The 67,055-nt window shown below is 36.4% G+C and overlaps 3 protein-coding genes across 3 annotated transcripts; 2 read left to right on the top strand and 1 right to left on the bottom strand.

Moving 5' to 3' along the window:
* Positions 1-7,638: 7,638 nt before the first annotated feature.
* On the top strand, positions 7,639-9,360 carry LOC129757306 (probable cytochrome P450 6d5). Its single transcript, XM_055754486.1, has one exon. It carries the CDS (start codon positions 7,697-7,699, stop codon positions 9,227-9,229), a length of 1,533 nt encoding a protein of 510 aa, XP_055610461.1. The 5' UTR covers positions 7,639-7,696; the 3' UTR covers positions 9,230-9,360.
* A 15,778-nt stretch (positions 9,361-25,138) lies between these two features.
* On the bottom strand, positions 25,139-28,687 carry LOC129752675 (uncharacterized protein K02A2.6-like). The gene is made up of 4 exons (XM_055748442.1): positions 27,923-28,687; positions 26,585-27,712; positions 25,284-26,391; positions 25,139-25,212 (listed from the first exon to the last, which is right to left on the bottom strand). Exons 1-4 carry the CDS (start codon positions 28,685-28,687, stop codon positions 25,139-25,141), a joined length of 3,075 nt encoding a protein of 1,024 aa, XP_055604417.1.
* Positions 28,688-42,926: 14,239 nt separating this feature from the next.
* LOC129752674 (salivary glue protein Sgs-3-like) lies at positions 42,927-58,153 on the top strand. The gene is made up of 3 exons (XM_055748441.1): positions 42,927-43,012; positions 56,906-57,155; positions 57,216-58,153. Exons 1-3 carry the CDS (start codon positions 42,953-42,955, stop codon positions 58,151-58,153), a joined length of 1,248 nt encoding a protein of 415 aa, XP_055604416.1. The 5' UTR covers positions 42,927-42,952.
* Positions 58,154-67,055: the final 8,902 nt, after the last annotated feature.

The following is a 67,055-nucleotide window of genomic DNA, read 5'->3' as shown; positions in this document are numbered from 1 at the left end:
TAGACATTTAATAACAATAAAAGAAGTACAATATTTACAGAATAACATCCAAATTGGCCCAAAAACCAAGATGTTATTGTAACCCATCAAATGGATGGTTACACATGATGACGGCGAATCAGAGTGGGACTAAAGGCTGACTATGACGTCATGCATGATTTGCCGTAATTTTCAAGATCATGTTGAGTAGTGATTGCTGGATGTTGCTGGCAAGCCACATGGACACGTTTTTTGGAGTGATCAATTAATGAAATTTACTATGAAATTTTTTTTTCAAACTATTTTGTTTTTTTTTTCTTCCTTTTATACATGGAAGAGGAAAAAAACAATTTTTTTGAGATAAAAATCATTTTTATTGTACTGCCCAGTTTAGCAAAAACGTGTGGAACTAAGTTTACAAAAAATCACACTAATACACACAAATACACTGACATCGACAGAACTCGTCGAGCTGATTCGATAGGTACCTATAAAGGTATATCTAAGACCCATAATTAATGATCTCCCAAATCGACCGATAACTATACCTTTCTGAAAGAAAGGCAAAAAAAATACTTTTTTTCAAACAGTCAGAACTCGAGAAATTAATGTATTTAAAAAATAATTTTAAAAAAATGCCTAATGATAATTAAAAATGTAGAAAACCTTTCCATATATTTTATTCTTGATCCGTCATCGTTTTGGACATAGAAACTACCTCGCAACGTGGGATTCTCATGATATAAACTTGCCCATACCACGCTTCTGTGAACAAGACGTGTATGAGAAGTTGTCCACAGTAGACGCAACTAAAGGTTCTGGTCCTGATAGCATACCTCCAGTGATTTTTAAACATTGCGCTGCATTTTTAGCTGCCCCGATTTTTAGCATCCTAAACCGCTCTCTAGCTGAAAGAACTTTTCCTAGTGCTTGGAAAATTGCTGCCATAACTCCGATACATAAATCGGGTAATGCTCACTGTGTAGAAAATTATCGCCCCATCTCAATTTTAAACTCAATTTCGGAAATCTTTGAAGTCCTGATGCACGAACGGTTGTATGCTGCTGTAAAACCGTTAATCTCGGAATCCCAACATGGATTCGTGAAGAAACGTTCGACTGTTACCAATTTGATGCGCTACGTTAGTTTCCTCAGTAATAGCTTAGAGAAAGGATGCCAAGTGGATTCAATCTATATCGACTTTGCGAAAGCTTTCGACCATGTCCCGCACAGAATTCTAATTGCAAAGATGGATCGACTAGGTTTCCCAGCTTGGTCCCTCGAATGGATTGCATCATACCTTACTCACCGTCATGCTTTCACAAAAATTAAACACGCTCGATCAAGAACATTCGCAACGCCATCTGGTGTTCCGCAAGGAAGTCACCTTGGACCTCTTCTGATCATAATTTTTGTGAATGACTTGTGTCAAACGCTTCAGTCCGACACACTGCTCTATGCCGACGACCTGAAGCTGTTCAGAAAGATTATCAGTGCTGTTGACTGTGTTATGCTACAAACTGATATCGGACGATTAAGGAAACTGGTGCCTTTTCAAAGGAATGACGGCAAACGTTAAAAAGTGTAAGATAGTCAACTTTACTCGTGCACGCAACGTTGTGAATTTTGACTATCAACTCTCTGGATCTTTTTTGGAGAATAGGAAAGCTATTCTCGACCTTGGTGTGAAAATCGATAGTAGATTAACATTCGCTGAGCATATCGCGCTTACGTCCGCGAAGGGATTTGCTACTCTGGGATTTTTGCGTCGCAACACCAAGGACTTCGACGACGTTTATGCGCTCAAAGCAGTTTACTGCACCTCTGTTTTTAGCATAATGGAATACGCCGCCCAGGTGTGGGCTCCCTCACAGAGCACACTCTGCTACCGCCTTGAACGTGTCCAGCGAAGCTTCGTGAGGTACGCTCTACGGCGCCTTCCTTGAAACGAACCACTTCGACTCCCGCCTTACGAGCAAAGGTGTGCCCTGATAAATATGGCTTCACTAGAAAAACGTCGGACTGAACTACAACAAGTTTTTATTTTTGATGTCTTAATAAATCGTATCGACTCCCCTTACATATTAGAACGTGTCAACATTTACATATCCTCCAGGACACTTCGACAACGTCAATTCCTTTGGATACCTTTCCACCGTACTGCATATGGCCGAAACCATCCCATCGATAAATGTTGTGAACTTTTTAATTCAGTGTACCATCTTTTTAATTTTGATATGTGTAAGCGTAGATTTAAATTAGGGTTAAGCAGTTTTCCTTAGGTTTAAGTCAAAGTCTGTACGGTTATCTAACCAAAGACGAACTCAATAAAATCTTTTTATCTTTTATAATAAATAAGTAATGAAACAAAGAAAAAAAGTGGCCCATGAAACCCCACTCCCCTCTATATTATTTAATTTTTTAAAGCGTTGTATTTCTTAAACTAAAATATCATACCCTCAATTCCCCTACAATTTTTCAATTTATTGAGAAAAAAGCATGAAATCGAATGAAACTTATCTAGTGTGATTCTTTCCAACGTGTCAAATGAAGGCTGTTTGAGCCACCTGTTCACGAACAATCGATTGAAAAGCAGATTTTCAAAATTTGTAAATTGAAAAAAAAATCTGTTCAACGGTGGTATGAATATTTTCCAAAAAATTTTTATGTAAACATCACAAAAAACCTTAAAACGATAATTTTTGCACCGAGAAGCATAACAATATAAAAGTTTATTTTGCTTCTATTTTTAATTCCAATCTAAATTTCAATTCAGATACACCAGAGCAAACGCAAACGGATTTTACCATAGTTGAACTTTTATAAATTTTAGAAAAATATATAACAAACTTAACAAACTCTTGTTGAAAGTATAATATGCAACAATGTCATTTGACCCGTTTATTAAGGCAAATGAAAACGCAATGCTTTTTTTAACTTATTCATTGATTTACCTGCAATCTTTCTGCAGTATAAGTTAATGTTTAATTCTTCACTTTTACTGAATGCTGAAAGACATTCAAAAATTTTGAAAAACCACTCCAGATTCAACACAAGAGATTCCTATTTCTGACCTTTTTCAGATAATGCTGAATCATTTTGAAGAGGAAGTTCATAAAAGGTAGATGATCACGGCTTGTTGGGTACCTGAATCCTTGGAATAGTTCTTCGATAGCTCAGGTTCGGGGCAGGCACCAACATCGACCAAGTGGGGATTTTGAGCAGTGGTTTTTGTGCACTGTACAGTACTTAGCAGCAGCCACAGAATGTTCGGATTCGTTTTACAAATGAGCACACGAGTTGAAATTCAAACACACGATTATGTACAATGATTTAATAACCACAATTTATAAAAGTTACAACTATTTAATTTCAACTTGTACTTAATTTATTACATGAATCTAAACTAAACAATTAACACAGATCCTAACTACTACGTCCTAAATTGGAGATGGCCCAATCGCAACTAGTTGATCATCTCCTCTATTGACTACCAGCATCCCGATGGCCTGGCTGTTGATCGACGTAGATGACGTCATAGGTCGTCGGGTCCAGTTGAGATGATCGCTACTATTCCGCTCTCTTATCAGTTCTTGTTATCATCGGTATTCGCTTTGTCCGTCATCGCGGTGGCTATCGGTCGATATCTCACGGGTGTGAGATGTGATATGGGAACCTTGGGGTGATATGTCCACTTCGCTCTGCAACACGGCTGAATGGCGCGTTTGAACTTGTTCCACTCTTTGAAATGACAGGAGTTAATATTGTGTTCAACACTTTCTGGTCATATTAAAATTTATCAAAAAAAAAATTCTGCTTCCACTGGAATATAAATAAAAACTAAAAAATACGGGTATAAAGTCTCTTCTTTGTAGCCAAAATATGTAAAACAAAAACACAACTTTCATGTTTAGTTCGTATTTCAATTTTGTGTAAACAAACAGTGGGGGAGAATGGGGATACTTGATCCCCTTTTCATATTTAGATCATTTCTTTTTAGAAAAACTTTGCAACTCACCGCCTTTTGCATTTTCTGACAGCGTGTAATTTCAAATTTATATGATTCAAAAGTTATAACAATACATTAACTCGTAGATAAACTAGAAGCATTTTCGTGAGACTAAATAAATTGTGAAGTTTTTTGAGTTACAGGATAATTGATCCTTTACTAAAGGATACTTGGTCCTTAATGCAGGGTACCCTGACCCTAGGCAAAAATCTAGTAAACTCCGATGATAAAAGGTCCGATAATTATGTTTTTCCATATTAGTTCTCATATTAGTTCTTAGGTTGTAAATATCAGACAAAGAGAATTCCAAAAGTTTGTCTACTACCCTAGAGTCATTGCATACTTTAAGGCGCAAATTTTTTGATTTATATATGAATACAGTATTTTTAGTCCTTTTAATAGATAATTACTGGTTAAACATTAGTTATTGGACAAATATTAGTATCTTCATGATAACCAATGATCACGATCCATTCAGAAGAAAAATATGTTATTTTGGACTCTAGGGATCAATCATACACATAACACACATTTCGAAAATCTTATTCTTAAATAAATGAAAGTTTCCTATTGCTTTGAAAATATGGCATAATGAAGTTCAAGTTATACTCTAACGATTGACATTTTGGAATGAATATTTTTATTGTATTTTTTTCATGTGAGAAACATTTTAAAGTGATAAAAAAGATTTTCAAATCACGCTTTGTCAAATTTTTCAAACAAAGTTCAATAACTCAAAAATTAAATTTTTAAAATTTGTTGAGATAACAGCATTGTTGTTTTGTTCTATTTCGCACATTTTTCTAGAACTTTCGATATTTTTAAGACATTCCTGTTTCGAGATATAGCGAAGGTACATTTTTCTGAGGTGCAAAGAATTTATGTGCTTATTTTGATTAGTTTTGATGTCTTTAAACCTTTGGAAAAAGGTCAAAATTATTTAAGAAAATTCTGCGTTTTTCACAAAAAATAAAAAAAAAACTAACAACAACAAAAAAATTAATAAAAGTGTTTATCAACTTTCCTCAAGACCGCAATTAAATTTTACTTCTGCGAAAAAAAACTAGAGATATTATCTATATAGATATTTTTTCCAATTCTGTGAAATAATAGAATTTTTAAGAATTTATCAGTCTGTAAAAACTGCATTGAATTTAAGATATTTTTAGTGGCAAAAATCTTATCGTTTTGCAGATTTTAATAAATTTTTTAAAAGTATTAATTTTTTTACTTTCTTCAGTCATTTCAAAATACTTGTTTAACATACTTTAGAAAATAGTAGATTCTAACTTTTTGAGATCATTCATCGTCCTCATCATCAAAACTCAGAATCAGTTTCTACTTTTATTTAGATTTGTTAGTTCATCAGTTTCATAAACTTTTCCTTTGTTTTAATTAATCATCTTTCTAGAATCGATAATGATTTTTTAATTACTCTGTGATAAGTTCGAAAAAAGATTCTTAATAGCAACTTTAAGAGTTATCTTCAATAATCAAATACTAATTAAATTGTCAATATTTACAACACAACTAGGAATTCCTTTTTATAATTTTTTTTTTGTCAATTCATATGTGACCATTCTCTCATTTTTAAACTTGTGATTTGTCAGTAATGCTGAATTAGATGAGTTGTTTTTTTTTATTCACAAAATTATTATTGTGAATTTCAGTCAAACATGAATTTTTTAAGTCATTTATTTCGATACCTGTAAGAAATTGAATTTGTAATGGATACATATCTTAATTTGATCTCTGGCTGATATTCTCATTTTTATCAGAATATATTTAACCATTATCTATGTGTTTTGAGTAATTTTTCGGAAATTTTTTTTTCTTATTGAGAATTCACATTTCAAATCTTGAATAAATTTAATTTTTATCATGGTTCTCTTCTGACCGGATTTGAAATTTATTTTCGAATATGTTTTTAAGTTAGGTGATTTATTTTATGTATTCTATTTCTGTTCTGTACATTGATTTTTATGTCCGTACAAATCCGTTACGCATTTAAAAAGCCTTTCCCGATCATATGTACAAACATACATGTAAGCCGCTCCTTTTTTATCACTGGTTATAATACTATTATCATAATTATTTCAAATCAAAGTTATCTTAATTGACTTAACATCCCAAGCTCGTTTAGAAAAAGGTTCGTTGCATCCATGCATTCAACTCTAGGTAAAATAGCGAAAAACTAAATCGAATTCTCTCCTCTTCCATTACCGTTGGTAAAACCACTGCCACACTGACTGGACACTCGATTTCGATTTTTGGCTGCTCGAACAATTAACGAGCAATGTCGATGCCAGAGGCGCTTCGAAAGAATGTCGACATTAGGAGGCTTTTAGCCAAAATTTGAACGAAATTTTGTTCTAAGTGTCATGTCAGTGTGATCAATGGTAAAACTATAATTGAAGTTAAGGGGTACCTAATTTTTTTCGATCCAGTCTACCGAAATGGTAAATGTCAACGAAGAAGCCTCATAGACGAATCACAGTATACGAAAAGTGCTTAGCCTACATCTAGGCGTTTAATTTCTGTTGGTCGATCAAAGACGAAATCGCCGGAGCATGAAGAATCGATGAAGCAGCTGTATAATTTATTCAAAATAACCGCTTTCTGATTGCCCATTTTGGCCGAAATCATAATGAACCAATCTTTACGATGCGGTGAGAACAAAACGAAGTGTGTTTGTTAGGCTGTGAACAGTAGGAACATTTAAGAACTATAAGATCGCTTTCTAGCTGTAATGAACTTTGCGTAGCATTCAATGCAAATCACCTGTCAAGCAATTGATTGATAATATGTTAGCGTTGATGGGTATGGGATAAAGCTATATTCCAGAGCAATTATTTGCATTTATTTTTGCGCGTTGTTAATGATACGGCGATGCAATATTGCAAGTCACAGCAACTTTACAGGTTGATAATTATAAAAAAAAAAAAAAAGATAAAAGTTATCTGGCTGTGACCACTGTGACATTTGAGAAAAATGTCGTGGAAATGTACAATGTACTTTCCTCTTAGAATAGTTTCAGAATTGAAGTTTCCGATTCAAAGTTTTGGACTCTGAATTTTGAAAATAAAATTTCACATTTGCATATTATTTAAATGAAGGGTTGTTGAAAATAACCAAACACTACTTAGTTGAAAGAACTTATTTTTGAACTTTTGATATAAACTATTTTTAATGAATTTTCTTAATAGCGGAGGAATCTTTGAGCTAGGTACCGTATTGTGCGTACAAATGGGCTTAAAGAATTTGCAAAGGAAAGAGATTCGTAGAATCTTATAACGTCTAGATTATTACAATGTATAAAGGTAGTCGTTGATAGTATTTTCATCACGTTTCATTTTAAGACAGAGGTATTACATCACATTTTAGAGGAAGGGTGGTGTCACCAATAGTTACTTGAAAGTAAGCTGATTAGAGCTAAATTAAAATGTATTTAGAGAATAACAACACTATCTGGTTTTGAAAAAGTTTTGTAAACCTGAAGTTGTAATTTTGAAATCGTAAGTAGCACTACCCTGAACACGCTTTTATAAATGAGTTTGCATTACAAATCTGCAATTACTCCACCCTGAGAAGATAGTAGTTTGTTTTGAAAAGTAGTAGTTATTATGAATATTTTGAATGGGACTTACTTATTTGAATTCAGTTGAAGTCAAGCGGTCGGGGAGATCGTAAACACAGCAGCTACTAGAAATGATAGTATTCTTACTGTTAGTGATCGTTATACTTACGGGTTATGTGCTGAATCGTCGGGCGCTAAAATACTGGAGTAGTAGAGGAATTCCGCAGCTCAGTCCATCGATTTTGGTGGGCGATTTTGGAAATGTTTATCGACGATTAGGCGTACCGGAAACATGGTCCGATCTCTACGAGCAATCGAAACACTTTCCGCTGGTAGGACTTTACCTGTCCGTTCATCCGGTGCTGATGATCAATGATCCGGAGTTGATAAGAAATGTTTTGGGACGAGATTTCGAGCACTTCCACGATCGAGGCATCGATGTGAACGAGAAGGAAGATCCATTGAGTGGGCATATGTTTGCATTGAGTGGTGAAAAATGGCGACAACTGAGGAGCAAACTGACGCAGGCTTTCAGCTCTGGCCGGCTTAAGGGCATGCTACCGATCGTAATCCAGAAGGCAACTGTTCTTCAAGAGTACGTTGAGCGATCGAGTAAATGCGGAAAGACGCTCGAAATGAAAGACCTCTCCAATCGCTTCCTCCTGGATGTTATTTCTTCCGTAGCTTTCGGTGTGGAAAATGATTTGATCAACAATCCAAAGGACATTTTCAGCGTAATGGTCAGCAGAGTGCTACATCCTAGCTTGAAGAATATTATGAGGTTAGGTTGCACATTCTTCTTCCCCAAAATCAAACGAACCTTGGGATTCAAGTTCATCGATCAGGATGTTGAGGACTTTTTCGTTAACATGGTGGATCAAACGCTCGAGTATCGCGAAAAGAACCAAGTCTTCCGAAAAGACATGATGCAGTTGCTGATTCAACTTCGAAACTCCGGCTTGATTTCGATGGATGATGATTCCTGGGATGTTAAGGTTTCGGACACTAACAAAAACATGACAATCTACGAAGTAACAGCCCAAATGCTGCTTTTCATATTCGCCGGATTCGAAACTTCAGCATCAACAATCTCTTACTGTCTATTCGAGTTGTCCCGTAATCCCGATCTGCAAGAACGAGCTCAAAGTGAAATCGATAGTGTCTTTTCCAAATCCAACGGAGAACCAAACTACGAAAGTCTGGCCCAGCTGAAGTTTCTCGAGGGTTGCGTCTTTGAAACCTTACGGAAATATCCACCGCTAAGCTTCTTAAACCGAGAATGCATCAAAGACTACCAGGTTCCAGGCACCGATATAACCGTCGAAAAAGGAACACAAGTGGTGATCTCCCTGCTTGGCCTACAAAGAGATCCGAACTTCTTCCCGGAACCGGACCGTTTCAACCCAAATCGTTTCGGAGAACAGGGACTGAAGACGGATAAACCCTATTTGCCATTTGGATTTGGCCCGAGAGGTTGTACAGGAATTCGGATGGGTCTCATGATTACGAAAATGTCTCTTGCAATGTTGCTTAGCAAGTTCGAGTTTCGTTTGGCGTCGGATGATTTTATGAACAAGGAGCTGAAGTTTGACAAATCAACGATGACGTTATCACCCGTCGGAGGGATCAATTTGGTGGCTTGTTTGAGGGAAACATCGCGTTGATGGTTTACAAAATGGAAGTGCTAAGCAAATGTGACAATGGAAAGTGAAATTACTTTTTATTTAACTGAAAACCAATCTGTTATTAATTAGTTGAAATTAAATCTTAATCCTTAAACGTAGTTATAAAAAGATATCATATCGGAATAAGATCTATCCTTTTGAATTTCAAAGAAATATTCCAACTCAAAAATCACGAGTTGTTGGTGTTTTCATCTTGTTCAACGACATTCAATCAAACCACTTTTCCGGAACGAAATCTCACTCCTTCTGTGGCTCGAAAACGCCCAATAAATCAATCTATCACTTTATCACCTGAGAATCCAGTTTCATTCATGTTTCTGACGCAAGCCGCAGATAAAGTTTTCCCACACTGCGGATCCGTTTAGAAAGGTAGGTGGGTTCAGATAAATTATTTTCATCCCGTTTTCTGGGAGTTTTCAGCCAAAAATAGTACCGGGAGCATTAGCAAACAATCAAACTTCGTTGAAAGTGAAACTGAAATTCTCAAGAATGTCTTGAAGATAAAGATGTTTGCTGTTTCGTTCCGCTAGAGAACCTTGCGAGCAGCAATAACTATAAAAAGTCGGACCATGCCGACTGAATCATGCAGGGTGAGAATGGAACATAATCGGAGATGGACCTCAACGCGGTTCAAATTGTTTCCCGGATTTGCTCGCGTGTGCTCTCTTATGGCTAAACATTTTAAAATGGGTGTTTTACGAGCACTTCGCAATGCAAAATAATCTATGCTTAACTACTAAATGCATGTAAGATCATCATATAAGTCAAACTTTATTCATCGCTTGGGAGATCGTTATCGGAAGGTCTCTGAAAACTGGGAAGTAAATCTGCAAATCCCAAGACCATCTAATTAAAACGGTGTTATTATTAAAACTATGATAAAAATAACTCAGGGTACATTGGACTGAGCAAAATACGTATGTTCTGAAACTATATTTAACAGTTCTACATTTTAGAATCTGGAAATAACCAGAAATATAGAAAAATATAAACCCTCGTCCGTTCCAGAAATTTTTACCCGTTCCTGAAGTATCACTTTGATACTCGTGACTAAAACCGCTGTTCTCTCTTGTTTCTTAACCGCATTTTACAAAATTTAAAGTTTCAGGACCCTCATTTTGTAAATTAAATATGTTTTTCAATTCAAAGTTTTAGGAACGTCAATTTGTAACTTAGGGGAGATAAGGGCATAATGGCCACCTTAAGGAATATACACGGAGGCCGGAATACCTGTAAGTGAACTAGCCCACCTGATTGACATTCAATTCACTCCATAACAGTTCATACGAAGCCATGGGGTCCGGGTATGGTGTACGCGCTGCATTGGAGATTTGTCGAACACATACTTAGACAAAATCTGCGGTGAATCCGTGCACCCTAGGTGGATAACCAACAAATCATACAAAACCGAACGATTTTTTGGAATAACATAACCTCATATTGTCTACTTTCACAGAGCCTCTATAATTTGGACAATCATCATAACTTTGCTTTAACATGCTTGAATGTTGATAAAATATAACAACTAATACAAATGTAAGTATGTATGTATGTAGATAATTCACCATGGGTACCCGAATTTGCAGCAGTTTCGCCAACGTATGCGCTTAATTGCATTCTTTATTGGGTCGACAAATCTACAAAGCAACTAACCACATACCTGACACCATGGCTTCATGTTAACCTTTAGTGGAATGAATTTTATGTGTGTAAATGTAGATATGTATTATTTGGATTAACAAATCAATCACTTACGTAACCGTTATAAAATTAATAACATTTTCAATCGTATTAATCTAAGACAGGTATTTCGCACACGTTTAGATACCTGCCCAGTTGGCAAGCGATTGGTTGTTCCTATATTTTTTAACAAGTGGAAATTCAATTTAGAAATCGTACCTTTTACCTTATCTTAACTTTCAGTTTAACTTACCTTATAAAGAGAGGCGCGACACGCTTCCGGTTTTAAGCAGGTGGCTTAAGCGCCACCACCTACCCTAGTCTTAGTTTGCCCAGCTGATGAGACTTGGTCGCGAGATCCTTTCGATTCCCTATTTTGGGAAAGGGTCTTCCAAAAAAAATACGTACTTCGGTTCTTTTGAGGCCGCTCCAAAGACGAGCCAAAACCCTGCAGGAGACAAAATTCGTGGAAAGGGGAGCTAGTTGTTGTTCGGCCCAAAGATATACTACCAGGGTTTTATGCCGTCGCACAAGATTCCACCCTCTAACCCGGTTTAGCGAATGAATGATCGTGACTGGATTCGCGTCCAGCCTCCGCAGTAAATTTACTTACTTACTTTATTTTTCCGCGCCGATCCTCCGGTGCATAGGGCCGTGGTATAATACCTCCGCTGTTGACGATCTGGAGCCAGCGTCTTTCACTTGGTCCCAGTTAAGATTCTCGTCGACAGTTCGGATTTTGGCGGCTAGGCTTCGCCGCTACGAGATTCTAGGATTTGTTAAACGTTTCAGCAAACACTTTCAAGACCCATACACCATGAAGTAACTTTATATATCCTATTTTCGTTCGATATTGGAGTATTGTAGCATCATATTGAATCCTTATTCAAATATTCACGAGCAACGTCTCGAATCTGTTCAAAAACAATTTTTGTTATATGAGGTACTAGCGCTACGTAAATTCAATTGGACCACTTTTTCTCTCCCATCGTATGAAACTCGTTGTAAGCTTATTGATATAGAACCTCTCGGTAAACGCAGAAAATTTTCCCAATTTGCTTTTGTAAATGATGTTGTTACACATAGAATAGATAGCCCTGAATTACTTTCAAAACTCAATTTTTACGCTCCCTCTCGTCCATTAAGAAAGAAACATTTATTGTACATTAAACTTTACGAAAAAGACCATGCGAAACATCAACCTATTAATCAAATGATGTAGGTACAGATATAATTCACAAAGTGAAACTATAGACGTAACAATGAGCAAAGCACAATAAAAAAAAGGCATTAAAAAACAACTTCATACAACAACATAACAATAGCTTACATTAGTTTTAAGTAGTTTTAAGTATTGTTGTCAACAAAGTTTGACTTAATAATAAATAATAAAAAAAAGTAATACTTCTGTAATCTGCAGAATTCTAAGAATCTAATGGTACATAAATAATTTTTTTATGAAAAATGATTTTCAAATTACAGTAAAATCATGTTGCATTTGAACTTTTCTGTAACAACAAATCTGTTAATTATATACGATACTAGCTATCTGGCAACATTTTTTCAATAAAAACTCATCCTTCACCAAAATTTTGTTCGCGTGCATAGGACAAGCAGGGAAAATCCCTGACTGGAAAAACAATCATCGAAAGTATCTGCTCGACGAGTCGATACCGTCCGTTTTCCATCGCCACACTAATGGCGAAGAACATCCGGGGGTACAGCTGCAGAATCGGACCGAATTCCGTCACCGCATTTGTAACCGTTCGTTACAAAATCTTTATGTTTTTTTGTTGGTGCCGTTTAAATAAATTAAGTGAACGTTCACATTGCTAAAAATTTGTTAGTTAGATTGTCAATATTGTTATTAGTTTAGTTTGGGAATTGTAATTTTAATTAATCGTCAACATACTGTAATATTGTCAACACACTGTACACATAACATAAGTCGGGATTAGGAAAACTGTCGGAGTAAGGAAAAAGGTGTGGAACATGGGTGTTGGAACTATTCAACCCTGCTTCATCAACTCCCCATTTTGAATTTAAAAATTGGCGATTTTTCCTGGCCAGATTCGGCCATTTGAATCAAGCGGCGAGTGTTGTCACACTCGTTAGAGTGGAGTTGTGAGTTTATTGTAAAAAGTTTGTTTGAAGGTGGAAATCTTATTGAAAGTAGCAGGCTGTCGAAGCTATTCAGGTATGCAATGCTAGGTAGATCTCATACTAACTCTGAGATAAACTTGAAAGTTAATAATATCCCGAGCAGACTTTGATGCCTAAATCGACAGCAAACTGATAGCTTACCAAGGTGTCAACAGCAAACTGATAGCATGATTCGCTATTAAATTATTCATGATAGCAAAATTAGGCAACCCTAAGGCATCAATAATTTACATTTGATAGCAAGCTGAAAACAAAATATGGTATCTACAGCAAGCTGTTACAATAATTTTGTGTAGAATTTAATCTGATATCCAAACATGGCATTTTTGAGGTATCCTTTATTCATACAGGAAAGAAACCTATGATTGATATAAAAACATTCCTTGGGACTGGGATTAGCTTTTTGAGCGATATCTTAGGTGCTGCAAAGTGGAAACAGCATTTGCTGTTATACAGTAGTTTTTCGATTTTATCACTATTTGATTTTATCAATACTCGCCAAATTCACGCTCGATTTTATCACGGGTATTGTTTCGATTTTATCACCCTTTTTTAGAAATCATTCAGAAACCTTATTCAGGACCTTATTTTTCTTTCAAAAGCGTGGAGCGTCTTTGTTCATGATATTTTTTTATGGTTTATGTTATGGTATGTAGGTATTGAATAATATGAAAATTGCCATTGAACTGCCTAATTTAGCTGTATAGTGTTTAAAATCTTCATTTGGATTTTAAAAACATTTGTTATAATCGACATAAGTATTTTAACGACACGCTAATGCTATTGTTGTTATTTGTGCTTAGTTAGCCGCTCTAAAAATGTAAACTTTTTGAGTTATGTGAATCATATAATGATGTGGGTGAATTTAAGCGTTTTTGAAAAAAAAAATGAATCTTTGATTTCTTTGTTAAATTTGTTTATTTGAAAGTGTGGCGTTCGTAGTCCTGAAAGGATAGCCTTTAGTATTGTCTGAATGGATAATTCTGGAAGATCAAAATGAAATTCTGCTAGCTTTGCCTTAAAATGTGTAAAAAGGGCTGAGATTTCTGTTTTTCTACATATGAAATACAAAGAATTATCTGCCCATATTCATATCCAACAATTCTAGAAACACACTTTAAAGTCTAAGCTTAGCAAATTTCAAAATACTTTCAAACAGGTACATTTTTAGTTAATCAAAAGTGTGAAGATTGAAATATTGAAATTAGAAATTTGCAGATTTTTTTTTATTCATTTTTCTTTGAACTCTTTATCAAAATCTACATAAGATATAACGGCTGTTAAATTTCCATAAAAGCTTAATAATTCTCTTTATTAGATGTAGACTATCAAATTGATACTCTACATGTTTTATTTCAAGAAAAAATCTTAAAATAGCTTAAGAGAAGAATATTATGAACTAAAATCGGTCCTTTGTGTTTAGTTATCTTTGATAATTTCATTTAATGATCAAAATTCTTTGATTCAAAACGTTTAGACCACTAAAAATGTTAACAATTATTGATTAAAGACAATAAAAATACTTTTTCCCACTTTAATTTTTAGTTTCGCCAAATTCACGGTTTCGCCATATTCACGGTAAAATTTTTTTCGACCGTGATAAAATCGAAAAACTACTGTAATTATGTAATGGAATAATAGCAACGTGTAGTTAATATGAAATATGTATTGACAGTATAATAATATTGAAATTTTAAGGTATAAACTAAAATTTCAAGAATTAATGTTTTTTCAAAAAAAAAAAAAATCATAATTGTCACTTTACTTATCGCGTAACCGTAAGAAACAAAACAAACAGCTTTATCATAAAATATTACAAAACCCAAAGCATAAACTCCACGGCAATGGTTAAATGAAATTCTTATCAAAATGAAATATGCCCTTTTTTTTTGAAAAACCCTCTTTTAATAAGCATATGTTTCTTAACACATAAATAATGTTTTCTTATTGCATTAAATACTACGTCAAACTTATCAAGAGGACGAAACTATAACCGACTTGAGGAAAACATGCTTAAAATTTTAGATCTACAAACAAAAAACTATTAAAAAAAAAGAAGTTAAACCCTTTTGGTTTTTCTTAAAACGATTAGAAGTGCTTAAAGTCGAATAAGGGTTTTTTCTGTAAGTTTTCCAAATTTTCCTTTGAGTTTTCAACACTTTTCAGGCGCGCCTTGCAATTTCATCCAATTTATATCCCGGTTTTGTTTTGGTTTTTAATGTCATGTCTCATAACAAAAAAATTTGTATGCCTTCTATATTGAAATATGTATCAAAGCCCCAACTGAAATACATGAACATGCAGTTTCGTCCAGTTAATTTTTTAAAGATTTAAATGTTTGAAATGCTATCAAAATTTATAAGCCAAAGTGCATGTGCGTACACTCATAGTGATTGTTATTTTGTTTTATCTAACATGGTAGTTTCGCCTTTTTCAAATATAACGCTAGATTTATAGTGTCTTTTAATTCGACATGCAGAATTCATCTCTGGACTTCGACACCTCGACGCACATTACGAAAATAAAATCTAGCATACTGGCAACCACATTTTTCAAACGTCAAATGAAACCAAAACAAATGCGAAAAAAATTCATTAAACGGATCAGATCGATTGTTGGTTCCCCAAAATACATCTGGCCAACAGGTTCTGCCCTAAATTTTTGACGAGTGTGTGCCAAGGAAGGAGCATCTAGTGTCTGCTGGTAGTGTTCTTGTTTGAAAAGGATCGTGAACTTTCCACTTCGTTCCAACCATTTATAAGGTTTGCTGTAAGGTTTGTTTTGTTTTGATTTTTTTTTAATTTTCAGGTCTTTTCTGCCAATTGTCCGGATTCTAATAGCGCGATTACCATTGTCTGCTAATCTTGTGGCTAGGTGGAAGTAATCAATTGAAACAATTGAATGCAGTTTGTACTTCTGTATCCAAGCAGGTAAGGATCAATTAACAGTTAATAATATGTTTCTTGGTTTCAGAAGTTTACACATCGACGATAATGGACCCTCAACAATCAACAGCTCTAGAATGAATTATAGAGGCTTCGAAATTGTAATGCCCCTAGAAAAATGTCGGCCTCGTTCCCAAAGTCATACGGCGGACAATTCCGCCTGACTTCTTCTTCCTGCTTCCGGTCTAAGGGTGCTCAAAAAGGCTGATTACGTAAACGGCTCCAAGAAAAATCGTGAGTAAGCTTTTTTTTGTTACTCATCTAGGGTAAGTGAGCCTTAACTTGGCATGCTCCTTATCTTGGCATGCCAAAATGCATTTTGGTAATTTGTATGTCAAACATATGCCTAAAAATATAAAATAAATCAAACATAAAAGAAAATCGCATTTGTCTACATTCTGCATAGCATTTGCCCGCAATTGAATCCAAATAACTGCGTAATAATTTTTTTTCACATGACGAACTGGAAGTAAAATTACGATTTTCGGAAAAAATCTGAAATGAACCTACCTTGCTAGTACATCTGCCACCTTCGGATCGATTTAAAAAACACACTTCCCTATGAAAAAATCACTAAAAAATACCATTGGTTACAGCAAAACGTGGCAAAAAATATAAAATTATAACCTACTCCAAACAACGTACATATTTGATCTAAAATTGAAGAAAATATAAACATTTTTTTCGCCTAATCTTGGCATGAAATTCCACTAATTGAGGTTTGTATGTATGTGTGAGAACGAAATTAGCAGGCAGACGGTAGCCGGCAGCCGGCAGCCGAATCGTCGGCCGTTAGTGCACAGTGGTCTGGAAATTTAAAACCGGTCGAAAGTAAAAAGAATGATTGAATTAAAATAACTTGAAAAAACCATAAATGTATTTTGGACTATAATCAATTTATTTATCTCTCAAGCGTATTTGGCATCTTAGTTGGAATTATAATACTAAAAGTTTAGCTGCCTTTTTTTTTGGTAAATTTCTAGAACTTTTCCTCTCAACTTCTGAGCACGAAATCAACAGGATTCGGATCCGAATCGATATCTTGGATCACAACGTTGAAGTAACTTTATCCATACCCAAAAAAGAAATCTACAAATGTAAATAAGGTCCAACGTATTTTGATTTCATTTTATTTGTGCTGGAGATGAACATTTGTGGTTTATGTGTCGCTTTGAAAGGAATGGTTACAAAGTTAAAATTATGACATTCTAAATATTATGTTTATTAAAAAAAGTAGTTGCATTACAATGTTGAAAAATTATGTTACTAAGAGCTAAATTTTATTGTTTTCAATTTCATGTGAAATCAAAAATAATATTTTGACCAAGTTTGTTTTATATTATGGATCACTGTGCATCAGCAGAGGTGACGACGTTTGTTTTCCGTAGGAAAGGAATATGCGAAGGAAGCGCTGCCGAGTTTGGATGATGATTTTGCATGAGTGCGAGTGGGATGCAGCTTGAATTTCACCCAGCTTGTAAATTTGTTGTTCGCTTCCATTGGCTATAGTCCCCAAACGAACGAGTGAGATGCAATCTATTTCTATCAGGCTGGCTGGAGTGAGCGATAGTTTGTCTTGTTTTGCTATTCGGGTGTACGCAAACGATTGCTAGAAAATTCCTAAGGGCGACATTTTAAGTATGTAGGTATGATTCAAAGAATTGTTCGCTTACTTGAGTTTTAGCTTTAGCTTGCTTCTTGCCTCGGTCATAATGGTTTTGAAAATGTCTCTCCTCCTTTTATGGGAGTGGAATAAAAAAATATGAACATTCACTATCGTATGTTAACTTCAATGGAAACAGATCTATCATGATTTCATTTTAAAAAATTGAACAAACGATTTGTTTGCTCGGTTAATAAACATTTTTATGTTAACCAATGCAATATTTTCGAACCTTTTTGTTCTAGATTGTCATTCTGATAATAGAAATTTTAAACACAACAAAAACTGAAACAAACAAATGAAACTTTTTTACGTAAGATTATAATTCTGCACGCAAATATCGATTTTAAAAATTGGTTGACATTTCGTACTTTCGACTTTTTGAAAACAACACAGAACATTGTTGTGCTTCCTTCCAGGATATTATCAACGAATTCGTGGTGGCTGTTGTTGTATTAGTGAGGCAAATTTCTTCTAGAGGCTGCCAATTTAAGGAAGTCATAAAGGGCCACAATTCGGAACGGGGGCCACAATAAGGAGCATTTCAATCAATAGTTTGATCAGGTTTATATCAAACTATCCACCGCTTTAAAGCAAGGACATATTTTTACTACATTTCAGGCTAGTAAGCAATCATATTTGTCGAAGGACTTTTGAAGGTACATATTACAGGAAGACTTCAATCATGGGAAATATAGTCAACCATGCCTTAGGGGCCAAGTTCGGGTACATTTACCCTATCTTTAGAATTTGTTCAAAACTAAGAAAAGAGAAATTATCAAACTAACAACTCGTAAATAATGCGTGCTTTTTAAAAGAAAAATTAGAATCTAAATGTTATTAACCACATTAATTAGCAATTCAAGTTAAACTGATCGAGAAATAATTACTTGCCTATTATTTTAACCTATTCAAGACTATGCGTAATTTCGAATGCCTAGCCGAGGAATTGCAACATTCATGAAAAAAGCTTAACTTTGATGTTTAAAAAACCGTTAATTCGATTTTCTTTTTTTTTTTTTAAATCATACCAATATGAAACTAATATGTGATTTATCAAATAATTGATGAAAAAGACCTATAAATTCCGAAAATATCGGCGAGGCATTTTTGCACTCACAGTGTGCAATCCGTCTAAAGCAGTTTAATATAGACAGTGTCTAGATCAAGGCGTTTAATGTTGGCAGTGTTAAATGGAATTTAGGCATTTTCTACGATCATATTCAATGTGAATTGTATTATAAAAAATTTTTTTGAAAATTCAAATTTACGATGTCAATATATCATAAGTATCGATGAGACAGCTGTCATTTTTTAAAGCGTTGTATACTTAAATTTGTTTATACAAATGTAGAGGGAACTTGACTACTACCGGACACTTAAGGTTTTTTTTAGCAATAACTTCAAAAATATATTTTTTAAAATATTGGTTACTCTACTGATTTGAAGAGTATCAAAGAAACTCGTTTTGAATGTTTTCAATTGTTTACTTAGGGATAGATCCTCATTTTTTTAAGAGAACAGGAAAGAGATAGGGAAAAATGAAAACGAAAAGAATTATACATGCAGATCAATAGCTTTTAGGAAAATCAATCAAATGTCTATCGCAGCAAGTATATCTCCTACTGGATGCAAGGAACATTGATGTGGTAAGAGAAATTATTTTATGTAAGTTTTCACTCATTTCCAAAAGTGTTGTCTATGGCTGGACACTACGTATTACTTTACCACAGTTGTCACCAACTTTGATTATTGTAAGCTTAACCAGTAATGTTCAAGAAGCAATTGAAATTATGACTATACACTTTATTGGAATAGTGTTATACGGACATGTTTAAAACGCCTGAATTTTTACTCAAAAGCGATATCGAACAGAATCGTAGAACACTATCGCCTTTGAACATGCAACGCATTAAGATTGATAAAATGGAAAATTATGTGACCCATTCGAAACCTAAAAATTATAGCAAACATTGCTATCACGCTTTGATAGTTAAATTTACTGTAATTTTTCTTGCAATAGGGTGGTCGGCAAAAATGAGTTCAGCAATGTTTATACTTGGATGTCAAAGAGATGTCACATTATGCTATAATGGCGACTCCATTAATGCCCTTTTTTAATGTTTTGAGAGTATATCGATGCCAAATTTTGCTCTCTTAGATGCCTTATATTGACATCATTTTGCTTTCCAAGCTCTCGAAAGACGAGGTGTAGTTTAGGTCTCATTAGGCATCACTTTGCTAACCAAGTATGAAAATTTGTGCTCTCATTTTTGCTGTGTACCACCTTATGTCAAGCAAAATGAGAGCACATTTGGCTCTCAGGGCGTGATAGCAAAATTTGCTATAATTTTGCCATAAAAGTCTGCTCGGGATGATTATAGAAGATCAAAATGAAGTATGTCAGACATTTAATCACTATTTCATCAACGTCGGGAAAACTCTTGCAAATAAAATAATCGTGGATCCAACATATAACAGTTTAGCGAATATTGACCGTGTGTCAAACTCTCTATTTATACACCCAGCAACTGCTAATGAGGTTATCACAGTTATAAAATCTCTTAAAAATAAAAAAAAAGCAATGGTCCCGATAACATACCTACGCTTTTACTTAAAATTCACCATTTGTCATTTTCAAGCATTCTTGCTAAATGTTTTAACAAAATGTTAGAGTCTGGCATCTAACCAGAATGCCTAAAAACAGCTAAAGTGACTCCAATCTTTAAATCAGGTGACATCCTTGAGGTGAACAACTACCGCCCCATATCAACACTTAGCGTCGTGAGCAAGGTATTTGAAAAATTATTAATACACAGAATTAATTGTTTTTTGAACTGCAACAATGTGTTGTATAATCTCCAATATGGATTTAAATCTGGGTCGAGTACCCTAATAGCTATCTGCGAGTTATTGGACTCCGTAATTGAAAAAATTGACTCTAAAAAAATTGTAGGTGCACTTTTTCTCGACTTAAAAAAAAGCCTTCGACACTCTCAACCATGAAATTCTTCTTCCAAAACTAGAGTGTTATGGTATCAGGGGAACTGCGAACAACTTGATACGAAGTTATCTGGCCAACCGTAAACAATTTGTTTGTTTAGGAACTGCAAGAAGCTCTTTAAAAGTTTCAGATATCGGTGTCCCGCAGGGCAGCAACATAGGGCCTCTCTTATTTTTATTGTACATAAACGATATCAGCAAGCTACCAATGCATGGTGTTCCCCGTCTATTTGCCGATGATACAGCTCTTTTTTACTCTGGCACCTGTCCAAATAGTGTTACCATGCTTATGGAAGAAGATTTAGAAGTTCTCCATAAATACTTTTCCACAAACCTTTTGACTCTCAACCTCACCAAAACAAAGTATATGATCTTCCACTCTTATCGAAAAAAAATTGAACCTCATAATAATCCCAAAATCACCGAAATCGCGATCGAAAAAGTGAACAACTTCAAATATTTGGGTATAACTCTGGATGAAACTCTGTCATGGAGCAATCACATAGAAAATTTACAAAAAAAGATCTCATCTTATAGCGGAATCTTATGGAGGGTCAAAGCATTCGTCCCACGCCACGTTCTGCTAAAATTCTATTTTGCCTTCATACATTCTCATTTATATTATTTGATCGCCATATGGGGAAGGGCATCTCTGTCCCTTTTGTCACGTCTACAATCCCTACAAAACCTTTAGGCATCGGTATACGCCGGCGTATACGCCAGGTTGGTCTCCTGTAGTAGAATGTTAATACATGGGCCCCGGAGAGGCGCAAGATGTGGGTTCAAGTCTCACCGGGAGACAAGGCGAATTTTTTTCGCATGTTTTTTCAACATCAATTTTCCCTTATCTAGTCCCTGAAATTTCATCTCAGTTGAATTCATTTCTCTACAAAAAAAGTTTCGCTGACTGAATGTTTGAGTCAAGACCCATCTTTGGGTCACAGTTTAAAAATAGATAATAATTTATGTATTTGATAATTTGCACTCTTCAAACAGTAGTCAAAGCCTGAGATTTACAACAGGAGTTAGAATCCATAACACCCGCTTTTCTCATCACTTAGTACGCAGCACATCTTCAACTTCTCGTGGTCAACGCCGAATTTCATTTATTGGTCCAACCAAATTCAACGTTCTTCCTGAAGATATAAATAATTCAACGAATAGAAACTGTTTCAAAAGCAAACTTATACATTATTTCAAAGAAAATTTAAGCCGTTGAACATCCAACCACTATTCAGAAGTTATTTATTATTTGTCTTGTATTTTTCTTAGCTGTAAATTTAGTATAATTAAATGTAGTTTAATAAATTTTTTGTAGTATTTCATATTAAATTTTAGTAATTAATATCAAAAAATGTACATGGATCTCTTAAAAGGAAATATTATTTCCACTGAGATTCATGTTGTAATTAAGTTTTGTAACGTAACATCTCCTCGCACTAAGTAACAATATTATTAAAGTTCTCAGCATGAGTAAATTTTTGTTCGCGTTTGTGTTTATCCTTTTGCTGTCAGACATGCTGAGAACAGTTAGCGTCCATTACCAGGGGGCTCATTTGAGCTTCTTGGTGTGGGGGAGTGTGGCGGGCCGCTAAGAAAAAAAAATGCGAAAAGCAACAGTGATATCCTCTTAATTGCTGCGACGTGTACGCAATTTGGTATTTTTTTCTGTACGTCCACAGGACTTTTTTGTTCTTATTTGAAATTCAAATTCACCCGTCACGCTCCTACGACACGGCCTAACGAATTTCCCTTTCGTTACGCCTAACCCGTGAAGGATCGTCGATATCCTCTGGTCTGCGAGCCATAACCACTAAGGAGGATTCCCTCGGACCGAAAAGGGTCCTAATTTCCAAGGAGGGTTTCTCTCGACTTGACCAATCGGGCCTGCCTGGGTCAGTCGATAAAGTTCATGAGAGAAGCGCCTTGCGAAGCCAGAACTCCACGTGACTAGATCCCAAAGTTAGACGGGACTAGTCATTCCCGCCCATCGTTCCGGTGCATTGATTTCCATCGGTGCACATCATAGTGGAATAGGAGCTGACGAGCTCGCCATTTTGAACGAAAGCAAAGTCATAGAGCAGCGGTACGTACCAAGAACAGTTTGCGCAAACACACCCCTCACACATACACTTACAATAAACACATTTAATTTGAAATAGTTTTGGTTTTTCTCAATACCTTTAATAAATTTACTTAATTTACTCAATTGAAAGTTTTGATTAATTAAAATAACCCAACTCAGCAAGGCGAACCTTCGAAAATTCGCGAAGTCCTCTCAGTTACCCAGTAGCTGACAGACCCTCACACCCAGCTCGAGGGGTCTCTTGTTCCTGAGATCGAAGTCAAGAAGAAGTTAAATAAAATTAAAGTAATACATCAGTGGCGAAGAACATCCGGTGGAACAGCCGTCAATTCGTATCGAATTCCATCGCCGTACCAGTGCCGTAACATCCGGTGGAACAGCCGCCGAATCGCAGGGCCTCAGATCGCCGCACCAGTTTCGGAGAAAATCCCGGGTCGGCGACTCCAAGGCTTCCGATTGCCAAATCGTCGCATCTGATCGCCGCATCAGAGGCGAAGAAATCACGTCGAACCGGTGCCGAATTCGTTTGCTTTCGATGGAAAATCTGGGTGGACAGATGCCGAATCCGAGCGTATCAGATCCCCGCTCCAGTGACAAAATCTCGGAAGTTCAGGTGCCGAATCCGATCGCCGCATCCGCGGCAAATACCCGGTGGTACAACTGCCGAATCGGACCGAATTCCGATCGCTGCTTCAGTGGCAAACATCCGGTAGCACAGCCGCCAAATCGGACCGAGTTTCATCGCCGAACCAGTGTCGAAGAAAATCCCGGCGAACCAGTGCCGAATACTATCTAGAGTGTCCGTCCCGGGATTTCCCGGTCGGGAATTCCCGGGAATTTGAAAAATTCGGGAATTCCCGATTCCCGGGAATCATAGTTTTATTCCCGGGAATTCCCGGCATGTATGAAATTATACATAGCCTCCGGAACCATTCTTATTGTTCTTTTTGAAAATGTAGTCATACAAAGCTCATTGAGAGTATGACGATTTCTGTGGCAGTAGACATTTCGCGGCCATTTGGTGCATTTTGTTTTATTCCAATAGATAAGTTTAAAAAGATTATACGTATTTCCACCCCGTTTTCATTGAAAAAAAAAATCCACAACACTCCGAAAAATATATGAAAAATTGCGCAGTCGATAGACAGATTGTGTTTTCTCGAAAATTGCATTTTTACACTTATTTCACTCTGGCTTTGAAAGATGAATTTCATAACATAAAAATGAAGAAGACATTGAGTTTTTTTTTTTTCATATGAAGAGCAAATATGTATTTTTTTTACTAACCCCTTATTGCATGAATGAATTCTTCATTTGACTTATTCAGGCTAATTTATAGTTCATTTGACTGTTTTTGATTTAGCATTGTTGACAACAGTTTGATTTATTTGTTCAAAAATAAGTTGAAACACATTATGAAGAGTACATTTTGAACAAATTATAGGTTTGTATGTGTAGCATCGGTACTTTTGGGACTTTTATTCAACATTTAAAACACGTAACACGTAATCGGTTTAATCTCATGGTTTTTTATTAGGATTCTATAAATCAACCAACACGCGACCCGTTCGCTTACCAACTGACTTACATATACTCTCCCATGTTATTATTCGTCGATCAAACCATAGACATCGGATGTATCCGTTGATGTATATCCTACATCCCTCTCCTACTCTGTAATGAAAGAAAGAAATTAATATATTTATTAACGCGAAGAACAAAAAAAAATTGCACACTACAGAAATACATACTAGTCTAGAAACCGAGCAGGTAATTTGCGAGATCTCTTTGGACGATTTCCTTCCTGGTCATGTTCGTCGTCCGACCCAGACTTCCTTTTAAATTGTTCATAGTCGAGATCATTTCCAACATCTGCTTCATTTTCGATTGTTTCAGCTTCAGGTTTCTGTACGACCACCGATTTTGAGTTATCATCCAATGGTGCTGGCCATTTTTTTAGATGTGTCACTGAGCGACGATAGCGGACACCTGCCTCATTTTGGATACAAACATCGGATCCGTTTCTTCCAACAACTTCGAATTTTTCCATATGAAAACTAGGCTCTAGTTTTCCCGAATCGAAATTCCTCATCATTACTATGTCACCTTTTTTAATATCAGATGGTCGTGCTTGTCTGCGGGCATCGGCATACAGTTTGCCTTTCATCTTCAATATGGCATCCCTGTCGCTTATTTCTTCGTTTTTATTCCTTAACCTTTCCGTTCGCAAAGATGGAAGCATGTCTTTCACCGGACGACCTGTCATGAGCTCCAGAGGGGCTTTACCTGTTACCGAATTAGGTGTAGTATTGTGCATATACACGTATTCCTTAACGGCTTTCTTCCAGTCACTCTTTGTGGCTTTGGCTATCCGGAGAGTCTTCAGGATGCCCTGGTTCTGCCGCTCTACAAGCCCATTCATCTGCGGCCAGTACGGGATACATTTAATTAATCGGACGTTTTTCTTTAAACAATATTCCGAAAATTCATCACTTGAGAATGGTGGACCATTGTCACACCGAATGCTCTCTGGGTATGCATGTTCGTTGAAAATGGTTTCCAGTGCATCTATAGTTTTTGAAGCTGATGTCCCCTTCATTTCGATTACTTTAAGGAACCGACTAAAGTAATCTACAACCACTAGAAAAGTTGCATACTCCTTAGCCGTAAAAAAATCTATCGCAATGTCCTGCCAAGCACGTTCCGGCATCTCACTCCGGATCATTGGCTCAGGAGGATTTTGTCGACTTACAACGGTACAACCAAGACAAAGCTTAACTTTCTTCTGAACATCATCGTCCATACGTGGCCACCATAATCTTTCTCTTAGATTTCGGCGCATGGCTATGATGCCAGGATGCCCTCTGTGTGCTATAGAGAGAGCTCTGATTTGTAGACTTTGGGGCAACACTATTCTCTCGTCCCGCACTAAAATTCCGTTTATCATGCCGAGTTCTTTTGCGAATGCTTGGTACTGGTAAAGATGAGTGGGCCAGCTCCCTTCCTTTAAAGCCGTACACACGTCTTTCAAAATTGAATCGGTTTCGGTTTCACGCCGTATGGCATCTAACGTAATGGCCTCTAAATCCTCACCTAGCGCACAAAGGTAATGTTCGGAATTATCGTCAAACTCTTTGTCTACTGTTGGACACAACCGAGATACGATATCGGAAATATTACTTTTCCCCGGAATATATTTCATTTCAAAATCGTATGGTTGTAACCGCAAGGCCCAACTCTCGGCTCTTGAACACGCCCGTCGGCCATCCCGATATTTACCTCCATAAATGTATTGGAGTGTTTTGTGGTCGGTGAAAATAGTGAATTTGAGTCCAAAGAGATACAAATAAAACTTTTCCACCGCCCATACCACCGCCAAGGCTTCTCGTTGGGCCTGCGGATAAAGTTTTTCGGTATCCGTCAAACCTTTAGAAGCAAAGCTTATAATACGGGGTGTGTTATCTTCAGTCCTCTGTACTAGGACGGCGCCGAGGCCCACTGGAGAAGCATCCACATATAACTCAGTTACTCCATTTGGGTCAAAGTAGCCTAACTTTCTCACATTTGTAGAAAGTTCATTACGCAAGTCGTCAAATGCATTCTGTTTTTTTTTTAAATAAAATAGAATAGTAAACCATTAGTAATTCTAACTTAAATATCTAACTCCTCACCTGCTGATTTTTGTCAAATGTTTCAATTTTCCCTCGGATATACTTGCGAAGAGGTTCAGATCTCGTTGAAAGGTGCGGTATAAAATGTCCTACGAAATTCACCAGACCAAGAAAGCTGCGTACCTCTTCTTTTGATTTGGGTTGGCGAAAATTTTTGATTGCAGCTATTTTTTCATCGGAGGGGCGAATTCCGCCTGCATTAACTTTGAATCCCAGAATATCCAGCTCTTTGACTCCGAACAAACATTTGCCATCATTTATTTTAGCTTTATTTTGCTTCAAAACAGACAGTACATGCATTAGTCGGGAGTCGTGTTGTTCTCTCGTCGCACCAACAACCACAATGTCATCAATATAAACAATGACACCATCGATTCCTGCAAGCATCTCCGTCATTATCCTCTGATAAATTTCGGGTGCGCAGTTGATGCCAAACATCAGCCGCTTGAAGCGCATCAAGCCACGAGCTGTCATAAAGGTGGTAATAGCCCGGGATTCCGGATGCAACTCTACGTGATGATAAGCCGAAACTATATCAAGTTTCGAAAAATATCTCGCTCCTCTTAACTTGTTCAGGAACGTTTCTATGACAGGTAACGGAAAATGTTCACGATGAATGGCTTCATTTGGGTACTTCATGTTGATACAAATTCGGATGTCACTCTTGCCCTTGGGTACTACGACCATCGGGGAAATCCAATCTGTTGGACCCGTAGCCGGTTCGATCACATCAGAGTCCAACATCTCCTGTATTTTAGCATCCACTTTTGCCTCCATGGCAATAGGAATCCGAATGTATGCTATTTTCTTTGGAGCCACTTTAGGATCTATCGAAAGCTTAATCTGAATACCCGGAAACTTGGGAAACGGTTCTACGTGATCAGATATCTGTTGTACTTCTAGACCCACTTTGAGAACTTTCATTTCCTCTGCTGTGCGTTTGCTTAATAAACATCTATTAGCACATTCCACCACGAAAAACTCAGCATAAGTTTTCGGCTTCGATGCGTCGACAGAAATGTGGGCTTCAAATACTGCTAGGACTCGCAACGGAGTTTGACTGGCGTAGGCCAAGAACTGTCGATCACAATCATGCTTCAGGTTGAAAATTTTGACCCGATTAAATTTAATCGATTGCCATACTTCTTCTGTAATTGTATTAATGGACGCTCCTGAATCGATTAGAAATTCTACTGAATAGTTATCCAATTTGCAAGTAATAACACAGTCATTCTTTGGCCAATCCGAAACCTAAAATTTTGAAACATGAAAGGTTTAAAAAAAAACGCAAAGTTTTAAAATGAAACAAATTTATTGAAACAGAAGTTTATTGTGGCTCAGAAGTACTTCCTAGCGAAGAATAATTGTTAGCAGTTACTCCACCTTAGCAATATCCTTGCGTTCAGGAACTTTTGGCAACTATTCCTTCCAATCCTCAGAAGACTGCAACGAGTTTGCTACATTGTATGGCCGTTTCATCCGTTGGATGTTTCCTTGGTTATGATTGCGCTCGACGCTGCGCCAGTTGGGACATTTCCTGGCATAATGGCCTGTGTCAGAGCACCTGTTACACACGGCATGTTTAGCTTTGCAATTGGCAGATCCAGCAGCATGACCCTCGAATCCGCAATTTTCGCATCCGAACTTGCTCCACATGTTTCGACGATCACGCCAAGCACGGTTTGAGTTACTCCCTCCCCATCTTTCTGAACGATTTGGTCGGAGTCCATTTCTAGCCCGCGCCGATGGCTGAGAGACCGCAGCTAACAAACCAGTGTTTGTTTCGGCAAACTGCTTCGACTTTGCTTTCTGTTTCACCATCAATTCACGGTTAATAGCATAGCTGGTTAAGTCATCTAATTTCATAACTCCTTCGAGGCCCTTGTCACGAACCCTTTCATCGTGTGCCGCCATTGAAATTTGCTGAAGAATTTCGGTTTCTTCACGATCCTTAAAGTCGCACCGTGCAGCTTGGGCGCGAAGTTTCAGAAGAAACTGGCTGAAAGGCTCATCGTTCATCTGCCTCAACGACCGGAACAATTCCAACTCCACACGGTCGTTCCGTTTCCCAACGAAAAATTTGTCCAGTCGGATAACCGCGTTATCGTACTCCGGAATTTCCGCAGGCCTCAATGGAACTTTCACCGGTTCCGGATAGTACTCCTCAGCCACCGGTCGTAAGTTATAATAAATCCTTTGGAGGCCACGGCCGCCACGGGCGAGCATGAACACCAACTTATCATGTTGAGATTGGAATTGTTGCAACTCGAGAATGAGCTCAAATGCTCTCTTCCATTCTTCCCACTCTCTGCCCAGATCTTGGACATCAACACCATCGTTGAATGGTTCTAACGGTCACGCTTGGCGATTTTCCATTTTCTGGAATCACGAGCACAAAATGAATATTTTTTAATTCTTCAAAACATCGTTTTTTGAAAACCTCACACCTACCTTTGAAATCCAGCTATTCAAGAAACAAATTGAAATCGATCAACAATCTACTTTTTCACAAATGGCGGAGTGGTAACAGAACACACAATTCGAAAATCGCACAGTTGTTCACTTAATCAACTCACTAGACGTACTTCTTCCTCCAAGAACTACTCGGAAATGAAAAAGCACATGCAAAAATTGAACAGCGGAAATTTTTCCTTCTAGTGTGAGTGTCATTCGCTCGTGTACGCCATGTTCTCCCGTTTCTCTATAAAACGTGTGAAATAGCATAGAATTACATTTCTCTGTTTGTGTGTGTTAACTCCGCTCGCGCATACATTATCGCAAGTCGCAAAAGCTCTCCCTTCTCTCTCAAAATTAGTTCTTTGTTGATTTTTTTCTCTGACAAGGTGACAAGTGTCGGGGAGCTTTTTTTTCCTTCTCTTCCAAGAAAGTGTTCGTTGACCGAAATCATTTCTCTCCGCTCGATTAAGAGATAGAGTTTTACTGTTCAGATGCTCAGCCTTATCATTCCAAAAATCCAGCTCCCAAAAGTTTGCTCAGCTTTTCTTTCTAGGATTAGCTTACTCACCACTACCAACTCTTTCGATTAGGTAAAGCTACCAACTCATCAGATTAGGCAATTCAAACAACTACCAACTCGTCAGATTAGGCATTTCTCAAAACTACCAACTCTTTTGATTAGGTACAACTACCAACTCATCAGATTAGGCATTTCTCACAACAACCAACTCTTGCGATTAGGTTTTACTACCAACTCATCAGATTGGGTAAAGCTCTTCAAACATTGTTGGGCTAGCTAAATTATGCGATTATGCGTCTGTTTCTATGGAACTCGCACTTCAGCGCTCCTCAGCATATTCCGCTCTTGCACTCTATTTGCTCGACAGAACTTATCCATTGGTATCACCATTTTCTGGTTCAGAAAAGTTCCTGGACAATCATGCTTTGGACACTGTCTCATCACTCCTCGAGCCGCTGCTTATCCGAGATTCTCACGCACAAAACATCGATAAAAAAAATCGTTTTATTAGGAAAAAAAAACTGTCACTTTTGGATTCGATCCTATCCACGGTCGCCAAATTGTAGCATCGGTACTTTTGGGACTTTTATTCAACATTTAAAACACGTAACACGTAATCGGTTTAATCTCATGGTTTTTTATTAGGATTCTATAAATCAACCAACACGCGACCCGTTCGCTTACCAACTGACTTACATATACTCTCCCATGTTATTATTCGTCGATCAAACCATAGACATCGGATGTATCCGTTGATGTATATCCTACAGTATGCACGAAAGGATCGATAAGCTATATTTGAATCGAAAAGCACATATATTTTACATGTTTTTGAATATTTCCCGGGATTCCGGGAATTCCCGGGAAATAGGCCACCAGATTTCCCGATTCCCGGGAACGCAAAAATGGCCGGGAAATGGACACTCTAATACTATCGTCGAATCAGTGGCGAAGAACATCCGGTGGATCAGCCGCCGAATCCGACTGCCTCCGACCGCTGCATCCGTGGCGAAATACCAAACCCGAGGAATCCGATCGCCGCACCAATGGCGAATATCCAGGAGGGGCAACCGCCGAATCTGAGGCTTCCGTTCGCCGAGCGAGGGGCAAGAATCCCGGCGAACCGGTGCCGAACTAGCCTCATATGATCGCGGCACCAGTGGCGAACATCCGTGGTACCGCCGGCGAATCCGGTTGAATCCAATCGCCGCACCAGTTGCAGTGCCGAGAAGTCACGGTGGTTCAGGCGCCGAATCCGTTCGCAGTATGCGTGGTGAAATCCCGGTGGTGTAGCACCGAATTTCGGCCGTTTCAGGTCGCGTCAGTTTGTCGCACCAGAGCAAAATTTCCGGTGGTCCGCGGTCATCATTCACACTGGCCAGGCTTTCAGGAACTTTGCTGCTCATCCGACAAGGTGAAGGAAAACGTCGAGGGAGAAGAGGACCCTGTCCAGCTCGTTGCAGCACGTATTCTTGATAGATCGATCTTTTAAACTTCAAATTTTGATTTCTGAATCGATTCTTTGGCTTTGGAAAAATCGATTAGATCGGGACATTTTCGTTCCGATCTTTTAAGTTGTTTTTTATGCGTCTGATTTGTCTGGATCAATTTTTGAATATTATACCCATGATGCACTATGAGGTTTGAGGCGTCAAAATGTCAAAAATTAACTTCATCGTAATGACATTTGTCATAAGAAATCCTCTATTTTTTCAGATCATTAGCGTAAGCACTTATCGTTTTACAGACATCAGACATCATTAGCGTAAGCACTTATCGTTTTACAGACATCAGAATTAGAAAATTTTGAAAAATACACTTCAGATCCAATAATATTCAAATTAGTTCTTCTCCTATAAAAAAAAATGCTACATCAATTTCCAGAACATCGTTGGAAAGCTTATTTTCTATGCTTCTTTTTGAAGTATTTTTAATTTTTACACGGTTAACGAAAAAGTGTGAATAATGAGTTATTTTATGATTTAGTCTAAGGGTTTAAATATTTTGGTCTTTAGGAAAAAAGCCTTGCGTTGCCAATTTTTTATTAAATAGCTTAAGGTTTAATTTATCGAATCCAAGAAAAAATAGCTGCATATTTTTGCATCCTTCGAAGTTATGAAAAAACAAGAAATGGGTTATTTTCAGCCATTTTGGAGAAATAGTATTTTTTTGTAAAAAAAAAAAATCATTATTATTGTTCATAACGTGCAGGAAGATCACTGTAATTGGTTGTGCCCAAAAGTCATGATAGAATTTCGATATCTGTAGAATTAACAAAGATTTTCTAAATTTTTTTTTTCCAAAAATTATAAATAATAATTATATTATAGAACTAACTGATCCCATACGAACTCCGATTCGCTTTCAACTTAGAATATGTCATTAATAGCTTGTTTGAAAGCCAAATGCCAAGCATTTTCCAGATGCACTTCCGAATTCATTGTTAAGTAATAAATGGACGATCACTTTTTCTTTATTCTGCTACTAAATTTGAATTCAGAAATCTATTGACCGTGCCAAAAAAACCCCGTGTATAAATTTCGACTCGATCGTTGCATAACAACGCAATTATTACCAAAAATTTAAACCCCTTTCGGAGGCCTCTTATACAATCTTTGATATCTGAAATCGATTGCATTAGCTTAGCTTAGCTTGGTTGACTACTCACATCCACCTTAAACTATGAAATTCGAAAATGCTTCATATTAAGTTTTGATTTTGTAAATTAAAACAAATCATATTTTTATACAGCATTCAACAACTTTACTACTAAAATCACTTTAATGCATTTCGAACTCCATAGTCGCAGGCGTGGCTCAGTAGAACAAGTTCCACATTGCCAATGGTTGCTACTCCGTGATTGACCGAGGCCATCAATTTTGTACAAAGGTCAAAAGAATGGTACTTGGGATTAGTAGCTCATTCTCATTGTACAAAACTGATGCTCTCTCTTTGATCGTCAATAACGGCGCCGGCCACGTCCTAGTAGTCAATAGATAGTTGGGAAAAATAGAGAAAGGGATGAAAGGTATAACTTTGCGCTTTAGGACCGAGGTCACCTCTGCATCCTAGCAAATAATTTTGTTAAGGAGAGTGGGCAATAGGATATGATCTGGAGACACTTTTGACTGTGTTGTGATCTTAAAAAATAAACCAAATATTCTCTTGTACTCCTATTGTTTGTGTAAAACGCCAACTATAAACTAATTTAGCTATAAACCACTAACATATTAACTAAGAAAAGATTGGATTTAAACGCATCGTTTGAATATTAGAATTCATCACTATTATTTGCAACATTTTGAAGCACTTTAAAGAAAAATGAAATTTTCGACATTTTTTGTATGAAAATCGTATATTTTTCATGAAAACTGTGTTTAACTTATGGCTAACTTTCGCATAACTTTATCGTTTTTTCAACCCCGCTACAATTTTAAGTAAAAAAAACTAAATAAGGTCTTCTTCGCGATAATTTAAAATATTTAATGAAATCTGGACACATGGGAAAAATTTGAATAATATTGCTTCAAAACATGAGAAAACGGTTGTATTCAATAACAACCCAGTTTATTTACTTGAACTATCTACCAGTTGAATTAAAATTTAAATACGCCAAGATATAAGAGATAAATAGGATATGTACCATCATACCTCTACTTTTACAGTTTTAAGATGCGATTTAAACAATTCGAAGCTTTCCTGAAACACCATTCGAAGATTATCTACGAAAAAAATCCTAGCAAAACCTGGTTACAAACAACACCAAAATTGTGATTATCGTTCATTTGAGAATAATAAAACCAACATTCGAGGTTGCTACCGTGTGACACATTTGAAGTAATCCACAAAAATTACAAAAGATTTCTAGTGTTTAAGTCCCTATACGCTGGCCACATTGAACCTACATTGAACCTAGAAAATAAACTATCATTTGTTATAGGCAAAACCATACATTGAAAGCGAAGCGATAATTAAAATAAATAACAGCTATCGTGTTTTAAAGCGGCCTCATGTTTATGACATGTACTCAAACGTTTACAAATCTTACGTGAAGTTTTTGCCAAAAAAAAACTCATATCAGCAGGTATTTCAATTTTTAATCACGAACGGAAATCAAAATTTTTAAAATAGAAATTTTACTCAAATGGATTTATACTGCAAAATTAACTAAAGTATAAATAGAAAGTATAAATAGAGTAAAATAAAGGAACGGGCTCACCAAAAATGCCAATCCTATAGGATCTATAGATGTAAAGGAGTCCGCGGTTCGGCAAAACAGCTACTTCAATCTGGAGGGGGAGATTGTTTGCTTTCCGGGAGATCCGTTTCCGTTACTTGATTTGTTAGTTCCGTCAATTTTCCGGGATTTGAATTTTTCTTTAATTTTTCGATGACAGAAAAAAAACCTGTCCTCCTCACTCAGCCACAGCCTACCAAGTCCTTTGATATCTGAAATCGATTGCATTCCCTCAAAACTCCCGTGTGCAAATTTTCGAAGCAATCCATTGCATAATAACGTCAATATTGCTAAAACAGTAAAAAATTAATTAATATGGACGACCCCTTTCGTCGACCCCTGGCAAAACATTTGACATCTGAAATCGATTGCCCCCCCCCCCCCCCACCCCTCTGAAAACTACCGTGTGCAAATTTTCATCCCAATCCGATGTATGATAACGACGATATTGCAAAAATAATGAAAGGTTTATATAAACGACCCCCTTTGCCGGTCCCTTACACTAAATATCAGACCTGAAATCGATTGCTCATCCCTTAAAACTCTCGTGTACCAATTTTCATCAGAATCCGATGTAAAATAACGACAATATCGCATCAACAGTCTATATTTAATATGGACGACCCCTTTGGCCGACCCCTGACTTTATTTTGGATGAGTGGAATCAATTGTTTGTCACTAATAACTCCTATGTGCAAATTTTCATCCTAATCCGGTGTATAATAACGCCAATATTGAAAAGTTATCGAAAACTTAATATGGGCGACCCCTTTTGCCGGCCCCTTACACTGAATTTGGTACCTCATATCGATTGCACGTCACTCAAAACTATCGTGTACCAATTTTCATCTGAATACGATGTATAATAACGTCAATATCGCAAAAACAGCAAACAGTCAATATGGACGACCCCTTTGGCCTTACACAAAATTTGACACCTGAAATCGATTTTCCGTCTTTCAAAACACTCACGTGCAAATTTTCAACACAAGCCGACGAAAAATAATGTCAATATCGCGAAAACAATATTTTTCTTGTATGGACGACCCCCTTCAGAAGGGGTGATCCGAAAATCTGAAAACATTTTTCATCATTCCTGGTCCTAATGAGCATCCATGCCAAATTTCAGCTCTCTAGCTCTTAAGACAGCTGAGTCTATAGAGGACAAACAAACAAACATACAGAAATAGTTTTATATATATATATATATATATATATATATATATATATATATATAGATATTAATTTTATTATTGCAAATTTTTGCATATATTTTCTAATTATTTATACCAGACTGTTTAATCATGAACAAAAACACAATTTGTTTTAATCTCTCATTTTTAGTGAACACAGAACTCAAAAATATCCACGAGTTTATTAGATAATTTTATTAAAGTTAGCATTGTTTCAAAATTACTATTTGCTATTACTTTGAAAAATATTTTAAACTACTTTCCAGGATATTCATCAGGCCAGAATACATATCAAATTCTTTTTTTTTGTCACTCTTCCTTCCCTTCGAATTTTCCGAAAACCCCGAAGGGGAAATTAAATAAAGTTCAAGGTATTTTATTAAAAAAAAAATGATAAACTCTTATATACTGCCAGTGGTCATGAGATTGAATCTCGGTAACGGCAAACATAGTACTCTTTCTGTGAGCTTGTGGTTTAAGCATTTGTAAGATGCTATCCATCATATCTTTGAAAGATGCACGTCTTAGTGTTATGTAAATTAGATTTCTTCAAAGAAACAAGAAGTTTCACTGAGATCCTTTTGAAAAAAAATATATATATATTTATTGCATGCAAGCTTTTGTTCAACTTGTTCCATTTTTTTAAGTTTGGATTACTTGCTTCAACACCAAGTAACCAAAGAAAGATTTCTGGCAATTCAACAATGAGTCTTATTCTACTAGAAAACAATTAGGCTTTTTCGAATGTTCAACTTTTTCCATAACGTTGTACTTTTTGACACCACAATCCATGCCATGATTCAAAGTAGGTGGAAGGCAGTTGAGAGCTTTAACAAAACGATCCATCAACGATAAAACCAACAGAAAGTATGAAAACTACCCGGTGGCAATCTCCCATCATTCGGCGATCTCATTCTGTTTGATGAATTTTAATGTCCGCGATGAACGGCGGTCTCTGTGATTTCGCAATCAAAAATGATCTACGAACAGAAAAAAGTTTGTACCCTGATCAAAACAAGCAAAAGCTCATCTTTGGATGACAATATGTAAATTTTGCGAGAGAAGGCCTTTTTCGGGGGTGCATTCTATTACCGTTTTTATTATTCTGGCGAAGACTTTGTTTTGGCTAAGCGGTTTCTGCAATTCCCTAACCAAACTATCTACTCATGGCCGTTGCTGGGCCGGATGAAGTTGTTGCAGTTTGTTGCAGTTAGACGCTGATGAAATCTTGCAATAACTACTTAAACTGAGGGGCGCCAAAAAGAGCTATATAAAATATTTTATTCGGGCCACCACCACCGCCAAACGAGCTAGCTTTCGAGAGGAGGGGCGTGGGTGTGAACTTGTGAAAATTAGGCAAATTTTGACCATCTCTGGCGGCGTTTGAGATCAAGATAAGAAGCATTGTGGATATCTGGATTATCGTCGGCCGTCAGAGAAGGTACAAACCATGCCTGGTCATTTATCATCCAAAGTGTGTATTGTTCTAACGTTTATGTTTCCAAACAAACTAATCTGAAAAGTTAGTCATTCTTGTCTGCAGTTATCACTTAAAAAAAATAAGTTGTCAAATACTTAAAAAAAAACTCAAATAAAGTAAAATTTTGTCAAAACACCTCCAATATCCTTTCGAAACAAAGTGCAAAGGAATCTGCAAGCTCTCATTAAATTTTTGAAAAGATCGTAAGTTTAATTTGCAACGGAAATTAAAATTATTCTTCAGGGCAAAAGGCCAATTAAGATCCCATTAAACTATGCAAAGCTCGGCTATATGTATGTATTTGGAACCATGAAACTTCAAATGGTACTTTGGAACAAGATCATAAATCTTTAAGTGTAAAGTGTTTAAATCTATTTGTAAGTGTTAAGGTATTTAGTTATCGGAATCTGGTTTATAATAGCTCGATCTTTTGAGTACTAGAGTGCATACTGATTGAGTCAAACTACACGCTCAGCTGGTCAAAAAGTAGACTTCACTCACTAAACAATGAGCTCGTAAAGAGATACATACCTTCTGGTCTGGCTTTTGCTCGTCTGAAGATTCGGAAGAGATGAACCACTTGAAACTGATGGAACGATTGACCTCATGCTCGGCGGATGCTGAGCTGCAACAATCAGACTGATTACTTGTCTTAGGTTTAAACTAGAAGAATTTGAGAGAGTTTACTAAACTATAGAAAATTAGAAAATATGACGTATTTTAAAGTAAAACAACACATACAAATGGAACTCTACCTTCCTTGGCCATTTACATGGAAGTAATCAAATATTATAAATAATTGTACTTTTACTTTGGATAAAAAATCCAGGCTTAGAATAAAATCTTGCACAACTCTTCAAACTCAAAACTCAAATTTAGCCGAACATAATAACAAAGCTAAAAATACACAAGAAATAGGTAAATTGATTTCTAAACTACTTTCAAACTTATAATTATCACACAAGCCCAAAAAATAATAAATTCATATTTTCAATAGATCACGGTATCACGAGATCACGTTAAAAATTAACCAAGAAAAAAAACTGTAAAAAAAAATTATATTTAATCTTTTTTCACATTTCTTTTCTTCATTTTCAATGGAAGTATTGATTGAAAAAATCCACTGTAGTAGGTATCTTGAATTTGGAAAAAATTATCCCGATTAGAAATGTGAATTCTCGATTAGGAAAATAACATTTTGAACTTCAATAGTAGTTAATTGAATTTTATTCGATGAAAAGAAGTAAACATTTAATTTTGATCAAAGTCAAAGATAAAACCCTTTTCTTTATTAAAATTCATCCAGTATTTCAAACAAAAGGCAAACAAAGTTCTGAAGTTCATTATAATTTTTTACATATACATATTTATATTTATATTTACATATATACATGTTGTATTCATGTTCAACTATACTGACAAATTACGGATTGGGAAATGACCAATAAGAAACTAATAATAATGAAAAATAATAAATTCCAAGTTTTGTTGTAGATATTCAAACCACAAATTAAGTTAAAATTGCGCATTATTTTTTTTAAGTTGCTACTTCGAATCAAATCAATTGAGATTAGATAAAATTAAATTCATGATCGATTCAAAAATATTATTTCAAATAATGAAAATTAGATAAATTTTTAAAAAATTTCAATCGAAGTTTAAAATTTGAAGATTTGAATATTTAAAAACAACGAGCACACACATATAGGATCTCAGTGAAACTTCATGTTTCTTTGAAGAGATCTAAATTCTAACTAAGACTAAAGCGTACAACTTTCAAGGATATATAATGGCTAGCATTTTACTAATATAACATCATCAACACACAGAAAGAGTACTATGTATGCTGTGACCGAGACTCGATCTCATGACCTCTGGCTTAGAAGACTTGAACGCTATCCTCTAGGCCACGGTCGACGGCGAAATTTTGTCCCTATCAATTGCAATATTAGGTACTGAATAGGACAGAAGATGGAAACTATGTTTTTCTTTTTAAAAATATAGTTTCAAAAGCAGTAGATTATGTTTTTAGAACCCAAAATATCAGGTTTGACAAACAAAAAGAAACTTAAGAAAAATATTTCATAAAAATATAAAAAAATTCTTCAGAATTCGTTCAATTTATTTGAAAATTAAATCAAAATATGATTTTTTTAAAATTTAAGAAGGATTTTTTTCATGAAACTCGACCAATCATTTTAAAAAGATTAAAAAAAGAATTTAATTGATAACTTTAAGGAACAGCGTCCTGAACTAGAATTTTCTTCAAATTTTGTCTATCACCTTGCGTTTTGGTGATATGGAGTTTATAAGCTTTAAAATGCATCAGTTTTAAGCGAAATCAATAATTGGTAACTGATGAAGTAACACATCTACGGCTACAGAAAAAGAAATCTCATTCTGAATTTGTTTACTATAGATACCCATTTAATTTAATTAAGAAATAATATTTCAAAGATGATGATGCATAATCCAAAAAAGGTAAATTCTACACTTAATAAAAATGTTCAAACCTGCAAAACGATTAGATTTTTTCTTTAAAAATATTTTAAATTCAATTTGGTTTGAACTTCAATAAAAATGAGGAAAAGTACACAAATTGAAAACCTTTATAACCTTTTCGCAGAATTCAGAATGACTTGATGTCTTGAGGAAAGTTGAAAATTGATTAATACCTTGATTTTTAGATCTCGTGTTTTTTTGTTTTAAAGTTTTGTCAAAATGCATAAATTTCTAAAATAATTTTTAAATATTTGCAAAAGTTATTCAAAAAATAAAAGCTCACAGTAAAACTGCATCTATAGATCCAGACAGAACATCTAAATTAGTCAAAATTAGCTTTCAAATTCTTTGCACCTCGCAAAAAACACAAAATATAATTGAGACTGTAATAGGTTTGTTGCAGAATATTTCATATCAGCACAATTTTTTGTAAATCAAAATTTTCAGTAAAAAAAAAGTAGAGAACACTAGGTTTTAGATTTAAATTTGCTGATTCTAATGACCATCCTGAGTCCATGATACATGGCTTCCAACATATTGATGCATCATAACATTAGTAATCTTCTAGAATAATTTGTTCGGAAATATTTCTTCTATTAGTGCTGAAAATTTCATTATGATTCGTTTTGTTTCAAAAAAGTTACACCTGATGGAAGCTGCGTGATGAAAATTAATTTTGGACACCCATGTCAGAAACCTCTAAAAATGGTCAAATCGACTGTGTGCAGCGTTCTCAAATGGTTCCGTGAGATGTATACTATCGATCGCCAGGTTCATACCAAGCGTTATAGTGGATCTAAGGATCGGAAACTGCATTTGAAGGTGTTAAGAACGATCAAGGAAAACACAGGGTAGTCGGACTATGACATTGCCAAGAAATTCAACGCCGACCGGTGCACCGTCAGAAGGATTCGTCTGCGCGAAGTAATACGATCTTATCGGGCCAGTAAGCAACCAAACCGGACATTGAAGAAGAATGTAGAAGCCAAAGGACGGACCCGGAAGTTATACAACAAGGTTCTAACGAAGTACGACGGATGCATCCTCATGGATGACGAAACGTACGTGATGATGGATTTTTGGCAGCTTCCTGGCCAAAAATTTTATAAAGCCACTGGTCGGGGTTATGTCTCCGGTAAGTTCAAATTCGTTTTGACGATAAGTTTACAAAAAAGTGTTTGATCTGACAAGGAATTTGCAGCTGCATACAAAAAAACCCGGTTTTTGTGACAAACAAGAACACGGACTCCAAGATGTACAAGGAGGAGTGCCTGAGAAAACTTATTCTTCCATACATTAGATCTCACAAAGGATCAGTAAGGCTTTGGCCAGATTTGGCAAGCTGCCACGACAGCAAAGAGGTACTGCATTGGTATCGGGACACCGGGGTGGATTTTGTCGAAAAGGACATGAATCCACTCAACTGCCCTCAATTCCGCCCTATCGAAAAATTTTGGGCAATTGTCATGTGTCATTCGACAAAAAGTTCGAAATTTCATCAAAACCACATCGAAATAATTTTTTTATTATTTTTCTATTGTAGTGCATTAAAAAAACCTACATTTTGAGTACAAAACAATTGTATTTCGTTGACATAGCTCCGAGATAGACCCGTTTTAATGCGTTCAGATTTAAGATGATCCATGCTTTAGAAGGGTCTGAACACTTGTCCAATATAAGGAAAATATAAAAATTGCAATACACAATGCGCTTGATGTTACAGATATAACTGATGTAATTTAGATCATATTCTTCTATGATTTCAAATCGGTTATTATTAACAGATAGCTGAAAAACAATGGGACCGTGAGCCATGCGTACATAAAAGCAATTCACATTTGAACACATGTGAAAAGATTTAATAAAACGGAGTTCCTAGGAGAGCAAAGAGATTAGTTAAATGAAATATCATAATCCGAATTGCCAACACAAGAGAATATGGAGGAATACAGCTTATGCAAATGCATGTATTATAAATATATGCGCTATTGGCATATCCTTCTCGAGTGATAAAACGTCCAAAAGTTCAAGAATACCAGCAACAATTCAAAACTGATTCAGATACAAAAAAAATGCTTCCAATGTTTTAAACTTGAAACATTTCTGAACTCTGCATGCTATAATTGACCTTGATCTAATTTCTCCCCCTCCCAGATTGATTCTCAACCTCAATGATTTCCAATGGACCCAATGGACAGAAATATGAGATAACGTGTCTGAGAAGTACCTATTGGATAAGTCGCTTCGTACGACATGGATCAGTATCCCCGTGGCAGTAATCTTTACGCCGCTGCCACACAGCTAAATTTGACGTGCTGATAAAAATTCAAATAGTTTTAAAAGGTGTTACTAAACACATCGGGTCAGCTAATAAAATATACAAAATATTTTATAGAGAGCTGAGTAAATCTTGTTGCTTGAATGAATGTTAGCTTATAAGTTTATCTGTTTATCACAATAAAAAATAAAATATTATTCTGTGCTGTAAATTCTTCACGGCATGCTTATTTCACTAGTAACAATTTTATTAACATTGTCTGTTTTCGTCGCTACTCTAATTTAACAAAGCCACCAAATGTTTATTGATAGATGTAGGGAATAGAAGAATAAATAAGAACACTGAATAGAAAAAAATATTTAAGCTGATTGAATTTAGATAAACTTGAACGTGCAAATGGGAAGGCCAGAGCCTTCGTTAAGTTGAAATGTGAGAGTATGCATAAATTCGTGAATGTCGCCGATGGAGGGCAGTTTGAATAAAGCCTGTATATAGGAAAGCGTTAGTGAAGATGGTTTGAAAAGTGTCTGTGATTCCGTATTTGCAAAGCTCTTGAATAACAGTGAAAAAAGAGGCCAATCGAGAAAAGATATTTTGGAAAGACAGACGCCTTAAAGAATTGATCTGTGTAGTTAAAAATTGAAAATGTATTTCGCGAAAGACGTCATGTCAGTACAATAGATACATACATCATCTCAACATGTCATTAACTAAAATAAAAGACCATCATTAAACCTTAAACAACCCTTCAACCTTTTGAAGCTTTCGATAACTATTTCAAAACTTAGAAGGAGATCTATTCATATGGCGATATTTTTCCCGCACGATTATGTTCATTCATGCTACGATACCGAAATATATAAAAAAAAGTTGCTTGAAAGATGAATGATGCAGAAAAATAAAACGGGAAACGCCAGATATGTTTCGCGCAGAACACCATGTGCAGTAGTTTTTTTTTAACTTTTTAGAGAAAAGACTGAATGATCATTTGTGAACGGCACGAACAATTTGTGAATAACAAATTACTGAATGATTAAAATGGTAAGAATTCCATTACTGGACAGAGTTTTTATCGGTTGCTAGGTTGAATCAATCAATTTTTAGCGATGGAAATTGAAAGTGGTGTAAGTCAGCTAGCGATTTTTAGAAATATTTGCTTTAAGCTCACATCATCTTCATCTTGAGATTTTCACCAAAATCGGCTTATTTTGAATCAAGCGGGCAGCATTTTTTTTTTCAGAATAAGCCGACACAGTCGATTTTGTATCTGTCATATAAATAAAGTTGATGGAAATGACTAGCAAAATACGATACTCTAAAAGTTCTTCAGCTCCTATGCAGCTAATAGTTGAATTAATCCTAGAATCGCCGGTTTCATCTCCTAAAGGCATGATTTTAAGAGGGCCATAAAACGTAAGCTCACTTTGCCGAAAATTGGCGGAAAACTACAAGAGAGTCTCTCAAGCATCTAAACTGCATCCAACAACAGCAGCAGATAGGGGTTAGGGGTGCAAAGACCAAATTTTTTGATCATGTCTCTTTGTTTTGGCGCCTTCTCTATCAGCAAGAAGACACCTGCCACGAGCGGGTTCTAATTAGAGTCGATTAAAAACAAGACACCTGGGGTCCGAGATGGATTAGTCCAATTTTGGCAGTTGCGCTGTGTGGATGCTAGTCGGGCATCAGTGGAGAGGAGGGGTCTGAAAGTGATAGCGAATCCTTTGGATTAAGGATTTATTTTCTAAAAGTGTTTAAGAAGGGATAATCTGATTCAATCAGGTCTTGAAAAAGACAGTGTATTTTAATGAGTGAATGTGAAAATTCATGCGCATCAGAAAAGCTTCACAAGTGATTGGGTTTGAAGCAACAAGTGCCTTCAAAATGGTAATTAAAATGTTGTAAATGTTATAAATAAATGTTTCAAATTAAATGAAAAATAAAACAATTGCAGATATAGTGAATTGAGCAATCTTTTAATCTGCGATAGTCAGTGCACCAGTTGTGTCTCAGAAAAAGAAGATTTATGTGTACAGATCTGCGTTGCTGTTTTTATTTTCTATCGGTGTGGTTGGACTTAGTAAGGTCGCCAAAAATTAAAATCTAAACGACACTTACCTCGGTACAAAATTCGGACAGCCGAGAAGAACAGCAAGGTTTAAGTGCGCTAATGCTGCTGCAACAAGTGTTTGATGAGAATTTTGGATATTTTATTCGAGGCGAAAAAGCACAATGGAACGATGCAACAATTAATCGGCGACACAGCTAACGAGAACGTTCGAACGATGGCTACCCCCCAAAAATAGGGGGCGGAATCGGACACAACGGTGTGCCCAAAGCAGGTTCTGTTCCGGTGTTGGGAAACTCCGTTCAGCTGCTGGAATACTGATTGAGTAACTGTGAATTTTAATCAAAGTTAATTTTTTGGTCTGTGCATTTGGGGAGGTCGTTCACTGTAAAAGGTCGTAGGGTGAAGAACCAGTTGTGGCACGTGGTTTAGTTTATGATCTTTAGGCTTTCAGACCCTTTGGAATGCAGTGGTCGAACTGACTGACTGTAAGGATATCCGATTATTTTTGTTGAGTTCCATCAAAGTGTTCCGCTCAATTCATAATACCATCGTTGTAAACAGAAATAAGATCAATTTTGAATCGACTATTTGTCTTGTGAGTCAGTTCACTAAATGAAGTTTATTATTTGTGTAAGATAAACGAACATTTCCCTCAAACGATCGAATGTGAGCATAATCGACACAATAACACAGAACCGTGCGAAGGATTCAAATTTCTGGGGGGTTCCAAGTTTGGCTTAGCAAAAAAATCTTATCACCAAAATAAACGGTGGTGAAGATTAAAAAAATTACTCCTCCCAAAAATTGAACAACTCCTACGTGCTAAGGTTGATATACTTATCAAAATAAGGCTTGTGATATAGCTCAGTTGGCAAGTCTGTTGCCTCCTGAGCCGATGTCCACGAGTTCGAGCCCAAGAGTAAACATCGAACACAGTTGTACCGGATGGTTTTTCAATAACGATCCGCCAACTGCAACGTTGATAAAGTCGCGAATGCCATAAAAATGGTAAAACGACTATAATCGAAACAAAAAAAAAAAAAAACTTATCAAAATAAGAATCTGTTAAAATAATTAGTGAAATTGAATAACTCTAAGGCAACCTCAAATGGTTTTAAGATGAAAACTTTGGGAAAAATGGTAGGGGAGAGGGGGGTAACGTAGGCCATGGGGAAACGTGGGCCACTCTGAATATCTCAGATGTGTGTTGAGATAAAAATCTCAATCCAACTGACATCGTCGTCGCTTTGCGTAAGCATATTTTTCTATATGTTGTTGATTTAAATACGCATCATATGCTTCTTTTATTTACCAAGCTTGAAAAAATTTAAAAAAACTACTTACATAGTAATACAAGAACCCGCTAATTTCATCGATGCCAAAACCTATAGTTCATAACATACATAAGCTCATACGCTTATGTTCTTAGATTGGTCATATTCTTTCCCGTGAAAAAGGAATATTAGATGAAACATCAATGAGTCACACAAACGCAACCAATTCGTAAATCATCGCTTGTATTTTTATATTTTTATACACATTTAGAGCTTAAAGTACGTTTTTTTATGCTAAATGAAGAGTCATGGAAAATATTTGGTCCATCCTATATCATACAGATCATATAGAACTCTCTTTTTAATTTCATCATCTGAAATTACTTTAAAATTACGAAATGAATTATCAAATTACTGTTTGTGGTCAACTTATAAACTTTGCATGATATTTGGTCAATTTGGATATAGTGGCCAACGATTCCCCACCATGTTTCAAAAGCCAAAAAATATTCATTTTTTTTAAACAATCAGAACTTGGGGAATATTACTTATCTAAAAAATAACCTTGTGATACGTAAGAAATGTGAAAAACCATACCATTTTTTTTCATTTAATCTTTTTTAATAAAGAAATCATGGAGCACAGCAAAAAGTGGCCCATGAATCCCCACTCTCCCATACATATTACCACTACAAAAAATCATAATTATTTCTGGCAAAGCTGTTCAAAAATCATGTTAATTTGAATCATGAGTGGCCAAAACAAGGTCCGCGGGCCACATTTGGCCTGCGACTGTTTTTTTTGTGGCCGCGAAGCTCTTTAAAGGATTTTTGATTCCAAGAATTTAGTAGATTTAATGGTAGGGGGAATTTCCTAAATGCGGTAATATGCGCATATAGCATGGCATGAAAAAAACTATCGATATTACGAAGACGAAATAAATTAAAAATTTAAACAAGGTTTTTAACAGTTTTGTTGAAATGTATTTAACTTTCATAATCATGCGTACAGAATCTTAGCTTAGCTTGATTGACTACTCACATCCACCTTAAATCATTAAACCTGAAATGCAACATGAAAAATATTCTAAATCAATAGTTCCTTTTAAGCTTCGTCAAGCTTTAAATTAAGGGGGGGGGGGGGGGTGGTAGGGTCTAACGGGTAAAAAAAACACACCATTTTCACGATTTTTTTCTAGAGCTATCGTTCAAACAAATGTATTCAAATTTTTTGCATTATACAAAGCATTGTTAAAAGAACATTTAATAATTTTTTCGTAGAAAAGTATTGAAAAATGAGCCGGTGACGGAGCACTTTCGAGGATGCCTTTTAGAAAACAGGATTTGCGGTGGGCACTGTATCTCAGCACAGAATCATCTGAAGTCAAAAAATCAGAGCAAAGTATTTTTAAAAGATGTTTTTCTGGACCCCAACGTTTTTATTTAACTTGAAAAAAAATTTATGAAATTTTTGTGTCTGTTTGAAGTAAAAACTACGATTTTTCACGAAAAAATCCGCCATTTTTTGTCTTTAAAATCTCTCCAAAGTAAAAAAAAAAGAAAAACGTTTGGGTCTGGTTTTATGTAGAAAATATGTTCCAAATTTGAAAAGAATCGGATAAGTAGTTTTCAAATGACGATGTCCACGGACTTTAAAAATGTGCTTTCGAGAAAAACGCGTTTGAAGTTTCTGCTCTTGCTTTCTTGCAGTATTAGATAGGAGGAGTTAAAGGCCTATAATTTCTACAGTTTTGATTCAATTGACTTGAAAATTTGACACAACATTCTTGAAATGTTCTACAATACGAAAATAAAAATATAAAAAAATCGATTTTTTGAAAGTGTTAGACCCTACCCCCCCCCCCCCCCCCCCCCCTTAATTTTTTAACCGATAAAAAAAAACGCATTTCAAATTCAATGATCGCAAGCGTGGCTCAGTAGAACGAATTCCACGTCGCCAATGCACAGTGGTGCAGAACAACAATCTAGCTGTACGAAATTATTAGCGCCCATGGATGAAGATATAGACATTTGATGTCTTCAGCAACATTGTCCAGTTTTACATGGAGCATATTCAAATATCAAAATTTTTGTCAAGGGATCCACCAATAGCGAGATAAAAATGCTAACTTTCTTGTTTTTCAAATTATGGCTTTGATGTCTTCGACAAAGTTATTTATCTGATCAAAATACATAAGTTTGTTGAATATGTCAAAGTCCTATTACATCACCCTCAGGAGTTACAGTCAAAGTAAAAAAAATCTCTTGAAAAAACAGTTTTTTGAACCTGACACGTTGTAGATTGGATAAAATGATTTGCTGTCTTTGAAACAAAGTTGTAACAAGCCACGATCTACAATTGTCTCATACATTATGATGGGTTTAGAAGTTCCTGAAGCTCTATAGAAAACATTTAGTGTTTTTTATTGGCAATTTTGGAAGGCTCGTCCATCGAAAAGTGCACATTTTCGCAACACCCCCTTTTATGTGATTATTTTTGATGATAAGTGGAACCATTTCCGTTTGAAATTATCGGGTAAATCGGTGGAACTAGTAGAGATTTGAATGATTGAAAATACACATTTTATGTAAAAATTACCTATTTTACTTATAGAAAAAAGGTTAAAATATTTAATTTAATAATAAAGTGTTGCAGTTTCCTTTTAAATATTTTGTTTGATTAAAAGACATTTTAATTCGATTTTTCAAATCATTTAAACCCAAGAAAATGAATGGAATTTATCTGTCAAATTAGGTAGAGCACTAAATTAGTATTTGATATGATATAAATGAATAATAGAATTTTGCCATTAAAATATAACTACTTCAGCTGGTTCCAAGTTACTGTATCCACGTAACCAATCTTACAAGCAATTTGCTTTTGTCTTTTCGTTGAGTCATAAGTTTTAATCGATTTTAAATGCCTTTTATTAAAACAAAATATATAAAAGAAAACTGCAACATTTTATTAATCAAATAAATGTTTTATCGTTTTTTTCTATAAGTAATTTTTACATAAAATGTGTATTTTCAATCATTCAAATCTTCACTAGTTCCACCGATTTCCGCGCTAATTTCAAACGGAAATGGTTCCACTTATCATCAAAAATAATCACATAAAAGGGGGTGTTGCGAAAATGTGCACTTTACGATGGACGAGCCTTCCAAAACTGCCAATAAAAAAACACTAAATGCTTTCTATAGAGCTTCAGTAACTTCTAAACCCATCATAATGTATGAGACAATTGTAGATCGTGGCTTGTTACAACTTTGTTTCAAAGACAGCAAACCATTTTATCCAATCTACAACGTGTCAGGTTCAAAAAACTGTTTTTTCAAGAGATTTTTTTTACTTTGACTTTAACTCCTGAGGGTGATGTAATAGGACTTTGACATATTCAACAAACTTATGTATTTTGATCAGATAAATAACTTTGTCGAAGACATCAAAGCCCTAATATGAAAAACAAGAAAGTTAGCATTTTTATCTCGCTATCGGTGGACCCCTCGGCAAAAATTTTGGTACTTGAATATGCTCCATGTAAAACTGAACAATGTTGCTGAAGACAGCAAATGTCTATCTCTTCATCCCTGGGCGCTAATAATTTCGTACAGCTAGATTGATGTTCTGCACCACTGTGCACTAGACCGCTGCAGGCCCGAAATCGGTCAGAAATTAGTCCAAAGTCAGTCCGTTTAACATGTGAAGATTTATAATGTTGAATTCTTCATAAACTAGTTTAATAACTTTACTTTACACTATGGTGGAATTATTTAGAGAAAAAGCACCATTATTACAGTAAAAAAAACATAACTTATATAATTTTCATTCGATTTCGGTAAAAAACCTCTTGAATCATTTGTTTTCACTGATTCATAGAATCCACAGGAAATGATTTTTTTTCAAATGTTAAAATCAGGTCCAAAACCATAACTAAAGTTAATTTTTTCGAAAAAATAGGCTTCGGGAAAAGGCTATAAATCAGTTATTGAGTACTCGAAAAAAAAAAAATTCACTAAGTGCCTGAGAACGCTGAAGTTAGATGCTATATGTTACACATATGGAAATATTTTTTTGAAAATTTCTTAAGATCATGGCCACTAAAAATGTAAAAAATTGGTGTAAAAATCGTAATTTTTAATAAATTAACCGACAAAGCTGTTCCCGTTACAGTAGAAAATTCTTGTAAAGTGAAATGGAAATTTGACGTTATTGACATTTTAGCATCTTTAGATTTCTAAAACACGAAACACAGATTTTTTGACGACTTTTCAAAGGTAGCTGTTTCTATTTTTGCTTTTTATCAATCTGCCTTTTCTGAGACTATTCTAGCACCTAGATTTGGCTTTGCACTGGAGCGCAGCGTTCTCAGGCATTAAGTGAAATTCTTTCCTAGTACTTAATAACTGATTTATAGCCTTTTTACGAAGCCTGTTTTTCGAATTTTTTTCTTTGACTTAGAATAACTTTGAGAAAAATAATTGTAGCTAAATTTTGTCTGAAAATCGTATTTGAGTCACATTACGAGCTATCCAAAACTATAAACTTTGTAGAAAATCTGTTTTAGGTTTTGTAGAAGAGAGTTTTAGAGGAAAGTGTTTGCCGTCATTTGACCGCTCGCGGTATGCAAAGGTATACCACATGCGTAACTTAATCTTATTTTTCAACTTGGTTGTGAATTTCGGGATCGTTTCACCACATCTATCACCGTGTATCTCCAATAATCTCAAAAAGTTTGTATCTTACTTTTTACATAGTGCTGTAGTTTTTTTCTATCTGCGTTACCCGATTTAAAACGCCTTTGTGTATGCCACGCAGTAGCTTGTATTCAAGAATTCAGATAGGAATATTGCATGCAAGTTCAGGATTCCAGTGCTGCTGACAGTTTTGACTGTTGATCTACTAAGAATGAGTTTTTTTTTTACAGATTGCTTTAACTTTTTTCTGGTACCATCTAGCTGAAAGTAACCTTAGTAAAAATTGAAGTTTGAGAATGCAGTAGCCCATTGAAAAAGTTATTTTTTGCATAAAACCCAAAATCGCTTCCCTAGCGATTTTAATCTGAAAAAAAAAACTTTCCCCATACTAATTTCCATACAAATTTAAAACCCGTTGCGCTAATTCAGGGATGAACCATATCATCTGATATTTAACACAGATGATTGGAGAGCAAAAAGGAATCGGAAAAACACATGGGAGCAAAAAGTCAGTTTTTGCAGCGGTCTACTGTGCACTGGCTTGGGACAGGTTTGACTCATCTCACTCCCTTCCAACTGTTCGAAACAAATAGAGAATCCTGAAAAGATACCTTAGTAGGCTTGCCAGACACTTTCGAAAAAAAGCGGGACATCTCACGACAAAAAAGCGGGACACAGCCAAAAAAAGCGGGACATTTAAGAAACTCTTAAAAAAAGCTTAATTATATTGAAAAAGGTATACGTATACCATCAGCAAAAGTTATTCATGGAAAGTACATTTTCTCATTTTTTAACGCAGATTGATTTTCCTCAGTTTTTCTTACACAACTACTATTTACACGGTTTTTTCCCCATAAACGAGGTTATTTTCCACGTTATTCGAGAGACATATTTCAAGTCCTACATGTCCTACGGCGACTTTGATATCGCGTAAAAAAACCTGTGTGCAATAACATATAAATTTCAAATTTGTTTAAAAATTTGAAAACTCATGAAAAATTTCCAACATTATATACTTTGGACAATTGAGTCGAGAAAGGTTTTGTATGATAAAAGGCAATTTAACCAAAGTTCTGTCGGAAAATTAAGATTTCTAATCATTTGGAAGCAATTTAAACAATACTTTCTTCATACCAAATGTATTTGCATTTGTTGAACGTGCTCCGAAAAAGTTTAACTGAATCAGAATCTTACGGTTACTTTAGGGTTTTTCAGTATTGTCATGTAAACTCTGAAAAATTTATGCTTATTTGGAAAATCAATACGTATTTGATATTTTTTTTTGTGTTGTGTTGCTTATTTTGAGAAAAAAGACGTATTAGAAAAACTTTTGTGGTTAACCAATGAATTGAAATTGAGGATAAAGTTTGATTTTTTCCAGTGTAAGTCTTTGTAAAAGTTTTCCATGAAAAAAGCGGGACATTTTGAGGAAAAAGCGGGACAGCGGGACAATCAACAAAAAAGCGGGACATGTCCCGCTTTTGCGGGACGGATGGCAACCCTACCTTAGCAGCCTACTCAAGATTCCAAATTTGCCGAGATACTCCGGCTGGCTTGAACCCACAATCCATTGTATATCAGTTTTTCGCTCGTTTGATGCCCTGTCCTACCCCCTCTTATCCCCACTAATAGAGTTAAGCTATTTATAATCAAAAAATATTAACACATTTTCAATCATGTTTTACATCTTACCTTATCAGCATCCACAAATCTCTTTTATACTTACCTCAGCATATCTTTAATGAAAGGATACTTACCTATCATCATACCACAAAAGATTTCAGTTTTTTTAGCGGCCCATGCATTGATGTGCGTCAAACTGCAACTTTCTGATGCCAAGGACCAAGAATCCATCCAACATAATACACTCAAATGCTACTTTCAAGTGCATTTGCAATCTACATCATAAAAAAAATTACAAAGCAGGCATAGAAAAAAGTTTCAACAAGCAGCTATTTCCAAATTAAACTAGGATATTTCTGTCGGACCAACTTCAACCCACGAGAACAACATTGATCTTCAAAATCTTCCTCCAGGAATCATTTAATTAAATTTGAGCACACATTCCCGAGACCCCCTCGATCTCTACTTTAACACTTTGGCCAGGGCGTCATTTATTGTCTCAGCCTTCATTGCAGCATAACCCATATTCCATGCCCTCAACACCTTTCAAAAATTCACTTAACTTTGTTCTCTATTATGACAGACGTTCTCTCTGTACGAATGATAATCAAAATACACCGGACATAATTACCGCACTTAACAATTGACTAATTTGCAAAAATTATTAATTTTCTTCAGTGGATCTTTGAGTTATATCAAAACTTGTCACTGTCATCACGAAAAATAAATTTGTATTTGCAGTTCAATACACACTCAACTACCCGAGGACTACAAACACATCTTAAAACAATCGCATCAAATGCGCACCAGATCCCGTGATTAGCTAGTGATATTTTCTAATTTTTCCTACTATTTTCCACCTGAATAAGATTTTTTCCTAGAAACTTTCGAAAAGCGAAAAAAACGCGTTCGTTCCGAAACGATCAACGCCTACTCCGGAATAACAACGAGTAAGTTCGATGCAAAAAATAAAATTACGTTACAAAACTAGACATCAGGTTGAAGACTAAAATATTTATGATTTCACAGAGCTGCAAGCAAATTTTTTGTTCCAGTATCTCAATAATTATTTTTTAATGTAACTAAAAGATTTTTTTTAAATTGTCACTGATTTTGTATGGGTAAAACAAGAATAATTTTAGATGGTAATGCTTGATAATCTTTAAAATGTATTGTCTCAAAAATTCGGATAAACAGAAAATACATTTGAAAAAAATCTGTATTCAAAGGCGATATCTGTGATTTAGTGATGGATTTTTTTCTAAGAAATTGTGTAAGAATTATTTTAGATTAGAGAATTTTTATTTTAAGTTCTCATTTGTTCATCTCTATTTTATTTGATGCATAAAAAACAATTGTGCCATTTGCCATGGATAAACTTTTAATCTTTTCGGTTATCACGAACATTGCCTGGATTTAGTTATTAGAATCTTTTTTTAACTTTTAGACCCGTGAATGCTGCATAGCTTTGAACAGGACTCAAATTCAGATATCGAGAAGTAATACTATTCTCACGTTATTTTACCGGCTTTACAGTATTTGTATTCAATAACGCAATTTAGTTTTCAACACTAAAGCAAATTAATGGTAAATAGAAAATTTTGTTTACCAATATTTAAGATATATGATTTGATATTAAACTTATTAATCAGTTTAAATAAGTGTCCAGGAAACTTTACATAGCATCAAGTGTTTACTGGAGGTTTGAAGCAATATGAGACCCTTGGAACCAAATGGGTATACGTTAAGGTAGCCAGATTGCCCGGATATTTATTGAAAAAAATCGTCAAAAGTCCGATCCGGCCCGGTTGCCAGAAATTATTCACTTCATTTGCCAAAACAAATTAAATAAAATCAAACTGTGTTTTGAAACTATTCAATGAATAACTATTTATAAGTACTAGGAATGTGCTATTTACGAATGCTAGCTCAGTGGCACGAGACTCTTTGGCTTCGTCTCAGAGTCGGCGAACCACAGGGTAATTGGAGGGGTTACGCGTTCAACGGTACAGCAAAGGCTCGTTTGTTTTGTCTCATAAAAATTATAAAACTGTATTGTAAGAAAATGAATTATTTATTGAAAGAAAATGAAATCTACTGAAGGAAAATAAAACCGGTCTATTTCAATTTTAAAGTGTGTATTTTTGTAATGTGTAGTGTGGGTGGATGGGGCTTGTGCACTTATCTTTCTGCTTCTGCTGCTGCTGTCGGCCGGCGAGCGCTCGCTGCTGCTTCTCCGCTGCTGTTTGCTGGATGCTGAACTGGGTGGTAGCTACGATGTTGGCGATCAGCGATGACGCGTTGGTCCAACCGCCGAACAAAATGGTGGCTTGAAGAGTCAGTCTTCGGGAAAACTCTACTGACTCCAACGTGGAGTGGGGGGGGATCTCACAGGCGCTTCCTTCCTTGACGTAATCGACCTACCCAGGCTGACCTGATTGGTAGGAACGAGAAGGGCCTTCCTTGGGATTTAGGATCGGGTCTTCCCCGACCCGAAGGATAATCCTCCTTAGCAACTTATGGCCCGCAGACCAGAGGATCTCGACGCTCTTTTACGGGTTAGACGTAGTGGGCTACTAGGCCCACTAGGCCGAAGAGTGTGATCGGGGCTACTCAAACGGCTTGCCGCTCGAGTGGCGAGAAAGGGTTTTTTATTAAACGGAAAAAGGTCCTATGAAAGGAAATTCAACAAGGTAAGTGTTGGCCACTGGTATGTGGAGCAGGTTCAACTCTACCTGAATAAGGCTGGTGCCCTGCAAGTAGTCCAAGATGGCCACCGTGACACTTTTCACCACTTTCTTACTCCACTTTATCGGTTTGATCACACTCACGCCTGTTTTACTAATGACCGTTGCCGGTCAAATTGAAATAAATTTACCTCTTTTGTGCTTTGGCAAAATCGCGCCAGTATCAAAGCATTAACGCCGCAACCATTTTCCTCGACCAACGATGTTGCATGCAATCTCCTTCCATTTGCAAAAGAAAGAATTTTCCCATTGCATTCAACCCACTTTGTGCCATGTTGTCGAGTGTGTTAACAAATTATGTTCTTATTCTAATTTAAATCTAACAATATTGTATTTAACCCTAACAAGAAATAAAACAAATGAACATTCACTCAACTTTACAATGTACCAATTTAAAAACAACAAGAATTTTGTAACAAACGGTTACAGTTTTTGAAATTTAAAAAAAATGTTTTTTCAAGTTTTTTTTTTTATTTTTGTTAAGAAATTCCTGGGTTTTAAGACAATTTATCTGGATATTATCCGGGTTTTAGGTCGACGATTTTGAAATCAAATGCCCGAATTTTGCCAGTTTCTTAGATAAAATATCTCGGATTTGTCCCGCTCGAGTACGTGTTATAAGCGAATAAAAGCAAATTTCGAGAAAACACGCTTTTAATTAGTCATGTTTACCAATTTTCCAAATATTTAAAAAAATGCTCTTTTCTTTCGAATAAAATAGTATGCAAATAAAATTCTAAATATCTGAAAAATCATGAAATATAGTTCGAAATATAAGAATCGATTGACATTATTAAATCAAAATCGACCATTTTCACACTTATGATACGCTTTTGGCTCTGAGGGCCTCATATAAATTTAAATGAATTTTTAGTTAAGCCTTACAACAACATCAAGTCAAAAGCTAATAGCTTTTCAACTATCCAAATTTTCATTTTTTCAATAGATTTTCTGAAAAGCTCGAAAATTTTGCAAAAGGGAGCGGTGAGTGAAAAAAGTTTGAAAACCACTGATTTAAATGATATTTCAACATGGGTGCACGGAATATTTTTTATATATTGGTTATCCACCATGGGTGCACGAATTCACCGCAGTTTCTGCCCAAGTATGTATTCACATTCATTCTTAGATTATTCGGTTCGACAAATTTCCAATGCAAGTTCACTTACAACAGGTATTCCGGAACCCGTGTATATACTTGGCCAGCTAGCAACTGATTGAACATTCTTATTATACAGTCAGTTATAAGATGAAAAGACATCTTACCTGTCGGCAACTTGTGGGGTTCGAAATCAAAAGTTTTCTTCCTGATACCAGGAATCGAACCCAGTACGCCTGGCATACCAAGTTCAGACTCGCGCCAGCCTATCTGATAGACCACATCGGCGCTAAGATATTTCAACATGTTAGCATGGAATGGCTGTAAATTTGCCGTTGTAAATTATATAGAAATAAATTGTTTTCAACTTGCTTCAGAACTCAAAATATTTTTGAGTTAGATATGATAGGTATTTGAAATGCAATATTAGTCAATCAAAAAACTTTTAAGGAAAAACAAATCAACGTGTACATTTGACAATGTTGATTCATTATTTTTATTTTCACTGTTTTCCGTCGCATGACATAACTTGATGCATATAATTCCTAAAATTCACTCGGTCCATGGTAACCGTTTTCCATTTTTTTGGATGTTGATCAGATCTTATCAGATAAATATACGATTGCAAAAACCTAGTTTTTAATAATAAATAATTGAATTTAATATTTCAAGATATAATTGAAATATTTCTTTTCCAGGAATGCAAAAACGTAGCTTAAAATAAAAATCGTTATTTATATCATTATGTCTCAACATGAAAAACATGGTTATGACTTTGGTTTAGTTAAGATTTGTAAAAATTCTTTTTAAAAAATGGCAAAAAGTCCAATATTTGACTAAAACGCGGTGAATCCGATCACGCATAGTGAAAAACCATGTATATAACACAATTTTTCATTTGAATCTGTAAAAGTCTTTATTCTTCACCATGAGCATGTAAAAAAATTGATTTTATATGAATGGCGGTGAATTCGTGCACCAATGGTAAATTGCTCTACTTATAGAAAAAAATATGCTTCAAAACCTACAATATCAGGTATAATTTATAGGCAACGTGTTGAAAAATTTCGGAGCGATGGGTGCTAGAAAATATCTACTAAAACCAAATTGAAGTGAAACCGTGCACCCATGGTCGATATCCATAGCCATCTAACATGATTTTATAATTAAATTGATAATGTGTTTTAATATTTTGATAATTATTTGAAATATTCATTTTATGACATACACGCATTCGTCAACTATGCCAAAATGAGGTGATTCCGTGCACCCATGGTGAAAAAATATTTCCATTTTGTATGTTGGTAATCCACCATGGGTGCACGGATTCACCGCAGTTTCTGCCAAAGAATGGGTTCACATACATTCCTTAGATTATTAGGTTCGACAAATCTCCAATGCAGCGCGCCACCATACCCGGACCCCATGGCTTCGTATGAACTGTTATGTGGTGAATGTATTGCGTGTGTTGATGTAGGTATATTTTGGAAGAACGAATCAATCAGGTGGGCTAGTTTACTTACAGGTATTCCGGCATCCGTGTATATACCTGGCCAGCTGGCAACTGATTGAACATTCCAATTATATAGTCAGTTATATAATGAAACACATCTTACCTGTCGGCCCGCTTATGGGATTCGAACCCAAAAGTTTTTCTTGCCGATACCGGGAATCGAACCCAGTACGCCTGGCGTACCAATACCAGACTCGCGCCAGCCTATCCACTAGACCACATCGGCGCTTACTGAAAAAATATTTCCATTTTATAACAAAAATGTTTTTGAATGAATAACAAAATATTTCGAAAAGAAAAAAGTTAAAAATATTATGATATAAAAAATTTCCCCCTTTACCAGTCATTTTGACTGGTCACGGTCCGAATAGGTGTATTCAATTTGCCGGTCCTTCTAGTGTTAAGAAGCAAATGTTATGATTTTAATGATTTAACGTTACTCTACAATATTGAACACGACAATTTCAGCAACTCAAAGATACTAAATTTGTTGGATTTTTAGTTATTTCTGAGATATATAATGCCGAATTTTGGTATTTCAGATTTTTTCTGCGGTCCTTAACGTGTTAATTGTATACTCGCTGTTATTTACATTTACACAAAAAAATCAAAATATTTCTTAAGCAGAGTTATATAAGTAATATAAGCGTTTGGTCATATTTACTCAAGAATTTATGTTACTCTTCAGCACTGTAGCTTTCACACAACCTCCTTTTAATACTCACAAGTCTTAATGAAAAATTTCTTGCTTTTCAGGGCAGAACGATTCTCATCATACAGCTGCTACTATGCTTGGCGCGTGGAATTCAATCCTTACCGGATGTGAACGAACTCACAGAGCAGCAACACTTCGAGGGTTACACCTACACCAAGCCATCGATCCCGTTCAGTGATGGGTACACCTACACGAAACCATCTTGTCCGTTGGAAGTTCCGAAAACCGAAACCCTAACGCTTACTTCAACCAGCTCGACAACTGTGATAACAACAGCACCTCCTATTACTAGTAACATTTTTATCAAAAGTTAATTTTATTAAATTTAATATACTATTTAAACAATTTCAGGTTATTTAACAATTACTACAACAGCTATCGAACCAACAACGATTATTTCTACAAGCACAAGCACAAGTTACATAACGCCAACTCCCGTAACGCAATTCGTAACAACTACTCAGACCGCCTTCAGCACTTTAGTTTCAACAAACGTATTAACATCAACAGTTCTGTCTACGGTTGTCATTCCTACGACCTACACTTCGACGCTTGTTCAAACTCCACCGCCAGTCACTCAATACTCGACATCCGTCAAAACGGAAACCTTAACGAGCACTTCAGTAACCGTATCGATGCTTTTCATAACTGAAACATCGATTAAACCCACCACGGTTACTTCATTCGTCACGACCACTTATTGTCAACCGAATACCTATCTGCCTCCACCACCATCGAATCAATACCTTCCGGTTCCACCTGTAACGAATCCTCCAACAACGAGGCCTCCAATCACGTGGCCACCAACTTTCAAACCTTCCACCAATCCACCCACAAAGACAACAACCCGGCAACCAGTTTATCTGCCACCCACAAGTACCTACAATCCACCAAATCCCAGAACCGAGGACACCACCCCCAACAGTTTCCTCCAGAGTTTCGGATTCGCACAGGCTGGTCCGATCAAACGGATGACCTCGGATATCCTGTCCAACAATTTGGTCGATCCTCGAGGGTTCTCACACCAAAACCACGATCCTGTCGACTCGATAAGTTCCGAAGAGCAGGAAGAGGAAGCACCACGACCCAGCCTCGCTTTACCTCCAATAACCGTGCCAAGTAACGTAACGCTTCCACCTCCCCCACCCGCAGCTATCAACGTCATCTATCTGGATCGGAACGGTCAGGCCAGGAATGCTGGAGTGCTTCGGGTGCCACCCCGGGACATCATGAACTGGCTGCTCTGTCGATTTAATTTAGCAAACTTTTCGTGTGAAAACGATGAATAGGTTTAATCTCTGTGATGGGGCTTTCGAGTATTATCGTAAATTAATTTAAAATTTAAACTATTATTTCGAATAAGAACTGATTTCGGAGAAGATGGAAACAATTGTGTTGTTAAATAGTGTCAACAATATCACAGTCCCAATAATTATTTTATTTATTTTATTTTCATAGTATACCGTCTCACGGTATAAACGGTGGCTGGTAAACGGTGGATAATGTGCAACACGAGACCCCATAGTGGTCATATCACCTCTTATTCACAACTCCTATCTCTGCCTCCCCGCGGTGCCGGCTGGGGTGCGAGTAACCTAAGCGGAGATCGGGTACCCAACCCCGGTGGATGCTTTGGTCGCATGCAGACTGAGAAGGTGGCCGCACGCGTCTGTTCCCCAGGTCAGGGGCGGCGTGCAACAACAACCGAGCGTCTGTTCTCCAGGTCAGGGGCGGCTCAAACAGCGTCTGTCTTGCAGCCTGAATTTATGAAATGCGGCTCCCGCCAGCTAAGTCCAAGATGGCAGCCCCATCGCGGGATAGGGACTTTAGGCTAACAATCTTCTGCTCCCGATTCATAACTTGTTACGGAATCCGAAAGAAATGACCGATCTGGAACTTTGGCGACAACTTTTAGCATGAAAACACGGACACGAATTGGAACTTGGAATGTTTTAACCCTTGCCCAACAAGGCAAACTGGAACAACTTGCTAGAGAGGCTAGCCGCCTCAAGCTTGAAATTCTGGGACTGAGCGAAGTCCGTTGGCCTAATACTGGAGAACACAAGACACAATCCGGGCAAGTCCTGCTTTACTCTGGCATACGAGGAGAACATGCTACTCGGGAACGAGGAGTTGGTTTCCTGTTAAGCCCGCAGGCCTACGCGGCCCTCATTAGATGGGAACCGATAAACGAAAGAATAATCGTAGCCAGATTTAGAACACGGGTTAGAAACCTTACAATGGTCCAGTGTTATGCGCCAACTGACGTTGCCGATTTGCAGGAGAAAGAGCAGTTTTACAGTCAACTGAACAGCGTGGTGGAGAGAATTCCGAAGGGTGACATTCAAATCCATTTGGGCGACTTCAACGCAAAGATTGGCTCCGACAATCAAGACCTTGAGCGCATCATGGGGCGCCATGGCCTAGGACAGATGAGCGAAAACGGAGAGCTGTTTGTAGAATTTTGTGGCAATAACAACATGGACGGTGGATCGCTCTTCCCCCATCGACCAGCACATAAGGTCACTTGGGTATCCCGAGATGGCCGAACAGAAAATCAAATTGACCACATCTGCATCAGCCGAAAATGGAGAAGGAGCCTTCTTGATGTCCGCAACAAGCGAAGCGCAGACATTGCATCTGACCATCACCTCGTCCTCGGCGAGATACGACTGAGAGTTGCGCGTGTCCAACGGCGCGAGGAGAAAGTCGGGTGTCGATACGACGTCCGCCGGTTGGAGAATCCAGAGGTGAAAAGGGCATACGTTGAACAGCTAGAATCCCGAGCCTCGGAGCTGCCGACAGACGGAACAGTCGAAGAACAGTGGTGTGGAATCAAGAATGCCTTTATCACGACGAGCCATGGTACTCTCGGTAAAGTTTGTGGAAGAAGAAGTGAATGGATGTCGGATGAAACTTGGAGGATGGTCGATGATCGGAGAAAGGCGAAAGTCGGAATTGAGCAGGCATGTACCGGGTCAGCCAAAGCAGCCGCCCGCTTACGATATGCGGAGCTGGAAAAGGCAGTTAAACGAGCTTGTAGACGAGACAAGAGAGCCTGGACAAACTCCCTAGCCGAAGAGGGGGAAAGAGCCGCTGCCAATGGAGATATCCGATTACTTTATGACATTTCTCGCCGCCTCAGTGGTGCAAGGACTAATGCAAGAATGCCGCTGAAAGACCGAGCAGGTCAGTTATTGACCGATCGAACAGATCAGCTCAAACGATGGACTGAGCACTTCGAACAACTCTTCCGAGTCACGAATAGCGATGGCCAACAGAACCCGCAGCTTGAAGCGCCAGCAGTAAGTCGCATAAATGGCGTCAACTCGGAAGCGCCCTCGCTGGCTCTAATAGAAGCGGCAATCAAAAACATGAAATCCAACAAAGCACCTGGGATCGATTGCATCCCTGCTGAAAGCCGACCCTGCCCTGTCAGCACAAATGTTGCACCGTCTTTTCGCTGACATTTGGGATACTGCAACATTCCCGGCCGACTGGATGCAGGGTATCCTCGTAAAGGTCCCGCAGAAAGGAGACCTGACAGAGTGCGGTAACTGGCGAGGCATAACGTTGATCTGTACAACCCTCAAAGTACTCTGCAAAGTGATTCTGAACAGGATCCAGGAGAAAATAGACGCTACACTCCGACGGCAACAAGCTGGATTCCGATCTCGACGATCATGTGTGGACCACATCACAACGCTACGAATCATACTGGAACAAATCAACGAATTCCAGGACTCTCTTCTGCTGGTGTTCGTTGATTTCGAAAAAGCATTCGACCGACTTAATCATGAAAACATCTGCACAATACGAGGCATTTTCGTGCAAGGTCTTGCACGATGGTGTCTTGTCCGAACCAATCCCGGTAACTGCTGGAGTGAGACAAGGATGTATCTTATCACCGCTACTTTTCCTCATCGTAATGGATGAGATTCTGACTGGATCGATCGACTGTGCACCGAACCGAGGATTGCCGTGGAATCCTTCAACAATGGAGCAACTGATCGACCTTGACCTGGCTGACGATATTGTTTTGCTCGCACAAACACAACCGGACATGCAGAGCAAACTCGACGACCTCACCGAAAGTTCCAAGGCAGCAGGTCTCAAAGTCAATGTCGGAAAGACCAAGTCGATGGAGATCAACACAGGAAATCCCTCCAGTTTCATGGTAGCTGGGCAACAAGTTGAGAAAGTGGAGTGCTTCCAGTATCTTGGTAGCCAGATAACGCCTGATGGTGGTACCAGTAAAGATATCGAAACCCGGATCAGAAAGGCCCGATTTGCGTTTGCGAGTCTCCGAAACATCTGGCGGTCACGCCAGATCTCTCTACGAACAAAAATCCGAATCTTCAACTCAAACGTCAAATCCGTATTGCTGTACGGGTGCGAAACTTGGTGCACATATGCGGTGACGACGCGAAAACTGCAAGTATTTGTAAACCGCTGCCTGCGGAACATCATCCGCGCTTGGTGGCCTGGCAACTGGATCTCGAATGAGGAACTACATCGCCGGTGTCATCAAAGGGCGCTAGAAATCGAGATTCGGGAACGTAAGTGGAGATGGATTGGGCACACGCTGCGAAAAGATGAAAACGAGATTTGCAGAGAGGCGCTTGACTGGAATCCAGAAGGTCATCGAAGAAGAGGCAGGCCCAGAAACTCGTGGCGGCGAAGCCTAGCCGCTGAAATCCGAACTGTCGACGAGAATCTTGACTGGGACCAGGTGAAGTCGCTGGCTCCGGATCGTCAACATTGGAGGTCTTTTACCACGGCCCTATGCACCGGAGGATCGGCGCGGGATCATTAAGTAAGTAAGTAAAATATCGCAGGAACAACAGAATTATTCAAACAATTATACCAGATGGAAAGATTGTATTAAACTTACCAAAATAGCATATAGCTACAAAAGTGGAGGCGATATATCTACAATGACATGATTCCAACGATTTGATTTCGCCACAAAATGCAAAATAAATGATTTTGAGTAATTTGAGTGGAACGAAAAAATTTCCTCGACCGAGATTTGAACACTCCAGTTCTCCGAGTTCGCAGTCCGGTATCTTACCACGATGCCAACTCATCAGTTGATATGAACCACGCTATAGCTCTATAGGTGAGATTTTCATTTTACGAACCGGTGAAAGGAAGAAAGGGAGAGATCGGATAGAGTTTCAATCAATGGACCGACCATTTATTGTAAATCAGTTCACTCAAGTCGTAAATGTTGGATTAGCATATTCCCAACTTTTTGGAGACATATTTACGAATTGACTAGACTGCTATACGACTCAACTATTTTTGGGCAAAGCTTGTCGTAAATGAATGATAGAAAATCACTCAATACCAACTTGTTTACGATGGTTATTGAAAATGTCTTTATATTTGATTTGGATTATCATTTCTATTACGATTTCATGTTAGCTGGGACTTTTACTACTAACCGGGATGCTGACAAGATCTGGCTGTGAATGTATCATAAGCATTGAACCTCGGAAAAATGTAAATTTTTTGGGTTTGTGTGATTTATCTGAACCTTTTTATATGTTATGTTGAACATTGAGAAGAACAAGCAAATGATTGTATAGCTTTAAATTACCTTAGTTTGTTAAGAACTCATGTAGACTCAGAATGTCGGATGAAATAATAATAATAGTAATAATATAATATTTGTAATAAATCAACATTTATTTTCAAATCAATTTTTTATAGTAATTAAGCAGAGGATATTAGATTTTGGATTTGTTTTGCTAACTTTTGGACCATCGTGAGAGGTAAACGCCTGTTACATGGTGTCCAACATGGTGTTTTTGTAACGATGTATAAAATAAGTATTTGATGAATTAATATTGAAATTAAAATGGTTCATTTCAAACTCTGTTCTAGTTTAGTTAAATATTTTAATAAAAACCCATTCTAAAGACGAGGTCGGAATTTTGTACGTCAAGTTAAGAATTTTAATACAAAATGTTAATTGCAATTGTCAATTGCAAATCGAAATTCAAAATTAGAAATTAATTTGAATTCGTGAACATCATATAGTGTCGTAAAATGATATGCCTCAAGCCTAGGGTAATTTAAGGCTCCATTCCGCCAGAGGCGAGGCAAATTTCTGACTTGCTTACTAACACTTATTCTTAAACACCTTTTAATATAAATATTTTCCCGATTCTACGGTGAAAATTTTACTCGGAAAAAACCTTCAAGGGGGGTTAAACCCCTAAACTAATTAGCCTCCTAAACTCTCATGATAGATAGCGTGGGATCGATTCTTAGCTGTTTGATGAACTTTTTGTCAAATTTTCGATCGCTTCCGTGATTAATTTAGCGATTGCTGGCTAATGCTGCTGAACAAATGGCTACCTTTTTTGGAGCCAACATAAACATGATATTTACTATGGAATAGAACAATTTTAAACAATTTTGTTTTTAAGATATGAGATATGAGATGAAATTTTTGAAGATTAAAATTTTCAGTTTCATTTATTTCAGTTGAATTTAACCTCATACTTCTGAATTTTGGCAATGGTGAGCTAAATCTTGAGAAACGTCATGAATAAAGCTAGCTTATCTAAAGAAAATTTATTACCCTTTACTTCGTTAATTCAAAAGCTTTTCTCTGCAAAATAAAAATATTCAGCTAATTTTTATATGTTCAAATCTTCCACTTTAACAAATCTAATAAAAAAGTATGTGTGTATGTATATATGTGTATGTATATGTAAGTATGTATAGATTTTGATAAATTTTTGATGCCATAAAAGTCATTACACTAGTTTTTCGATTTTATCACGGTTAAAAAAAAAATTCAACGTGAATATGGCGAAGCCGTGAATTTGGCGAAACAAAAAATTTAAGTGGAAATAATAATTTTTATTGTCTTTAATCATTAATATATAATGTTTTGAGAAGTGGAAAGGTTTTGTATCAATAAATTTTGATCGTAAGGTGTAATTATTAAAGTTAACTAAACACAAAGGAGCTGCACTCAATTATCCCAAGGGTAAGCCCTCAATCCTGGTTTAATAGATTGGACCTGAGTCGAGATTTTATTCGTATATTTTCTCGTCTCATGTCCAATCATTATTCCTTAGACGCGGTACCCTATCGTTTTGATATTGCTGGCAGCAATCTATGTGGTTGCGGCCAAGGTTATCATGACATCGAGCATATTGTTTGGTCGTGTGAGGTCCATCTTGTCGCTAGAACGAACTTCATAGATTCCCTTCGGGCCCGAGGAAAACCACCCTATGGTCCAGTTAGAGATGTGCTGGCTGTGATAGACTTGGACTACATGTTCGAAATATACTTTTTCCTAAAAGCTATTGACACATTCCACGCGCTTGTACCGCTCAAAAGTGATTTTTATCCGTTCGCGTATCAAAAAATCTCAAAATTGTCTATAATTTTGATAATTCAAATCACACAAAACCAACGGAAAAAAGAGAAAAAAGTTTTTTTACACATGTGTTAGATAATTTTGAAAATCAGTTTTTTTGTTGAAAAAAGTGGTGTTTTTGACAACTTTTACAAAATCATTAATTTTAATATATGGATGATTTTTTTTCGGCAATATTTTTAGTATGTTCTGAAGCCAAAAAACACGGCTTCATTTTGTAGAAAAAAGAATTTGTTTATATCCAATATAGTTGGTTTGAAAAGCGAACAAAAACAGTCGCAAATGAGTGAATTCACGTCACAAAAAAGAAAAGTTTTTAATTTTACGAGAAAACTCTGACTTTTTTTTAAATAAAAAAATGAGATTTTCTTTAAAAATGATAAGACGATTCTGAAACACAAAAATTTATAGAAATCGGTTGGAATCTACCTGAGTTACAACAGCGCGAATGAGTGAATTCACGTCACAAAATTTGATTTTTCGTTAAATTTTATATGAAAATGTGCTCTGAAAGCTGTTTTGACCCTCCAGATGGTCGGATTATGACAAATCGAGCATAATTTAGTTGATTTTTCAATAAGTTCATTATTTTCAAGAAAAAATACAAAAAGATTGAAAAAAAAAATAAAAAATTTTTTTTTGGTGAATCTTTAAATAAAGACAGTAGTTATTTTAACATATGATCCCTCAATATGTTGTTATTCAAGTGTCAATCAAAATAAGGAAAAAGTTAGGTGCAGATACTAAAAATTTATGATTGTAAAAGTCGGAACAACAAAATATCGTTTTTGAAAGTGTACATAAAATTTGAAGACTCCAAAGAATGGTTCAGTATAACCACAGTATAACTTTATATTTCGTGACGTGAATTCAGTCAACTACCCTGTTCTGTTTGAACTGAGTGAATTCACGTCACAACTTCAAATCAACATAACTTCGTTCGTTATTGTTCAATCGAGAAGTTTTGTACATCAAATTGTGGGTAATTGTTTTCTTTACAACTCATTCGAAGACACCGATATTCTATTTCCACAGAGAGAACAGGAATTCAAAGATGTATGTACTAAAGTCCGAAATGGTTAATTCTAGCATGAATTCACGTCACAAAAGTAATCAATCACAACAAAAACAACTTAAATTTTGTAATGACCAAATTATATTCATTTTGAAGGAAATTCAATTTGCGACCGTTTGCTACAATTTTTTTCATTTACTAGTAAATTGGTTGACTTCTAGAACGATAACAGTGCAGAAAAGTTCGGAAAAGCGATTTCACGTCACGGTGGAATGTGTCTATTGATCTTCGTCTATAACTCTTTTCATTTTCATATTTCCCTATCTATCTTCTTTTTTCTTTAAAAGTGAACTAGATATAAGCACACAATTGTTATCAAACAAAACGAGTTTGGCTCTTTAAAGCCTAAAGGCATGAGCCGTTTCAAATAAAGAATTTACAAAAAAAAAATAAACACAAGGATCGATTTTAGTTATAATTATTCTTCTCTAAAGAAATTTTATGATGTTTCCTTTAAACAAAATCATGTAGAATATAAATAAGTGAGACATTTTATAGGGGAAATGCATCAGATGAATAAAACAACTCTTTGGATGGTTTGAACTTATTGGCCTCAATGGCGACCGATAAAACTTGGCCAAACGATAAGCGATTGGTTTGGTTTTTACCAGAGCCAAAAGAACATTCGAAACAGTGATTTTAATTATCAGAACCTGTTTGAAAGAAATCGATGACCTTCTTATCGAAAATAATAGCTATCGTTTTCTGAAACTTTTAAGGAACTGTGCAACGGTCTCAGGGCTTTTCTTTGTCACATTTAGCGCAAAAACAGGATCTTCTCCATCAAATCGCTTCAGGTTATTTCTCTGCCTTATTCATGGGACATGATTTTTTTTAATGATCAACGTATCGTCGCATTCTTAAAGTTGTCAATAGCTTTTAATTTCGTTTAACCATGAATCTTTTGAAGAGTTAACATTCAAATCCATGTTCTTATACAAACATATAAGCGCCTCAAAGCCAAAAGGATAGAAGTGCAAAAATGATCGATTTTGAGTTAATATTGCAAACGATTCTCTTTGTTTCAAACTATACTAGATGATTTATAGAATTTTATTGACATACTTCTACATTCGTGAAAAAATTTTTATACATTCTTAAAATGTAGAAAAAGTGCCAATGACAACAACTTAATAGCGTGTTTTCTTGAAATTAACTTTTATGCACTTAGATATACCCCTGTGGCTCCAAGGTCCTCATATATTTCTCCAGATGCATGAGGAGTTTAATATCACCTGGAATTATAAGCTCGCTCTGTTGTATCGTCCAATAGCCCCTCGTATAATATGAATAAGCCTTAAGTATTCATCTCAGTGTATTTTGCAATGATGAGCAGTCGAATAAAATACGTTAGATAGTCTGGATCGTCTTAAATACATTCGTTATACTTGACTAAGTCCTATGTTTTATTTGAACCAGAACACGCTCTATCTAGTCATATGGCTAGACTTTGAAGGTTGTTGATAAAACATACATGTAATTTTACACAATTGAAAAAAGCTCTCGTTTTAAACTTTTTTTTACTAAATATTCATTCACCAAACATCACAATCTTAATTCACCAGCAAAGCTCCAAACATTCGAAAAGCTTAGAATGACCTCACACAATTTTACAACAGCAGCGCTAATATATTCCGCTCCACCTAATAAGTTATGGTGGCAGTACGTCTGATCACCCGTCTACACATTCAGAACTTGGTCAGAACGTTTA

Source organism: Uranotaenia lowii, chromosome 3, assembly GCF_029784155.1.
Source record: "Uranotaenia lowii strain MFRU-FL chromosome 3, ASM2978415v1, whole genome shotgun sequence".
In the NCBI taxonomy this organism is placed as follows: domain Eukaryota; kingdom Metazoa; phylum Arthropoda; class Insecta; order Diptera; family Culicidae; genus Uranotaenia; species Uranotaenia lowii.
The sequence above is the reverse complement of the archived record's forward strand: the minus strand, read 5'-3'. Positions and strand labels throughout refer to the sequence as shown.

Excerpts from the sequence above, each read along its gene's own strand:
- LOC129757306 (XM_055754486.1), top strand. The coding sequence starts at position 7,697 with ATGATAGTATTCTTACTGTTAGTGATCGTTATACTTACGGGTTATGTG.
- LOC129752675 (XM_055748442.1), bottom strand. The coding sequence starts at position 28,687 with ATGCTCGCCCGTGGCGGCCGTGGCCTCCAAAGGATTTATTATAACTTA. Across the intron at positions 26,392-26,584 it reads AACCCAAATCAAAAGAAGAG|AATGCATTTGACGACTTGCG; the intron begins GTACGCAGCTTT and ends AAAAAAAAACAG. Across the intron at positions 25,213-25,283 it reads CAATGGTCCACCATTCTCAA|ATGAATGGGCTTGTAGAGCG; the intron begins GTGATGAATTTT and ends TACTGGCCGCAG.
- LOC129752674 (XM_055748441.1), top strand. The coding sequence starts at position 42,953 with ATGCGCATCAGAAAAGCTTCACAAGTGATTGGGTTTGAAGCAACAAGT. Across the intron at positions 43,013-56,905 it reads CAACAAGTGCCTTCAAAATG|GGCAGAACGATTCTCATCAT; the intron begins GTAATTAAAATG and ends CTTGCTTTTCAG. Across the intron at positions 57,156-57,215 it reads AACAGCACCTCCTATTACTA|GTTATTTAACAATTACTACA; the intron begins GTAACATTTTTA and ends AAACAATTTCAG.